The sequence below is a fragment of the Alosa pseudoharengus genome, unplaced genomic scaffold (assembly GCF_046254945.1).
Source record: "Alosa pseudoharengus isolate Yale_2024_CS ecotype anadromous, Long Island Sound unplaced genomic scaffold, YU_APseudo_1.1 YU_APseudo_1.1_scf_10, whole genome shotgun sequence".
Taxonomy (NCBI): Eukaryota; Metazoa; Chordata; class Actinopteri; order Clupeiformes; family Clupeidae; genus Alosa; species Alosa pseudoharengus.
In genome coordinates, this window is record NW_027468565.1 from 10,411,893 (window position 1) to 10,478,303 (window position 66,411).

General features: G+C 41.0%; 3 protein-coding genes across 5 annotated transcripts; 2 read left to right on the forward strand and 1 right to left on the reverse strand.

The window, feature by feature from the left end:
- Positions 1-433: 433 nt before the first annotated feature.
- On the forward strand, positions 434-9,548 carry LOC143100229 (RNA-binding protein 28-like). The gene is made up of 7 exons (XM_076263210.1): positions 434-799; positions 7,079-7,197; positions 7,314-7,389; positions 7,583-7,675; positions 7,824-7,892; positions 8,012-8,144; positions 9,084-9,548. The coding sequence occupies exons 1-7, from the start codon at positions 679-681 to the stop codon at positions 9,091-9,093; spliced, it is 621 nt and encodes a 206-aa protein (XP_076119325.1). The 5' UTR covers positions 434-678; the 3' UTR covers positions 9,094-9,548.
- Positions 9,549-12,648: 3,100 nt separating this feature from the next.
- Positions 12,649-32,949, forward strand: rbm28 (RNA binding motif protein 28). 3 transcript variants are annotated; one of them, XM_076263192.1, is made up of 20 exons: positions 12,666-12,693; positions 12,951-13,099; positions 13,675-13,821; positions 15,345-15,463; positions 15,579-15,654; positions 15,857-15,949; positions 16,098-16,166; positions 16,305-16,443; positions 17,270-17,499; positions 17,630-17,705; positions 17,818-17,927; positions 18,714-18,787; positions 19,223-19,358; positions 19,601-19,665; positions 19,997-20,155; positions 20,335-20,484; positions 24,555-24,629; positions 30,778-31,145; positions 32,339-32,456; positions 32,638-32,949. In XM_076263192.1, exons 2-20 carry the CDS (start codon positions 12,979-12,981, stop codon positions 32,776-32,778), a joined length of 2,466 nt encoding a protein of 821 aa, XP_076119307.1. In that variant the 5' UTR covers positions 12,666-12,693; positions 12,951-12,978; the 3' UTR covers positions 32,779-32,949. The 3 variants fall into 3 exon arrangements, with proteins under 3 accessions (XP_076119300.1, XP_076119315.1, XP_076119307.1); XM_076263185.1 differs by having other exon boundaries at positions 12,649-13,099; XM_076263200.1 differs by having other exon boundaries at positions 12,649-13,099; positions 30,781-31,145.
- Positions 32,950-37,308: 4,359 nt separating this feature from the next.
- On the reverse strand, positions 37,309-38,902 carry lepa (leptin a). The gene is made up of 2 exons (XM_076300108.1): positions 38,652-38,902; positions 37,309-38,193 (listed from the first exon to the last, which is right to left on the reverse strand). The coding sequence occupies exons 1-2, from the start codon at positions 38,787-38,789 to the stop codon at positions 37,837-37,839; spliced, it is 495 nt and encodes a 164-aa protein (XP_076156223.1). The 5' UTR covers positions 38,790-38,902; the 3' UTR covers positions 37,309-37,836.
- Between the last annotated feature and the right edge of the window lie 27,509 nt (positions 38,903-66,411).

Sequence of the window (66,411 nt, forward strand, 5' to 3'; positions counted from 1 at the left end):
TGGTGTCCAGACCAAGAGGAGACAGTGTAACATGTATTGCTTGTTTCCCCTAGGTACCAGAGTCACAGGGAGCAGTGGAAAGATCAATTACAAAGAGCTGGATGCTCAGGCTTTAATCTAGCTGCAGTTCTGGAGTGAGGCCAGCGGAACTGTTCAGGTTCCTCAAGAGTGCAGGTCTATATGCAAGAATATGAATATCTCTTTCGATTATTATTTCCTTTTTTATTTTATTCTTATTTTCTTTGTGTGGGTGTATGTATGTGTATGTGTGTGTGTATATATATATATGTTTTTTTTCTCTTTTCTCGTTTTATTTATTGTTGCTGAGACGCCATAACCTGCATTGGCAATATGTTGTAGGTGGCGGTATGCGCCTGTAGGTGTAACCCGCCATTAACCCGAAAGAAGAAGAAGAAGAAGAAGAAAAACTTCCTGTTTTCTGTAAGCATGGCCGCCCCGTGTCTGTGAAACGTGCAAGTAGTACAGTTACGTTGTACATAACATGTTTTAAATATTCCGAACGACATGTAGCCTATATTATATTTTAGCCTCTACCTATAATTGCTGAGCTGCTTAACGTTACTGCTTTCAAATCGTAGTTTTTCAAAATCGTGTGTCTATCAAGAAAGCTTTGTTATTTTTGTCACAGGCGCACGCCTGTAGAACATTTTGTCCAACATGTCATCCAGCCAGACGTTATCTGTACAGAATCTGCCTGCCACTGCCTCCAACGACCGATTGGAAGAGATATTCTCCGAGATTGGACACATGAAACATTGTGTTGTAGTTAATGACAAAGGTGAGTGATAAGTTAACCTCATATCATTTTCTTTGAGCCCGGCCACCACTTTCAGTGCATCTTAACGTTACCATTTGCTAGATTGCTAGTTTCCATTTCCGCGGCTAACTAAATCTAAAGCTGGTGATACATGTGGTAACTTTGTGAGCAATGATGCTGGCCAATAATGTAGGCTACCTCATTATTGTGGTTCTGGCATGTTCCATTGATATTGGGCAACAATTCCTTTTCTGGATGATGACACTAAGCAATTTGAGCAGTGTTGCTGGCAATTGTTCCAGAGTATTGTTATTCTTGCACATTCTCATTGATATTGGCCAATATATTTTCCGGAGACCTTACCGTAATCATTGGGCAAATGTTTATGATCCAGTTACAGGGAACTAAATGTCTGGTTGCCCTGCATCATTGCTCAAAACGTTGTCCCATAGATAATCACTGTCACTTCCTCTAGTTGTTACCATCTGGATTGATACTCAATTTACTGCAAACTTTCACAAATATGGTGAAGAGAACCAAAAACAAAATTGCCAGGAGATTTCAAGCTCCTGTGGCCCCCTCCTGACAGGGAGGTCAGAGGTGTATATAGAAGTGTGACCCAACATGGCCTGATTCCTATGGTAGGGGGCTACTAAAAAATTTGGTAGCCGCTCATCTAAAATCTTCAGTGGTGTCTCTGTACCCATCCATACATCTCGTACCTGCATGTCAGGCTATCATAGTTGGTTCCACATTACCACCAGGGGCCTCATTTATAAACATTGCATACGCACAAAAGAAGATATCTGGGATAATAGCTCCAGCCTACCATAGATCATTGAATCTGATTAGACCATTAGCTTCTCGCCTGCTAGCATCACATTTAAAAGTGACTAAGATTTCCGGTAATTTTCCTATTTTAAACTTGTCTCCTCTCAAGTTAGAAACTAAGATCAACGGAAAATGAAATGTGGCAATTTTCTAGACTGATTTAACATGGAACTGTACTCTCATTCCAGCACATCAGCACAATGGGAGTATTGTTCCATGTCAAATCAGCCTAGAAAATCGCTACGTTTCATTTTCCGTTGATCTTATTACACTTTCTAACTTGAGAGGAGACCAGTTTTAATTAGGAAAATTATTAGGGAAATCTTCACTTTTAAACGTGATGCTTACGGGGCAGCCGTGGCCTACTGGTTAGCACGTCGGACCTGTAACCGGAGGGTTGCCGGTTCGAACCCCAGTAGGCACGGCCTCACTGCTCCCCGAGCGCCGCTGTTGATGCAGGTAGCTCACTGCGCCGGGATTAGTGTGTGCTTCACCTCACTGTGTTGTTACGGCCGGCTCGAGACCATAACATAAAAGAGGAAGGCGGACAAGATGGTTTGGTCAACCAAAATATATTTATTTAAAAGCAATCATTAAATATTAAATTATTGCAGTTCACTAGATGTCTAGGGGAGAATTACAATATATGTAAGTGCGTGGGTGTAATGCAAGCGTCAGTATGGTATTGCAAAAGAGGAGTGAAAGATAAAGAAAGAGATAAGTGTGTAGGAAAGAAATCTATCAATGTGTCTTCAAATTAGAAATGTGCCTAACCCAGAAGTGACCCAGCAAGAGAGAGAGACAGAGAGAGAGAAACAACCCTGTATATAGCCCAACCCATTAACCCAGGTGTATACCATTAACCAATTAGTGGAAGCAAGGACACCACTATCAGTGCATTGGCTATGCCAAGCCTGAAGAGGGCACAGGGGGTCGTAACACCTCCCTCCCTAAAGAAGTTTTCCTCAAGGAAATCTTCAAAACAAATTCAAAGACCTCCTGTGGTCCTAACGATATCCACAACTACCTCCATATCCTGGGCCCTAGGACAGTAGAGAGCAGAATGGACAAGAGAAAACACAGAGGCTATGCATAATAAAATTAATTAAATCCACGAACAGACAAAAACACCATCCCACATGATAAACTAATCAGTGTCAAAATAAGGCCTATTTTCCCACGCAAAATGACCCTGGAGTAGTTTTTGGAAACAATGGGGAGTGCCAAGACTCTCCTTTGAAACCCAAATAGGTTTGCCACAGAACCAGACTACCACAGTGATGACCACCAGTAAAGGACACAGAGCAACACCTAATTTGCCCCACTGTGTTGGGATCCTCCACAGAACACAAGCACCAAACGGGTGGCGCCAACCCGAGCTCAGTACTATGCACTGTGAAGACAGAAACAAATGTCATTAACAAAAACAATAACAGCAATAATGACAATAAGAGTAAATATGCTGGTAGGCCGCCCTCAGTCTCAGCTGAGGCACTACCCTCAATTTCCACAAGAGGCTCCACCACAGATGCCTCACTCTCCGCATCAGAACAGTTACCAGCTACCTCAATGGTGTGAACAGGCAGATTTTTCACCTGACCAACAGGTGAACCTAACAAGTCACCCTTATTCGTACACTCAGACTTAGGAGAATTATTAGCCAGTTGTCCAAAACCTAAATCTGGGAGCTGCTTTACTATGGTGCAAACTGGCACTTCAATGCAGTCTCTACACAAATGTCTCACCTCAGACACGGGCACACCTACAGGTGACGACACCACACACATTTCCCCACAAACTTTACCTCCCGCCAGATCGTTCCCAAGAATAAATGACACTCCCGGTACTGGAAGGGAAGGCCGCACGCCCACTACAACCTTACCAGTGACCGTGTGAGAGGCCAAGTGAATCTGGTGGAGGGGCACAGGAACAGACACGGCCTCAAAACCTCGAACCCAAACATTCTTGCCCGTCGCAGTCTGGTCCGACAGAGGAAGCACGCCATCCAGCAGAAAAGACTGGGTAGCCCCTGTATCTCTGAGAATGCGAATGGCAACACTATGATTTTGACCAGGCAAGGAAACTTCTCCCTCTGTGATAAAAGGAGCATAACCAGTGGGATGGCCATACAGGGTAGCATGGGCTTGCCTTGAAACAGTTGCTATCAAACCCACTGATTTAGCCTCTTCCTTTTTCTTAAGAGCACGACATTCAGAAATGTTATGGCCGAGCTTTCTGCAATAAAAGCATGTGATCTCCTGCTTAGTAGTTAGGGCACGGCTAGGGCTACCTGGGGGAGAGGACTGTGTGGAACCGGAATCCCTATTCCTCCGTCTACCCTGGTCGCTCCTGTCATAACTGTTACCCCATCTACAGTCAACAGATTTGTGGGTGAGCACATACTCGTCAGCCAAAACTGCTGCTGCGTCCAACGTACGGACTTTACGCTCATGTAAATAAGTGGCTACCTTCTCAGGAAGGCAATTCCTAAGCTCCTCAACAAGAACCAGCTGTTTGAGATCCTCCATGGACTCAACTCTCTCAGAGCCACACCAGCGCTCAAATGCCCGCTCCTTCTCTCTGGCAAACTCGATGTAGGTCTCCTGATCTGATTTCTGATGGTTCCTAAACCGTTAGCGATATGCCTCAGGAACTAATGAGTAAGCATGCAAGATAGTGGTCTTTACTAAGTCATATTGACCGCTTTGCTCCAAACTAAGGGCAGAAAATACATCTTGAGCTCTACCAGTCAGAACACACTGAAGCAATATGGGCCAAACCTCTACAGGCCACTTCAATGTGGTAGCTACCCTCTCAAAATGTGAGAAATATTTCTCGACATCCTTCTCTATGAAAGGTGGAACTAAACGGATGTTACGAGTGACATCAAACAAAGGCGCTACAGGGGCCAATGGATTGGCTGGGTCAACTGGAGGTAATGTACGGGAAGGAGAGACTGGTCCTTTGGCACCAAATTCCAGCTCAAGTTTCTTCAGAGCAAATTCATGCTGGCGCACCTGCTCACGTTCTTCTTGTTCCATTCTCTTTAACTCTATTTCATACTCAAGCCTGCGAAGCGCAATGTCTCTCTCTATCTCCTTCTCCTGAAGTAATCTTACCTCACGGTCAGTCTTCAGTTTTTCTAAATCAGACTGGTCCTGCAATACCACTGTACTCCTTGTTGCATTGTCACTACCCGCTGCAGATGGTACTAATGAAACAGGTTGGCTAGGATGATCAGTTTGTGCAATAAACACACCTTTATTAACCAGCTGATTTTTAATGGCTAGAAACAATGTTTCTTTTACCTTTTTCTCTTGAGATGTTATAATAAACTCATAGTGCTCAGCAAGTTGCCACAACTGGTCTTTAGTAAAACCTGCAAGCAATTCCTCTGAGGGATCAGCTATGAATTCTTCGAGAAATGAAGCCATAACCTCACTGATCAAGCCTGCCACCTAGATAAAGGAGAATTTAAACCAGTACAAACAGTAAAACACAGGCAAAATCTCACTGTGCAGACAACGCAGAATAGCCAAAGAGAAGTTAATGCTACCAAGCTGTGATTTAAAACAAGGGGGTCACAATAAACAATGGCACAATTAACAATGGCACAATTAAGATTCTCTACACACATAAAACATGCACCAACACAACAGCAACAGCTAGAGAGGTTACTGCAAGCAGAACACTAATAGCATAAGAACCAAGGCTCTCAATTCTCTACACAGCATAAACAAAATGCTATTTAATGGTTGCTTAATTGGCAAGTAATTCCCACTAACTGTGCTACCACTCTGGGCCGAGTTAACGTTACTTTTAACACGCACCACAATAATAACGCATACTGCACATTTTCAAAATAATTGTATGCTCAAACAAGTAACACAAGTAACTCAAACAAAAGATCAAGCGTTCGCGCACACACAAGACACTGAGCACTAGCGTTACACGCAAAGTCAGTTATAGAGTTGTCTCCAATATCGTAGATGTAATTAGATTAACAAACAATGAACGCTTTCACACAAACTGCAACACTGACGCAACATTCACTTACCCAACTTCATACGCACTGCATAATGTACTCCACATAAATCCAGGTGAAACTAGCCAGCCAGTCGCTGCTATTTCGCTGCATCCGATATTTAAACAGAGCTCCGGTCCTAATTATGCCCACACCAAACAACTAACTCACCTGGCTAGTCTTCGAGGGCCTGCTGGCCTCGGGGCGACTGGATAACGCATGAACTCGTCACAGTATGGTGAAATAACTGCGCGAAGCGTGCCCCCGACAGGAATGTGTGACTCCCGACCAGGATTACCCCTCTATACGAAAATAAACTTAAAACAGGATAGCAAAAAAATAAACAGTACTCCGATGGAAAGGCTGCAAGCAACCTAGCTGGAGCACTCTTACTAGCCGGAGTCTGCTAATAGGCTAATTGAATCAATCAAGAGCTTCTCACCTGGATTTTTGCGAGTTATCAAAAATAATCCAAATTTTACAACTTGTTTGTTGTTCCGGACGAGAACCCCCAATTTATGTTACGGCCGGCTCGAGACCATAACATAAAAGAGGAAGGCGGACAAGATGGTTTGGTCAACCAAAATATATTTATTTAAAAGCAATCATTAAATATTAAATTATTGCAGTTCACTAGATGTCTAGGGGAGAATTACAATATATGTAAGTGTGTGGGTGTAATGCAAGCGTCAGTATGGTATTGCAAAAGAGGAGTGAAAGATAAAGAAAGAGATAAGAAGTGTGTAGGAAAGAAATCTATCAATGTGTCTTCAAATTAGAAATGTGCCTAACCCAGAAGTGACCCAGCAAGAGAGAGAGACAGAGAGAGAGAAACAACCCTGTATATAGCCCAACCCATTAACCCAGGTGTATACCATTAACCAATTAGTGGAAGCAAGGACACCACTATCAGTGCATTGGCTATGCCAAGCCTGAAGAGGGCACAGGGGGTCGTAACAGTGTGTACACTGTGTGCTGTGTGTGTTTCACTAATTCACGGATTGGGATAAATGCAGAGACCAAATTTCCCTCACGGGATCAAAAGAGTATATATACTTCTATATTTACATATGCTAGCAGGTGAGATGTCAATGAATTAAATGATCCAGCTAGGCTGGAGCTAAAAGTGGTATTGCCAGACTCGGAGAATGGCTAGATGAACTGGAGAAAGGTAAAAATCAATTGTTTAACTCAAGGGGAGGTGGAAAATGAGTGCAATTCCTCAAATGGTGGACAAAGAGACACCACTGTCTAGTAAAAAGCATTCAGTGCCATCATTTTGACTAAAGCCATAAGTAAAGGTGAAATCTTCCTAAATCTTGACCACTTGTCTTTTAGCACTGAAAAGGGGGTGTCTAAATATACTGTACCTGGCTGAAAACCATGTGGTAATGGAAAAAATGAGTTTCCTGTAAATGCCAATCTGTATTGCATATCTCTTGCAGCTTTAAAAGTAGTGCCAGTCCCCAAGAAGACAACTAAAGGTGATCAAGCTAAAAGTGAACAAGCTTTCAAAAAGAACAAGAAGAAGGCTAGACTTATTATCAGAAATCTCAGTTTCAAGGTAAGTTGTCATGAATTGATATCTGGGATAATGGAAGTCTAATATATTGGGCCTGTTTTAATCTCTGTCAGGATTTCACTGCATAGCATCAAACCCTCTTGTTTTTTCTCCCGTAGTGTTCTGAAGATGATCTGAAGCAGGTTTTTGCAAAGTATGGAACAGTTCTGGAAGCCAGCATCCCTCTTAAACCAAGTAGGAACAGTAGTTATGTATTCTGCAGGCACCCTTGCTTAATGAGATTTACTTAAAATCAATAGATCACATAACCAGATATGCCCTTCAGAAATAAGTTTGTATTGTATTCATGCAATTAACAGTCTGTACTCTGTACTTGCACTTGTGTGTAACGATGTCCTGATTCAGTGTCCTCTGTTGTGTTTTGTAGATGGGAAGATGCGTGGGTTTGCCTTCGTCCAGTTCAAGAACATGGTGGAGGCCAGCAAGGCTCTGAGTGGCACTAACCTGAAGGAGATCAAAGGTGCTTAGTTGACCACTATAGTGCACCATCACACCTGACATGGTTATAAGAATTTGAATAAATGTGCATAACTTGAATACTGGTTCGGGCACCCATCTTACCACCTACATCACCCAGATGTGTTCATTTGGTTTCTCTTGTTCCACAGGGAGGCAAGTGGTTGTTGACTGGGCCATTGCCAAAGACAAGTTTGTTGGGAAACTGCCTAAATCTGCAGGTAGCATTTTTTTCTCAATATGAACAGAAATTAGAATGTACCTCTGTTGTAACTGATTTAAGTATTTGTGCACCAAGAAGGTATGTCACGTCACATATTTTTATTATTTGAACAAAAAGAAGTAAAAGCAGAGACCACAAAACCTGAGGAAGGAAAATCTGCTGTTGCTGAGGAAGGTGATGATGATGAAGGGAACAGTGATGTGGATTCTGAAGAGGAAGATGACGAGCCGAATAAAAAAGTCACGCAAAGGTAAGGCTCTGGGGAGTCTTTTGACCTGTCCATCACTGCTTTTTTGGTTAGGCCATATTTCACTGGTTGTTTCAATGAAGGCATGTTTTTACATCTCGGCATGGGGGCAAATAAAGTATAAGGGACTTTTTAGGGCTGTTGAAAACCTTCACGACTAATCCCATGGAGGAGCGGAGATGAAAGCCACCACATGGCAAATCCATGGTTTTGTTTCTTAGCCAAAGATGGTTTGCTTGAGCTTGTCCTCTTTGAGGCAAACAAATAAAGTTTGACAGTTTCGTAATGCCATCATTAAATGTAACAATAGTTTTCATCATCTAAGGAAAGGGGGGTTTCTGGCCTGTATTCTTTATTGCCTTCTATTATACATATTAATCTTTCAAATCAGATTATGATTAAAGGAACCATATGTAAGATTGTGGCCAAAACTGGTACTGCAATCACTTTCAAATTACTTTAGAGCAGTGTATCTCCTCCCCCTCCCTCCTGATTCGAGGTTGCCAACCCAGATGCCGAAACACTACTGACTTTGTGATTAGTAGATAGGTAGAGGGTGGCGCATCAGGCCAAAACACAACATGACATGACAAAACACAACATCAACATCAGTTGAGGGCTGCAACTTCAGTTTTTAAATGACAATATCCTGGCCAGACTACGTTTGTCAGTGATATAGGTATTTGAAATGAACATGATTTCTTAATGTCTAGTGACATATCAGGGCCATTTTATGATTAATTGAAATACATTTCTTACATACGGTTCCTTTAAGAGTAATATTTGTGAAGTTCTGCACAAGCTAACCATGCTCACTCTGTCGCAGAAGTATTTTAAGCTCACATAGGCATGCAGTCATGATGGTTTACATTGAATTTTGAATGCACCCTCGCTGAGTAGGTATCCTTTCCACTCTTGAAACTAATATCATGTTCTTCTTAGGTGCAATTAGGAAATGATCGCCTACTGGCAAGAGCAGGGGCGTCACGGTGGAGAAGCGGAGGTGGAAGGAGTCCATCCACGCAGCGCACCTGCGCACCCATCCGCAGGAGTACCTCTCCATCCTGGACAGCTTCCTGCAGAGCCTCAACATGGTGCCACTCAAGGCAAAAATGTGAGGCAAACCTGCCAAGAGAGAGAGAGAGAGAGACAGAGAGAGAATAAAGAATAGCTCACTGTCCCATAAACACATCACCTGTGACCTTCAAAGGAATGTTTGGAGTCAAAGGAGTGTTTACCAATGGTAATGTTTACCATTTAGGATTTTTTTTTTTTTTACAGGAACTTGATTTGTACAGCACATCACATACTGTATGGGTCATTCCGTGTCATATCAGATAAGGTTGTTGCTGCTGTCTTGGATTTTGTTCAAACCTTGTCTGTATTATAAATGGGTACCAAAACCAATGTTTCTGTTGAAATCCTATGTCTTCATATTATTTCCATCCCTTGAATTTACTTCAGTTTTACAACCTGAAAAATACATTATCTGGGAAGCAATGTTTAGGAATTAATATAATGAAAAGTATTATTCATAGTTCATTGTAGAGTGGAAGACAAACATGTTTTCAGTCTGTATGACTGAACCGTTACAAGTCTGTGGTTTGCTCATTGATTTTCTACAAGGCCCTAGATTTGGAAAAAAAGGAAAAAGAGAGACATTAAGGGTTCTTTTGTATGCATTGGGTGTCAATCATTATTTTTTCTTTACATACAAGATTTTATTAAGGTTGTGTCAATATTTTACCTTCCCACTTATAATGGGCTTGACGATTTTAAGGATTAATTTAACAAGAGAAGGTTAAGTTTCGAGGTGGAAGTGGAACATTATACAACTTGTATAATGTATACATTTATTCCACACAGACTGATATTTCAAGTGTTTATTTTGATTTTTATGATTATAACTGACAACTAATGAAAGCCTACTGAATTTGGGGTTATCTCAGAAAATTAGAATATTGTTAAAAGGTTCAATATTGAAGACACCAGGTGCCACACTCTAATCAGCTAATTAACTCAGAACAGCTGCAACGGCCTTTAAATTGTCTCAGTCTGGTTCTGTAGGCTACACAATAATGGGGAAGACTGCTGACTTGACAGTTGTCCAAAAGGTGACCATTGACACCTTGCACAAGGAGGGCAAGACACAAAAGGTCATTGTTAAAGAGGCTGGCTGTTCACCGAGCTCTGTGTCCAAGCACATTAATAGAGAGGCGAAGGGAAGGAAAAGATGTGGTAGAAAAAAGTGTACAAGCAATAGGGATAACCGCACCCTGGAGAGGATTGTGAAACAACCCCCATTAAAAAATGTGGGGGAGATTCACAGAGTGGACTGCAGCTGGAGTCAGTACTTCAAGAACCACCACGCACAGACGTATAAGACATGGGTTTCAGCTGTCACATTCCTTGTGTCAAGCCACTCTTGAACAAGAGACCGCGTCAGAAGCATCTCGCCTGGGCTAAAGATAAAAAGGACTAGACTGCTCCAAAGTTGTGTTCTCTGATGAAAGTAAATTTTGCATTTACTTTGAAAATCAAGGTCCCAGAGTCTGGAGGAAGAGGGGAGAGGCATAGAATCCATGTTGCTTGAAGTCCAGTGTAAAGTTTCCACGGTCCGTGACTGTTTGGGGTGCCATGTCATCTGCTGGTGTTGGTCCACTGTGTTTTCTAAGATTCAAGGTCAGCGCAGCCGTCTACCAGGAAGTTTTAAGGAGCTTGCACACTGCTCTAACAAACGGCAACAAACACAACAGTTGGGTTAGTGTGGGCCGGCGGGTCTTTGTTGGATGGAGACACCACAGTGTGGACTGGCAGTTGGTTTTATGAACATTCTAAATACTATTTCCAACAGCCGCCAACTTTAGAATGTTGGAGTTTGTTGGAGCAGTGTGCAAGCTCTTTTAAGAGCACTTCATGCTTCCTGCTGCTGACCAACTGGAGATGCAGATTTCATTTTCCAACAGGACTTGGCACCTGCACACAGTGCCAAAGCTATCAGTACCTGGTTTAAGGACCATGGTATCCCTGTTCTTAATTGGCCAGCACTCTCCTGACCTTAACTCTATAGAAAATCTATGGGGTATTGTGAAGAGGAAGATGTAATGGGCTAGACCTAACAATGCAGAAGAGCTGAAGGCCACTATCAGAGCAACGTTGCTGCAGTAATTCAGGCAGAAGGAGCCCCAACTAAGTAGGCTACTGAGTGCTGTAGCCTACATGCTCATACTTTTCATGTTCATACTGTAGCGTTTCACCAAGAGCCAGAGTTTCATGAACTGGTTTATTGTACAAAGCACACAATGCAGCATGTAACACACAGCGGCCCGTGTCAGGCCCAGAACTTAGAGGCAGAACTTTCTCGAACCGTAGCCTATATTCCTCGGGGGGTCCCGCCCCCCTCTCGCCAGGCTGCCAACCATGAGCGTGCCCGGGGTTACGCATAGCACGGTCGCTACAATACTTTTCAGTTGGCCAACATTTCTAAAAATCCTTTTTTTGTAGACTATTGGTCTTTAGTATTCAAATTTTCTGAGATACTGAATTTGGGATTTTCATTAGTTGTCAGTTATAATCATCAAAATGAAAAGAAATAAACATTTGAAATATATCAGTCTGTTTGTAATGAATGAATATAATACGTTTCACTTTTTGAATAGAATTACTGATAAAAAAAAAATCAGCAGCGTTCCATGCACTACCCTGGGGGACAAAAAATGGGCAAAGATTCATTGTAGGCTAACTTGTTCTCTCCCTGACGGGTATGGGGTATGACCAGAGAGGGTTGTAGCGGAGTAATCAAGGATCTTTGGTATGACTATTGACTGGGTCGAAGGCTTTCTGCAGGTTTAATAATACTACAGCACATGTTCTCATCATCAAAATTCCTAAAACCAGACTGTAGTCTGTTTAAATAATTTATAGGCTGTCACTATGTATTTGTCATGTAGTTACCTGGATCGGACTTGCTGCCCTTTTTGGGCGTTATTTTGCCCTGCTTTAATTCCTTGGGTAAGCCAATTTTACCTTGCAGGGAGAGGTTGGTTGATCATGTGGGTTATGCATGGAGCTAGACGTCCTTGAGGAATTTGGCAAGGCCGTAGGCTTTGTTATGTCAAGTTCATTTACTGTAGTATTTGGAAAACTCCCCACATTCTCCAGTCCTGTCAAGTTTGCTAGTGCTTGCAATTAAGATTTAAAAAAAAAAAATGCCTTTAGCAAAATCCGTTCCCTTCTAGACCTGCTTCCTTTAGCCTACTTACCCACTGCAACCCAGTCTTTATATTCATTTTTTTCCTCTGTGTAGTTGTTAGAAATTTGATTTATCTCTGTGTCAGGTTTCATTCAGTATCATTCCGATCCAGTTAGATATATTAAAACGAGCTATATTACGCACACTCTTGAGTTCTTTCAACTAGAGTGTTAACTCCACTTCAGTAGGGGGCAATGCTGCTTAGTAACCTATTTGTTAGATCGTAGAAGAAATTAAGGAAAACTTCCGGTTTTCTGTAAGCATGGCCGCCCCGTGTCTGTGAAACGTGCAAGTAGTACAGTTACGTTATACATAACATGTTTTAAATGTTCCGAACGACATGTAGCCTATATTATATTTTAGCTTCTACCTATAATTGCTGAGCTGCTTACGTTTAGGAAACACAGACCTAGACTTGCGCATCGCTATTTAGCTACCATTTTGAGTAGCTGGCTAGCCAACTATTTAGCTCGTTTGCCACTGAAGGCAAATCTTGAAAACGTAGTTTTTTAAAATCGTGTGTCTCTCAAGAAAGTATTGTTATTTTTTTGTCACAGGCGCACGCCTGTAGAACATTTATCCAACATGTCATCCAGCCAGACGTTATTTGTACAGAATCTGCCTGCCACTGCCTCCAACGACCGATTGGAAGAGATATTCTCCGAGATCGGACCCGTGAAACATTGTTTTGTAGTTAATGACAAAGGTGAGTGATAACCCAGTTAACCTCACAATATCATTTTCTTTGGCCCCACCACGTTCAGTGCATCTTACCAATTGCTAGATTGCTAGTTTCCATTACCGCTGAACTAAATCTAAAGCTGATGATACATGTGGTAACTTTGTGAGCAATGATGCTGGCCAATCATGTAGGCTACCTCATTATTGTGGTTCTGCTATGTTCCATTGGTATTGGGCAACAATTCCTTTTCTGGATGATGACAAGAAGCAATTTGAGCAGTGTTGCTGCCAATTGTTCCTGAGTATTGTTATTCTTGCACATTCTCATTGATATTGGCCAATATATTTTCCGGAGACCTTACCGTAAGTCATCATTGGGCAAATGTTCATGATCCAGTTACAGGGAACTAAATGTCTGGTTGCCCTGCATTATTGCTCAAAAAGTTGTCCCATGGATAATCAACTATCAGTTGTTGAAAAACTAGAAATTAGTTGTCATGTTATTTTTGAAAAGTTATGAACCTAAGAAAACCTCAAATTCATGAAGACATACTGTTTCCTGCAACATATGACAAGTTGATGTATTCTGTCCTTTTATAGCATCTGGCAAATGCCGAGGTATTGGCTATGTCACCTTCCCTATGGCAGAGGATGCCCAGCAGGCACTGAGCCAAATTCGAGATTATGATGGACAGAAGATTCGTGTGTCAATCGCAAAGAAAAAGATCATTGTCAAGAAGAAAGGAGGTGAGCAGAAGTCCTTATGATACATATGCGCTCTTAACTACCCTGACATAAAATTGGGATACTGAAAAAAAAAAAAAACTTATACTACATTGGAGTTATTATTTCATGGTTTTTGTATCAAAATTCACTTCCTCTAGTTGTTACCATCTGGATTGATACTCAATTTACTGCAAACTTTCACAAATATGGTGAAGAGAACCAAAAACAAAATTGCCAGGAGATTTCAAGCTCCTGTGGCCCCCTCCTGACAGGGAGGTCAGAGGTGTATATAGAAGTGTGACCCAACATGGCCTGATTCCTATTGTAGGGGGCTACTAAAAAATGTGGTAGCCGCTCATCTAAAATCTTCAGTGGTGTCTCTGTACCCATCCATACATCTCGTACCTGCATGTCAGGTTATCATAGTTGGTTCCACATTACCACCAGGGGCCTCATTTTTAAACATTGCATACGCACAAAAGAAGGCGTACGCTGCTATCTACGCAAACCTTGGGATTTCTGACAAACGAAAAAGTTGCCTCCGTGTGCTCTCTATCAATAAATTCTAATTAAGCGTGTTTCTCTGACTATTTATAGGCAAGTGTGGGTGTGGCATGATGCCCGCACAGGTATCGCCACATTTCGAGGGTTGTGATTTATAAAGGGAAATTGGCGTAGGACGTGGGTGCGCACTGCGTTATAAATCAGAATATTTTTGTGCACTCACTATTTTTGTTTCCTACATAATGTAGCGACCGTGCTATGCGTAACCCCGGGCACGCTCATGGTTGGCAGCCTGGCGAGAGGGGGGTGGGAACCCCCGAGGAATATAGGCTACGGTTCGAGGAAGTTCTGCCTTTTTGCGTTCTGGGCCTGACACGGGCCGCTGTGTGTTACATGCTGCATTGTGTGCTTTGTTCAATAAACCAGTTCATGAAACTCTGGCTCTTGGTAAAACGCTACAATACTGTATGCCACCTTTTCACATGAATCCTGTGCACAGTTTTATAAAATGAGGCCATGGGGAGAGGCTGTGGGGAGTGAGGGGCTGCGATCGCACACTCCAGACTGCTGAAGGGTATGGCAAATAACTTATACAAACGTCTGTGACATCATGATCTATAGCCCACATGATGGCTAATGGGGAAATCTCTCGATTCTGCCGATTACCACTCCACTACTGGCACTATGCAGTAGGTTGATATAACCTTCAAGTCTGAGTTGAGATTTTCACATTGATCAAACGGTTGATCAAACTACAGTACTGGGAGGTTTTTTTTTTAGTGTGAGTTGCATTGAAGAATACCTCCACACTAGCAAAAAGTTAAGACAAAGAGACACCACTGTCTAGTAAAAAAAACATTCAGAGCCATCATTTTGACTAAAGCCATAGGTAAAGGTGAAATCTTCCTAAATCTTGACCACTTGTCTCTTAGGACTGAAAAAGGGGTGTCTAAATATACTCTACCTGGCTGAAAACCATGTGGCTAATGGAAAAAATGAGTTTCCTGTAAATGCAGATCTGTATTGCATATCTCTTGCAGCTTCAAAAGAAGTGCCAGTCCCCAAGAAGACAACTAAAGGTGACCAAGCTAAAGGTGAACAAGCTTTCAGAAAGAACAAGAAGAAGGCTAGACTTATTATCAGAAATCTCAGTTTCAAGGTAAGTTGTCACGAATTGATACCTGGGATAATGGAATTCTAATATATTGGGCCTGTTTTAATCTCTGTCAGGATTTCACTGCATAGCATAACATCCTCTGATTTTTCTCCCGTAGTGTTCTGAAGATGATCTGAAGCAGGTTTTTGCAAAGTATGGAACAGTTCTGGAAGCCAGCATCCCTCTTAAATCAGGTAGGAACAGTAGTTATGTATTCTGCTGGAACCCTTGCTTAATGACATTTACTTGAATTCGCCTAAATCAATAGATCACATGACCAGATATGCCTTTCAGAAATAAGTTTGTATTGTATTCATGCAATTAACAGTCTGTACTCTGTACTTGCACTTGTGTGTAACGATGTCCTGATTCAGTGTCCTCTGTTGTGTTTTGTAGATGGGAAGATGCGTGGGTTTGCCTTCGTCCAGTTCAAGAACATGGTGGAGGCCAGCAAGGCTCTGAGTGGCACTAACCTGAAGGAGATCAAAGGTGCTTAGTTGACCACTATAGTGCACCATCACACCTGACCTGGTTATAAGAATTTGAATAAATGTGCATAACTTGAATACTGGTTCGGGCACCCATCTTACCACCTACATCACCCAGATGTGTTCATTTGGTTTCTCTTGTTTCACAGGGAGGCAAGTGGCTGTTGACTGGGCCATTGCCAAAGACAAGTTTGTTGGGAAACTGCCTAAATCTGCAGGTAGCATTTTTTTTTCAATATGAACAGAAATTAGAATGCATCTCTATGTGTTGTAATTGATTTGAAGTGTGAAAGATGAAGTGTATTTGCACCAAGAAGGTATGTCACGTCACATATTTTTATTATTTGAACAAAAAGAAGTAAAAGCAGAGACCACAAAACCTGAGGAAGGGAAATCTGCTGTTGCTGAGGAAGGTGATGATGGTGAAGGGAACAGTGATGACCATTCTGGATCTGAAGAGGAAGATGACGAGCCCACTAAAAAAGTCACACACAAGTAAGGCTCTGGGGAGTCTTTTGACCTGTTCATCACTGGTTTTTGGGTTATGTCATATTTCATTGTTTGTGTCAATGAAGGCATGTTTTTACATCTCGGCATGGGGGCACATAAAGTATAAGCGACTAAAAAGTCCCTTAAGGGCTGTTGAAAACATTCATGACTAACCCCATGGAGGAGTGGAGATGAAAGCCACCACGTCTGGCATATCCATGGTTTTGTTTCTTATCCAAAGATGGCCTGCTTGAGCTTGTACTCTTTGAGGCAAACCAATAAAGTTTGATTTGTTGTGTAATGCCAATCTTTAAATGTAACAATAGTTTTCATCATCTAAGGAAAGAGGGGTTTCTGGCCTGCATTCTTTATTGCCTTCTATTATACATATTAATCGTTAAAATCAGATTATGATTAAGAGTAATATTTGTGAAGTTCTGCACAAGCTAACCATGCTCACTCTGTCGCAGTAGTATTTTAAGCTCACATAGGCATGCAGTCATGATGGGTTACATTGGATTTTGATTGCACCCTCGCTGAGTAGGCATCTGTTAAAAGATTTTACTTTGTATCCTTTCCACTCTTGAAGCTGATATTCTTCTTAGGTGTAATTAGGTAATTAAACAGATAGGTCACAGTCACCTTGGTTTATGTGGTCAGTAAGGTGGGAATTGCTAGCATTGTGGTTTAGAATCAGTTGGTGTTCCTGGGCTTCCCAGCTTCGTAGCAGCAGAGTAGATGTCAGTGTTTTGTGTGTGAGTGCTGTTTCAGCCAGTAGCCTGAGCCCAAGCACTGGACATGCGTTCAACTTCATGATACGCATTGTTTCTAGGTCAACAGCTGTGCCAAAGAAAGCCCAAAAACACCAGTCTGATGATGATGATGATGACGACGACGATGAGGATGATGATGGCGACGGTGATGATGACGAAGATGATGACGATAGGGAGGAGGAAGAACAGGATGACTCTGAATCTCAAGGCTCGGAGAGTGATGACAATAGTGGCCATCTATCAGAAGATGATGACAGCTATGATGATGATGATGATGATGACGAAGATGGTAAAAATGACTCCATTGACTTTTCTATGCATGTTTCCTTTGTTGGCAGCTTCTCACCAAGCTTCTGTGAAATATTTATTATTATCTAGTCTCCTAATTCCTTAACTAAAAGGATTTCCTGTCTGTACAGGTTTGTCGAAGAAGAAGAAGAAGAAGAAGGCAGACTTGCCATCTGATGTGAACGAGGGGAAAACAGTCTTCATCAGGTGAGGGACATTAACGTCCACCCACTCCTCTCCAAACATTTTCATTTTCTCAGGTATGAGACCAAAGAAGACTGTGTAACTTATCACCCAACCTCACCCCCAATCTTCCCAGGAATCTGTCCTTTGATACGGAGGAAGACGGCCTGGAGGAAGCGCTCTTAAAGTTTGGAGAGCTGAATTACATCCGTGTTGTTATCCATCCCGACACAGAAACCTCTAAAGGTGAGTGGTCAGACCATACTGTTTCACCTAAGAGATGTCTATGAATTTACTACTCTATGTTAAGATTAAGAATTATATCATGGAATTATATGCCTTTATAGAGAGCCGAAGTCACGCCCTTCTACTTCCGGTCCATGGGACCTATCTTTCGAAAAAATATGAACGGGAGTCAATGGAGATATAATTATATTTCCTGTTCGAATTGTGCCATGAATTTTACATATGATGTGTGTAAATTTAAAAGATAATTCTTGCTGCCACCTATGTCACTTAACAGTAGTTTATGTGCAGTCTATGGACAAATACAAGTTACCTGATGTGTTTAATCCTCTGACTCATGGTATCATCTGCAAGGGAAGCTCAAGTAAGACTTGTTGCTGGTATTGTACAATCCGGTGTGGCTGTGTGAATGGGCTAACGTCACTAGCGCGACTGATAGGTTTGTAGTCGTTTGAATTACGATCTTTCACAATGGTGTAATTCAATAGTTACAAAACAAACTGCAAATGTCTTTACATGAAAAATGGTCTTTAAAATTGACAGATATCATATGGGTAATTCAAGGCACAAATCGATCGGGGCCAGAAAATGATTTCTCTTTCGCCATTGACTGCCATTCATAATTTTTTGAAAGATAGGTCCCATGATGGCTAACGGAAGGGGCGTGACTTCGGCTCTCTATATACGTGCTGACATATATCCCACCTAACCCCCCCTCCCCCCCTCCCTCCCTCTCTCTCTCTCTCTCTCTCTCTCTGTCTGTCTGCCTTCCTTTCCTTTATCCAGGTTGTGCTTTTGCTCAGTTCAAAAGCAAGGAGGCAGCAGACAAGTGCATTGAAGCTTCTGAGGAAGCCACTGCGGTGGGTGGAACAGTTAGCCCACAAAGCTTGTCAGCTTACTGGATATTCAGTGTTTACACTATGGTTGCCCTAGTATTAGTCTAGTGGCTAGTGACAACATATGACACTCAAATTTAGATTCCTTGTAGAATTAATTGTATTGCTTTTTATTATTGTGTGTTACGCCTGTTTCACTATTGTACTTGCCACCTTTTTGTCAGTCCTTGTGTATTGACTTTTGCAAATATATACAAGTCTAGCAGCACTATGAAAGGCACTACATACATGCAAGATTATTGTGATTTAAGTCCCACAATTTAGCCCACAGCATTTAGTCATTGTAAAAAAGACTAAATTGGAGCTGTCTTTTTTTTTCCTGGGTCTCATGTTCAAGGTGTATTTTGTTGCTTCTTGCTCAGTCTGCGTGACCATCCTTTGTGTCCTGTGTTGTGGCAGAGTGGGGGAATCCGTGTGGACGGCAGGCGGTTGAACATAGTGGCAGCGGTGAGCCGAGAGGACGCTGTCAAACTGAAGGACAAGAAAGTGAAGGTTCAGACAGGCGTCAGAAACCTTTACCTGGCCAGAGAAGGCTGTGAGTTCCACCTGAAAGTTTTGTACTCTAGGTTGCACTTTTCCACTTCCACCACTAGAGGGGGCAAAACTGGCTCATCTGGGCTTACTGGGAGCCTATTCCCATATCTACCTTCAGCATGATTCTTTTTGAGATGTCAGGGCATTAAAGGAGGTGTCCTCATAACGCTTTGATCGCACAGAGTTATGAATTCCATTTCCTTGACGGTTTCTTCTCCCCCTTGTCTATGTGTCTTGTTGTAGTGATTCGTGCTGGAACAAAAGCAGCTGAGGGTGTGCCTGAAACAGACATGGTCAAAAGGGCCAGAGTAAGCACTTCATGTTTGCATTTATGTGACACAGACTCATCATGTAGAGGTGAAATGCCTTGAGCCATCCCCTGCTCCATTATTCTTTTGGCTGTTCACTTCTACACACCACACTTATAAGCAACATCCTGTTGATAGTGGCATGGCTGGATCATTCTGATCCAATTCAGTACTCACTCTAATAAACTGCTTGCTTTAATATGCTTCTTTGATTGCAACCATTGCTATTATATGCATAGTATAAGTGTTTGAAATGATGGATTGATTCAGCTAGGATAGGAGCGCACTCTCTGAGATCTAACTGCAATGGCTGCCTGTCTCGGTCTGTTAGTTTGAGGACCTGAAGCGAGCAAAGCTGCGGGACCTCAACATATTTGTGTCCAAGACGCGGCTTTGTGTCCACAACCTGCCCAAGTCTGTGGACCAGAAGCGGCTGCGAGGTCTCTGCATCCAGGCGGCCGGAGGCGGCAAAGCAGTCTGGATCACTGAGGTGTGACACAAATACACACTAACAAAAACTATAGACCTTGACATGCAAACAAAACCTATGGAAATGTACACACTGTATACACAAACAAAACATTAGAATCTCACACACTTTACACATTTTTACTTATTTGTCCTCTGGGTGGCAGCACTGTGTCCGTGTGCTTTGTCGTCCCTGTCTAGTGTCGCGTGATGTACGACAGGAAACCAGAGAGAGGTCAGGTGATGGGGCAGTCACTGGGCTACGGCTTTGTGGAGTTTCGGGAGCACGAGCACGCCCTCAAAGCCCTGCGGCACCTCAACAACAACCCCGACATCTTCGGCCCCAACAAGGTACAGCTGAAGTGGCAGTGGTCTTTTCACCACAAATTCATATCTAGAAACATCTACCTACTTTTAATGTGTTGTCAGCGGGTGCGTTTCTCTGTCCTTCACATGACTATGTATCATCTGACATCTCCATTTGTTTTTGATCACCTCTGAGAACTCAGGACAACCCATGTTTACATGCTCCCTTACACAACATTTCCATCTATTAAGTTTCCATCTATTAAGTTAAGTTACTTGAATTTCCCCTTGGGGATCAATAAAGTATCTATCTATCTATCTATCTATCTATCTATCTATTACAATGTCAGGAATATTTAGCAAGCAAATATTAGGTACTTTGTGTCCACCCAAATCAACTACTTTTCTGATGATTAGTTAGTAATATGATAAAAAGCAGTTGAAGTGCTTTCATCATAGTATTGGAGAATGCAATTGAAAAACCGTCTCCTTAATTCCAAATGGAGACACCGAGTTGATCGAGTTGATCCAATGTAGTTATGAGCAGGTAACACTTTAGGCTGCCTTGCGAAAGAATAGTTCTTTATTCTGGATGTTACAGCAGATCTCTAAGCACAGCACAGTGTTGCAAAGTGAAGCCAACATCTAGAACCCTCATGGCTAGATAATATAGTGACAGAATATACATTCCTGTCTGGGGTCAGATTGGAGGGGGGCAGGTGGGCAGGTAGGGATGTAACCTTCCTGGGTAGTTTTAATTAAGATGGCACTTATGGGGCATGAAGGTTAGGTACACCATTTGGCGTTCTGTCTGCTTAAAAAAACATTCTGTTGAGACAAAAAGACAGTAACAATAAAACCACCAATATTTAACAGTATGTAGTCACAAGAATTTGGTTTAGGGTACAGAAATTCCATTGAACATAGTGGCAGCGGTGAGCCGAGAGGACGCTGTCAAACTGAAGGACAAGAAAGTGAAGGTTCAGACAGGCGTCAGAAACCTTTACCTGGCCAGAGAAGGCTGTGAGTTCCACCTGAAAGTTTTGTAGCCTAGAAATCTAGACGCACCCTAGCGGCAGCAAATTACATTTGCTGCCAGGACTAGTCTAGCAACTCTCCGTTGGCTTGTGAGCTTGAAAAATTAAACTTCTATCAGGCCAATCAAATCGTGTATAGAGCCGTTAGGCGGGCTTAAAATAATGATTGATTGCAGAGTTACAACGGTTTGGCTTGAATTCCCTGCTACTTGAAAGATGGATGTTGCTGTTGGCGAACAGTCTGACACGAGTTAAGCTTTTTTTTAGTTGGCAAAAGTTTGAACTAGCCAACTAGCTCCGATGATGGGAAAACGCATGGGACTCATAGCGCTGTCCTATTGCGTGCAGAGGAAATTTGAAAGACAACCGATTATCCCGCCCCTCGGACTGAGCACTGCGAACGGTGAGGACCCAGACCCTACATTTTAATGTGGGTCTGGCTCGTCAGGCTAAGAGTTTTGTACTCTATGTTGCACTTTTCCACTTCCACCATTTGCCGTTCTGTCTGCTTAGAAAAAACATTCTGTTCTCAGTAGTGTTGTCACGATACCAAAATTATGATTTCGATACGATACCTGCCATAAATATCACGATGCTCAATACTGAAACGATACTACAGCGAAATCCTAAGATATCTGGAAAAGAAAGGACTCATACCTCCTCCAAGTGTATTGAGTCATTTGTGTTGAATTCTGTGCACTTTTGTAGTGTGCAGGTCAATTCTGTGTTCTAAACTTCTAAAATTCCTACATAATTATTATTTTTTATAGTCAGTAAAATAGTAGGCCTACTTTGTGTGATTAAGTCCTTTATTGTTTGTTATAGTTCATTTACATTGTGTTGTGTTGTGTTTTAGCAATAAACTAGCTTTAAATAGCCAAACTAGGCTAGATCAAGGTCAGTGTTGAAATTACTGCATGCAAATCACTAAATGCTATGCAGAGGGTAGGCCATCTGATGTACAGTATTGATGGGTTTCATCAGGTCCCTTTCCACAGGTGTATTAATCAAGCACCATGCAGTCTGCATTGATAATCAAGGTGCTTGATTTTATACACCTGTGGAAAGGGACCTGATGAAACCCATGAATAGGCTACCCTAGGCCTTCCCGTGTTCATGGGATTTCTTTGACAGTTGCAAAGGGAAAAATGTGAGGATAGTGTACAAGTACGACGTTCAGTGTACAAGTACGACGTTCCAACCACTCAGGTCTTCGTCAGATAGGCCTACACCATTACCTGTTGCAATATATCTGTGTGCATTCCTACATTACGTCTATTTCTTTGATAACATGATTTGCTACCACGTAACAATAAGCCGCTATTATTATTAGGACTCAACACGCGGTGTAATATATGCTGTGGGCTTTAATTACTGCATTTCGGGTAGCCTATCCTACATCTGGGCAATAATTATTGAACAAATTGTAGTTTACATGCCATGCCTAATATTACCAGTAGTACTGACCGAACATGAAATAGATTGTTTGGTAGTGTTGTTAATGTTATTCTGGCGTGAACATTGCGCTTTCATCACGTTAGCACCCTATGATTACAGCTCGTTATGTCTCGTCAAATTTCATTGATGAAGGAAGGTTCGCTTTATCCCAGAGAACCATACTCGTTTCACTTAGGCTAGACTAAAACAGAATAGAAGAGAAGAACTTGGCACTAACCATGTAGTTGTGTTTTCTATAGCATATTTAACCTGTCGTTCTTTGAACTCTTTAAAAATTTTGGGATATGTCTGCGAGGTGTTTAGCCAAGTTCCATGCGTAGCCTACTGCTTTTAAATTACTTTCAAACATATTTTACAAACGGGCCTCTGTGTACCTGATGGCTTGCCTTCACTATTCGCGTTGTATCCGAAATAGTTCCAGATTTCACATCACCTTTTGTTTTATGCACCAGGCCGAGGACTGTCGGCAAAGAACTATGTTTACGTTGCTGCGCACGCACTCACTCAGAGCTGCCTGCTTGACACGCCCACTTGCCTAGATGCGTGCAAGGAGCAGTGAGAGCAGCAGTTCACACAGTTATTATTTTAATAAAGTATCGATTCTAAAAACGTCGGAAATCGTATCGTTTTTTGCGTGAAGGCATCGTGATACCTTTTTAGTATCGATACACCGTGCAACACTAGTTCTCAGCCATTTCTGTGTTTACCAGTAAAGTCTGTACTGCTGCTACGCTGGAACTGCCTGTATGCTGGAAGTTGGGGTAGAGATATCATCACTCACGCTAAATCACTTTGGAAAAATAAATTAGGCTGTCTGTAATGCAAACTATCTGATCTGTTACTGGTAGTCCTGCTCTCAATGTTCATTCCCCCCTGCTCCTATTATAACAAAATTTCCTATTTAGACAATGCCATGTTGTGAGTTGATGTTACAACACTGGAAATAAGCACTATGTAGTACTGCAGAATTGTGCTGCTCATATTCCATGGAATAGTTCTGCTAAAACAGTATTGCAACATTTTGTCTGAATAGCGTGTGAGTGTCTGTGTGAGTGCAAGTGGCTTTGAGGTGGTCAACACCAGAAGTTTGTGAAACTCCAACATTCACATAGTACTAGTCACAAAGGATGGATATCACAGATTGTGTCTGAAACGTTGACAAATCAGAATTCTTCACTAGACGTTCCTCGACTCATGTTAATGAGTAAATTTGGTTTTGTCACACTATTCCAGCCAAGGTATCTACCAAACATGAATCATCAAAGCCTGTTCACTGATGAGACATGCGAGGAAGTTGTTGTGTTATGGCTTGAAGCTGTTGTTGAGTAGACTGGACCTTTGCAGTGAATATCAGTATTTCTCGCTATCTTAGAGTGACCTACAGGTGTTTGCTATTGAGGGCAACTTCTTGACATTTTTTTGTGGTGCACCAAGATTGGCGACATGTCTCAATAACTGAAATCAATACTTCAAAATATTAGTTTTGTCCGAGTGATCACAGCAGGAGGAAGTTATTTGTGTGTGTGTGTGTGTGGTTAACAGTGAAGTCTATGCCGGTGTTTACACTTTCACTTTGTTTTTTAACCTGTTATAACCCTGGATGTCATGCCTCCTTTTCAGAGGCCCATTGTGGAGTTCTCTTTGGAGGATCAGCGGAAACTAAAGATAAAGGAGATGCGTAAACAGCAGAACAAGGTAAGACCTGAGATCTCAGGAAGAATTTCTGTAACCATAATACTGTACATTAAGCATAGGACATTCTCAGTGTCTGTGGGCCAGCTCTTCTCATCTTCTGCTTTTGTCTTTCATGGGAGTCCCTCAGGGGACCATTCTGGGACCAGTCTTCTTCTGTCTGTATATAGTTATGTATCTATAAAGTTGGCTAATATTTAGCAGATGTTTTATCCAAAGCAACATGAACTCGCAACAGTGGGTATTGAACCCGAGTTGACCAATGTTCAGTCAAGGACGCTGGTCAGATGTAACATCTCCTTCCACTTCTATGTAATAGCTCACAGCTGTGCCTCAAGGGTATTAAAGGCCGGATGACGAATAATTTCCTCCAACTCAACAATGACAAAACCAGGGTTTATTGTCTTTGGTCTCTCAAAATCCAGAAAATCACTCGCTGGCAATTCCGGGCAACTCCGATCACCTCTCCCACACGTGAATCGCACACAAAAAACCTGGGTGTTGTTATCCTTGATTCTGAGCTTTACCTTGATAAACACATTTCTTCTATTGTCATAAACAACTTCTGCCAGTTAAGAAGTATTTCTAAACTCAAATGCTTTCGGTCATATCGTGATCTTGGAAAAAGTAATTCACGCCTTAATAACATCACGTTGGTGTAGGGGTGTAATGATAGACCAAACCCACGGTTCAGTTCACACCTTGATATTCCCCCTACTATTGTGATTTACATGTGTTATAATGTGAATAGTGAAATATAAAAAAGAGTTTTGTTGCATTGAGAGCTCAAGGGGCTGGATCTGTAAGGATAACAGTTGCTGGGGTTAGAGATGGGGATGTATTGTGGTTCTCTCTTCTTGAATTGCGATATTTGATCGCGGATGGAATGGATGTTTGTACTATCACGGTTTCGGTTCGCATATTATTACAGCCCTAGTTGGACTATTGTCATTCCCAAGGCCTAGGCCTCTCCAAGTCTCTACAAGCATACCCGGAATGTAGCAAGAATGCTGCAGTTTAAAATCCTGCTGGTGTTTTTTTTTTAAGTCTATTACTCTGTGCTTGTCCTTACTGGTTTTTAGTCGTTGCTGTGGGTTTGTGCGGTTTCGATGGTAAAAAAGACAAAAAATTACTGTTGGCGAATTTATAAAGTAGCATATTTGGGTCACCAGGGGCCTATTGCACAAAAGCAGAATTAAGACATCTGGGATAAGTTACTGAGCTGCACTCAATGAATCCAAAACAAGAGCATACAGGCTTAATTGGTTGCACAACGACCTAGGGCTGGGCGATATATCGGTATTACGACTACGACCGATATATTTTTGAAAACGATATGTAGTTGAGACAATATCGTAATACCGGTATTATGTCAAATAATGGGCCATTTTATCAAAGCCACTTGTAGTCCAGGCAAAATAACCCATTTTGGAGCCAAAAATAGAACTAATTGTAAAATAATTTTTTTCAGCATAGATCATTTCTATTAGGTGTCCAGAACAACATACTAAAAGTCCTAAGAAATCCTAGTTGAGGAAATATGTTTAATTCTCATCAATCCAAGATGTGTGCCAGTATAAGGCCAGACAACAATACACCCCTATGGGACTATGGGACTATTTTCTCCCTTTACGTCTATCAAAAAAAAAACTTTACACAATGAAAGTATCCATGAAAAGTAAATTTTTTTGTATTACAAGTTTCTTTGAAAATGAATTTGAATATGCAAATGAGCTGTACACTAATCAAATATAGGCCCCCATAGGCTTATTTTTTTCCTTTACTCCTACCACAATAAAACTTTACACAATGAAAGTCTACATGAAAAGTAAAACATTTTGTATTAAAAGTTTGTTTGAAAATTAATTTGAATATGCAAATGAGCAACATACTAATCGCATATGCCCAAAATACACCATAATGGGCTTATTTTTTCCTTTACTCCTATCACAATCAATCATCGCAGTGAAAATATACATGGAAGGTAACATTTTTTTTTTACAATGGGTACAATGAGACATGCCCCACCCTCCTCATTAGTATGCTGTCCATGCATAATACATTGGGTATTGGTAAATCGTGTATATGGCTAATACCTTTTTGGGCTGTCGTGTCATGAGGAGGGTGACAAATGTCAAAATCCATGTTAGTTCACATCTTGAGGGTATATGCTTTCAGACAATATATGGTTTAGGTGGTTTAATTAGTTTTCTCTTCATGGTACAGCCCAAAATGTATCAGAACACACTTAATTTACCAATACCCCATGTGTTATGCATGGGCAGCATACTAATGAGGAGGATGGGACATGTTTCATGTCATGTTAGATCACATCCTGAGGGTATAAGCTTTCAGAAAATATATGGTTTATATGGTTGAAACAGTTTTTCCTAAATGGCACAGACCCAAAGGTATGAGCCATATACCCAATTTATTCATATCCTATGTATTATGAATGGGCAGCAAAGTAAAGGGGAGGGTGAGAAAGGTCAAAACCTATGTTAGATCACATCCTGAGGGTCTAACCTTCCAGAAAATATATGGTTTATATAGTTAAATCAGTTTTTGTGGTAAGAGTAAAGGAAAAATTAAGCCTATTTGGGTGTATTTTGGGCATATTTGATTAGTGTATAGCTCATTTGCATATTCAAATTCATTTTCAAAAAAACTTGTAATACAAAAAAAAATACTTTTCATGGGTACTTTCATTGTGTAAAGTTTAATTTTGATAGGAGTAAAGGAAAAAAATAGCCCCATTGATGGTGTAGGCCTATTGTTGCCTGGTCTAATTGGCACACATCTTGGATTGATGAGAATTTAACATATTTCCTCAACTAGGATTTCTTAGGACTTTTAGTATGTTGTTCTGAACACCTCATAGAAATGATCTAAGCTGCAAAAAATTATTTTACAATTAGTCTGTCGTAAAACGCTACTTTGCCTGGACTATTGCTCTTCTGTGTTCAGACCATTCAGATAGCCGCAGCTCTGCTCAACTGCGCCCCTTGCGTGTGCACGTTCTCCCTCGCAGCACTACAAACTTTCAAACATGACGGACACTGAGTCAGATTTTGTTTACCTTGATCAGAGGTTGGTGCTGATGCCTATTCCGTCGGCACATCAACGGTTAGACCGAGAATTCTCGTTGTGAAATCAAAATTCCATTGGAGCTCCAAGCGGTTTTGTACGCAGATTTAAGTTACAACACTGTTTAGCAGCTACAGCTCTTCGACTCAAGGTAAAATGTCATTTTTGGTACATAGCCTAGTTAATTTAAATACACTGATGAATGCTTGCGTTTAGCGACAGTAGCAGATCTAAAGTCCTCAGGGATTTTATTAAGAGGATATGCACGCGACTCGCGAGCATTTAGGGCATCATTTTTTATGATTCCTGAAACCCCATTCAATCGTGCATAGGGATTTTTTTTACGAACCGGAACATGCAAAAATGAACGCATACAAAACGACGGTAGCGTCTATCACAGTCTTGATGAGTGAGTTACGTTGTTTAAGTAGCCTAATTTTTTAAAACTTTTTTTGTTGTTGATAACATGTCTAGGCCATCATAGTCTACATTTGCTTGTCATCTAGGCCCTATCAAACCCTTACAGGTAAAAAAACTGCATTGTGTGACAAAACTGCAGGTTTTTTCAATATTGTTGTGCCCAAAATAGCCTATTGCATTGTGCAGTACAATGTAGGCCTGTGTTGTCAGTCAGGGTCAACTTTTGGTCTTTTGTTATTTGCACAGCTTTATCAGAGCAACTGTAGCCAATGCCTATTGTAGGCCTATGTTATTGTTTACACTTTTTTGCACAGCTCTGTTAGAGCAGTCTGAAATTAATATAATTAAAACTGGCTGTGTTGTCATAATTGTTGTGTTGAGTGAATATATGAAGCACTTTGCTCTTTCTGTTTGAAATATCAATATCGTATATCGCCAATCAGCCCCAAAATATCGGGATATCAGTTTTGGTCCATATCGCCCAGCCCTACAACGACCAAGCCAGGATGAGCAGACACAGATTCATCAAGCCAGGTGAAACCTATCCTGGATAAGTCCGCGCTCACGGCTCCCTCAAATAGACCCCGCCACCGATCACAGATTCACTGATTCACCATGGCAACTAGAGCGGCTTCATTGCTTCTTCTATGGTGTGAAGTAGGTAGCGATAGCCTTTTCACAACAGCAACAAACAAGAATATTGCAACTAGTGCCGCGACCACCATGTGCAAAATGCTTAGGCACTCCCGTGACGTCACATTGTTGCATGACAGGTCGGGAATGGCGAGTACGTAAAAGTTAATTAATGATCACAAACGTTTAAATAATGACAGTGGGTCTAGGTATATGTGATAACAATGTGTAGTGGGCAGTGGAATAACTATTGGTTTCCGTTTGTGGTGACTGCTGACTGAGATAAGGGATGAGATTAAATAGATCCTGGAACTTAACCTGGTCTGGAGCAGGCTAGCTCCACAGAATAAATCGCCATGGTAACTTATACCATAACATATCCTGCTACCCCCTATCCCGCTTTTGTGCAACTGGATCACGGATTAATTGAGCCAGGATAACCAAGGTATCCCGGCTTAATCCCTTATCCTAGTTTTGTGCAATAGGCCCCAAGTCTCCAAAAAAAAAAAACATTGGACATAAACTTTGTTAATAGATATTTTAAAAGGAATAGCAGGATAAAGCTTTTCCTGAATGCTAAATGCTACTGGGACCTTTTCTGTAAATGTATTCTATGGTCAGATGAGAACATTATTGAGCCTTTGGCAACAGAAACTGCACATAGCTGGAACAGCGGTACATACTGAAAAGAACCTCATGCCTATTGCTTGAAATACCTGTACATTTGAAATAGAAAATTGGCTGCCTCCTCCAAGACACTAAAAGTGGGTCTTGATTGGATAATACAGCAACACAATAATCCAAAACATGTTCATATCAAAAAAGAAAATGGTTTACTGAACACAAAACTACTGGACACTTGATATGTTTGGATTTTTATATATGTGTGGATTACCTAAATTAATACTAATGTCCGGTGAAAATTTCATGCGAATAGCCTCACTGGAAGTATACTTACTGCAAAAAATGTTGACCTGTTCAATACTTATTTTCCCCGCTGTATATTCAAAAAAGTCTATATGCATGCTTTAGGATGGCGCCAACCTGCCTGAATTCAACCTGTTTAGCAACTGAATGTTCCTTGGCACAAAAGATGTAATAGTTCTGTTTGTTTTGCATATGGCATTCTATAACGGAGTATAACTCCTACCAAGTTTTGTTTTGTTTTGTTTTGAACAGACAGACCCCCCCCCCCCCCCAACACTGAATTGCAAAGGTCACAACACTCTGTATAAAAGTTAAATAAAACAATCTCAAAATCACCCATCAGTTCCACCATACAATACACACAACGCCACCTCCCTTTGCTCCCCATCTTTAAACTGGCACCCAGATTCACTGTTTTAATTACCACAGTTTTCTCATCATAACATGTGATATTAGGTTATGCAAAAATAGAAATATAATTTGACTTTGGGATTTTGTAGAGCAATTTAAATAATGTAATTAATAATTTATTACAATATGTCATTGCTAACATAAGCCACCGGCAGATAATCTACAAAGTCATGAGCGACTCACAAAATCATGGCTACTTTTTTCTTTCATCACAGCATGGTCAGTCATGCTCATCTTCTGAATAAGGAGCTGCGGGCATAGCATCGTACTGCTGCAACAAGTGCAAATGACCAACAAAACAGCAAAAACTAGGATGATAGGCTTGATCTTACCTTTATAAGTCCACATTACTTCAGTTATAAAAAAGTAACGTTAATCCATGGCAGGGCTAACACGATTACCCTGCTGCCACACCAAATCATAGACTCCTCTTGGGAATTCCATCAAGAACGGGATATCTGTAGTGTATACTGTAACATGCGTACAATTGGGACTCAACCTCTGTATATCCTACCCTTCCTGCAACCACTACTGTCACCAAATCTTTATCCAAAATGTTTATTGGTTTGCCTACTTCAATAGGTAATAGCCAGAGTTGGTGATGGTTGTGATTGCGGTAAGAGTACTCTGTATGTTGGTGGTGGTGTTGATGGTTACATCTGTTACATTACAGCAGCAATTCAGGAAGACTACAGAAAACCAAGACACAGCAGCTAAAGGACCATGGAAGCAACAGCAGAAACACAAACAATCCCAGCAGCAGCAGCAGAGCTCCAAACAACCCCAACAGCAGCAGAACCCCAAACAGAATCAGCAGCAGCAGCAGAACCCCAAACAGAATCAGCAGCAGCAGAACCCCAAACAACCCCAGCAGCAGCAGAGGAGCCCACAGAAGAGGAAAGGCCAGGGGCAGGAGGAGGCCAGCGGAAGCCGCTTCTCGGGCTTCAGGACCACACCCGAGGTGGAGCATGTGGAGCTGGCTGATGGCAAGAAGCGCCGCAAGGTTCTCCCTCTGCCCTCCAAACGAGGCCCCAAGATCAGGTATCAGCTAACATGATTTCACACAGGGTAAAGAAGACGGACAGTTGTTTTAGGCTATGTCTACACTACAGTGTATTCATTTTGAATACGGATTTTAGGAACAAATCCATTCCGCGTCCACAAAGACTTGTCCACATTATTACAATTAATACGCAAATCTCTCTTTGTCAAGTCCTGCATTCCTATGTTACTGCATTAAAAATTGCAAGCGTACAGTCAATAAGAGAAGAAATAACCATCAGATAAAATCTGAAAACTGGAGAAAATGGGCAATGTCTGCCAAGTTACTGCCTGGGTGCACTAGACAGCTTTTAGGTTAGCTTACATGCTACTTTCCTATAAGAATACCCATTAGCAAGCTAGCTAGCTGTGTCTGCTTAGCTAAACTAGCAAACAAACAAAATACTTCCTGTGGTGGACATTTGCATACACAGTTACAGTATATACGGTAACACTTTACTTGACAGTATCGACATAAGAGTGACATGACACTGTCATGAACACATGACACTGTCATGACACATGAACTCTAACTCTAACCTTAAACCTAAACCTAACCCTAACTTGTTATGACAAAAACCGAATGTCACTTCATAACAGAAGCGTTATGTCATAAACATTTATGACTTGTTTATGGCACGTTCATGACACTCTTATGTCAATACTGTCAAGTAAGGTTTAACCGTATATACTAACAATATACAGCATATCCATTGCCATTCGTCGTGGAGAGGATGTTCTGATGTTTACTTCCGGAAAAGGAGCACATGACCATTGTCATATGATACGAGCACAACGAATCGTGGCAGGGAACATGGACTTCGTTATCTGTTTCAGATGGTTCAGTGATTCAGTCGTCCACACTCGGACACAACGGCTCCGGCATAAAACAAATACAGGGTCGCTAGCGGATCCAAATCGTTCCGTTTTGGGAGCTCAGATACAAAGGGATAATGAGGTCCAAACGTGAAAGTCTTTTGGATTAGAACAAATACTCTGTAGTGTAGATGTAGCCTTAGTGTAGCTGTAGATACCAGGTGAAGCTGGTGATGGTGTTTCCTCATCAGGCTAAGGGTTAGACATCGGTAGTTACAAAGTAATGTTAAGTGTTACTGTCCACTTCATGTTGAAAAGGTTGATGATGAAATTTAGAAAAAGCAAACTAAAGATGTTCTTGTTTGTGTTCTCGAAAGGCAACGAGACAAGGGGAAACGGCCGCCAGTCCAGCCGAAGACTGTGAAGAAGGGCCCAACCAGGAAAGAGCAGCTGGCTGTGCGCTCTCTACAGAAAGTCAGCCAGCCTAACAAACAGGTGCGGGTTTTTTTTTCTCTGGCATTTCAAAAACCAAGATGTTTATCTCAACCGGTAATGTATGTGTGATGTTCAAAACATCTTTTATGTGGGTTATAGAGACTTTGAGTCACATTAACTAATGTGTTTTGTCTCCATGTTTAATGAGTGATATGTTGTTTTTGCCCCCCCCCCCCCTTAGAGTGCCAAGTCAGGCAAAAAGAGGTTCAGGAATAAGGAGGATGACCGATTCGATAGCTTGGTGGAACAGTACAAGAGGAAATTAATGGGCAGCAGCACCAAAACCCAAGTCACTAAGAAAAACAAGTGGTTCAGCAGCTGAGTATGTGTGTGTGTGTGTGTGTGTGTGTGAGAGAGAGAGAGAGAGAGAGAGCAGGCTTTGAGAGGCCTGTGTGTCATGTTCATATGCCAAGTTGTTTTTGATGATTATCAGACTGTCATCTTCGTGTAAATTGGAATAATTTGCAGGAAAAAAATAAAAAACGTTTTTGTATTAGTCATTGAGATTCTTATTATGGGGATAATTTAAGTGTTAATTGGCAATGCCAATGTCATTTTTTTTCTTTATTGCGTGACTGTGACTAAAATGTATAATACATGTAAATTAGGTCTGGTATTTATGATATCTGCATGTAGGTATTTTACAAAGTACAAAAATTGTAAAGTAATTTCTTACATACCAAGTTTTGTAATAGATCAGGCAGCATTCCTTACATGTTCTGTTGAATTCCTATTGCGGGACTGAACTTTTAAACCAGTCAGCCTGGCAGGTTGCCAGTCAGGTGTTCATACAAATGAAACTGAGATAGCACAGAGAGAGACTGGGGGAAGGGTCAGTAAGCCTTGTTGTCAAATCTGTGGCAAGAACCGGCTCTATTTAGCAATCTGTCGGAACATAAAGTTACGGCAAAGATGCGTGAATATAATGCCCTGCAGAGGACAACACAGTGGCTGTCATTATCAGTGCCTAATGCCAGTGGTTTTTCGATGGCCATTTATTCATCTCCCACTTCTAAAAAAAAATAAAATAAAAAAAGTCAAAGATTCTAGAATGCTACGCGCCTGCTCTTTTATTGTACCATTATTTTATTGTTCAATATGTCTGCGGTCATAAAGGGATTGTCAAAGCCCCCTGACATCCTCTGGAGGTACAGTATGCCAAGTCATAAGAAATGAATTTATTTAGTGACTGTACACCCATCGGCCTGTAGATGGTGGTGTTGAGCGAAGGGTGGGTAATAGAGTTAATGTTGAAATAAACACACACATTCATACCCCCCCACCCCACCCGCCCCGCACACACACACACAAATTCACAAGTGTGATTTATTTTTGCAGAGAGAATGCGAGATTGAAAAATTGAAAACTGCAGATTTCACTGAATAACTAGATATTGCACCTAAACTAGAGATTACACCCAAGATTTGCACACAAGATTTTTGTGGTTTGTTGATCTCAAGGAGCCGCATCAACCTAGTCCATAACCTCTCATTTGATGTTGCACCCCCAAAACAATGTAAATGCAAAAACATGCTGCTTTGATCCCCACTTTGGAGGAGATCTGAACTGCACCATGTGCAGTGCATGTGCCAAGTTTCATGAATATTTATATATATATATATTTGCCTTTTCACTCACTGGCCACGTTGCAACATTGAGCCACTCACTCACACACTTATAAACTGAGACACATTCTCACATAACCTGGAACATACACATGTAGGCACACACACATTCACACAGTTATAACCTGGAACATACACATGCTCACAATTCTTCCTGGTCCTGTTGAAGTTGTTCTTTAGCACAGTGATTCTCAAAGACTTTTTGTTTGCACCCACCCACATTGACTTGTAATATAAATCAATGTGAACCCTTTCGTTGGTTCAACCATTACAGATGTAATATATCTTTTGCCACTACTTTTTTTAGTACTTTGATAGTTTGAATGTTTTCCTTAAATCTATTGACCCAAATAGTTGCTGGACTGGTAAGAAAAGCATATTATGTGTTTGAATTTCCCCTTTAAGGCACACTTCGAAACATTATAAACAATTATTAGCATTCACATGAATTGTGTGCATCAATTTGTTTTCACTGCTGCAGGTACCTAATTAAGTAATGCTGTGCTATTTTAGTAGTTATTGCTGTTCTACTTTATTTTCATTGTTTATTTTCATTAGGCTATTGATTGATTTGGCATTATCGTTTATTATTGCTATTCTCCGTAGTCTTACCAACAATTTGAATTGTTCACTGTTACATTTAACTATTGTTTTTATTTGTATGTCGCTTTGGCCAAAAATTCCATAACCATAAGACATAAACACACGCACGCATGTACACACACACACATAAAACACACACACATGCAGGCAAGCAGACACACACACACACTCACAAGCAAACAAACACACACACACAATACACACACTCATTTACATACACAAAAGTACAATGGAGTAGGAGATGGAGACAAATTGACAAGCGTGATTTATTTTTGCGGAGAGAATGTGCAGGGCTGGGCGGCGGTCATATTTTGTACCGCTCTGCGGTACATCTATTTATATAGTAGGTTATGGAAATTCAGGTTTTTTGTCTGGAAAATTCATGGAATTTTACATTTGATTTCGAGTGGAAACCCTGGCAAAATGGGCAGGATGTTGTTGAACCTTGAGGGAAATTATTTTGGTCAGTTGACAAGTTTTATTAGTCTTTCTTGCTCATTTACAAGAATATTGTCAGCACTTCCTGAGACCTTTTAGCCAATACACACCATTACAATTGAGAGCAGCTGACTACTACCATCTGTACGAAATGTCTCATCTTACCAGCACGTTGAGCAATGCTACTGTAGAGACTTTTTTTTTTTTTTGGGGGGGGGGGGGGGGGGATTCAATATCTGCTCAGAAAATCAATTTACAGTGCAGTGCTGTAAGTATCTTTGGATGAACCTCAATCAGATCTCAAACTTATTTGTCAAACTTATGTTGAAACAACTTCTTGAAAACAGGGTGACCTCATCTTTTGTGAATGCATTCCCCTTTCACTGCAGTTTTGCAGATGTGTTTTTGCCAATATGACCCAACAAATTGCATAGTCACTTTGCACTCATGGACCCATCACCAGGTTCTGACGAAATACGCAAGGGAAGAAATGTGCTTTTCATTAGGCTCTCACTTGTATGGGCTTCTACACTGGCTACTGTACAGCGAGCATGGTTGCAGTGATGCATGTTTTCGCTGTAAGTGGAACAGGTGGTGGTGGTCTAGTGTTCGGGATCTTGCCTAAAGTATCAGTTCATAGTAAGTGGCTTTGGATAAGAACTAACCTACTAGGTCACTTAAAGTCGCTCTGGGAAACGTACCATTCGGGTCCAAGTGCCCACGGAGACCGGGGTTCGAGTCTGACCTGGGTCATTTCCCCATCTCTTTTTCCCACTTGCTTCTGTCAGTCTCTTTAAAACCCCCCCCCCCCCCCCCAAAAAAAAAATAAAATAAAAAATAAAATAAAGAAATACCAAAACTCACTCTGGATAAGAGCATCAGCTAAATGACATACAGTACTGTCATGAAATTGAATGGAGTGGAAACCCCATTTATTTATTGACCCAATACACAGAGACCTTGAGATTGGGCCACGGTTCCCACCCCCCTTCGCACTGTGCCCTAAAAGGCTTTGTGCATTTTACCGGAAAGGGTGCCACCATGTATCGTTTGGCAAGAGTTTGTTTTATTTTCAACTTGGGCTCAGTAACCTAGGTTGGTTTTCACTAGTATTGACTTAAGATAATGTTGCATTATTGTAGTGTTCACATGCAAATACACTGACTGTCCATAACCTTCATGTTTAGAATCTGGTTTACTGTTCATGACCAGCCTAGTGATATTTAACACACCATTTAGTGCTTGTAATAACTGATAGACAGCAGGTTTCGAAGGAAATTAGATATTGTTATGCTTCCAAAACAATATATGTGCTTCCCAGAATAAGGTATAACATGCAGTCAGACTAGAATCAAGGTGTCCTCTGATTGATCTGAATTCATACATGAATCCCATTTTAGGTAGAAATTGAACAGTTTGTCATGTGGTAGTAAGCACAAAGCAAATAAGAAAAAACATTCTTCAGTTTTTCGGTCCAAACATATGGAGTAGTCTATAGGTATATACATTATAGAATCAGTTTTACTTGCAACCACAGACATATATACACACATGCTAGTGATTTGTTTTCATAAAACATTTTGTCACAGGGGAAATTCTGATGAAGTTCAATCAGGTCAGCCTGGCTGTGAAGAAATCAATGGCTTGAGAATTCCTGGCAGGGGGCTGTGACCGATTTCTGGAAAGACTGACATCACCGCACAGACTCAGTGAAAGCTGAAGTCAGTCAGTACAGCAGCATGTAAGACTGAGAGAGACTGCATATGGATATGTGTGTTAGTGTGTGTGTATGTGTTTATCTCCGCCACTAGATGTGTGTAGTTTAATTTGAATGTAGTAAATAACCTGGTAAATTGCCTGTGGTATTCTAATGAAGTGTGGAGTGTGTGCATGTGGATCTTTGTGGTCGAGAAGTATACTGTAAATAGTGAGTGGATGGATGGGTCAAGGAGAAACTGCAGGGGTGGATGGACAAACATTTATCTACCGGTATGTAGATGTGACTGTTTGTGTACAGGATGTTTTGTGTGTAATCTTAAATTGTGTAATTCCAACAAAGTCATGAACACACCAAATTACTTACAAAACAGCTTTATTTTGTACCCTGTACAATACTGTTTATAAATACATAATATATGGAAAATACATACAAAATATATATTTATTTGTATGAAAAAAGGCAACCATGTGCTATAAAAGGTGTGGAACAAAACAAATTGTATAAAGTCTTATCAGAAATATCAGAAATATACAAAATGTCCTGAAACGTTTTAGGACTACAAAAAATAGTAATACTGATGATGAATTTGACAACATTGTGTGGTGTGTGTCTTCTGAACTTAGGAAGGCATTCATAAATAGAGTACATTCATATGCTGGCCAATACCTTTGCACGCCCCTGGAATTTGAGCTTGCCTTTCACATAGTGCCAGCACAATGTGCAAAAGAGCATAACAAGATTGTGACAGTCTACGATGATAACTTAATGATGTGTATTGGTCCATCCTTATTACCATGAAAAGGGAGTGAGGTCTAACAGTTAGCTCCCTTCCCCCTGTACTGACCTGTAAGATCTGAACTGAACTCCTAGACAACAGTCTGTTACAATACGTTTGTAAAACATTTAAAAAATAAAACACAAAATAAATAATTTAAATATCATAATATCATAATATTATTAAAATAAAAATGCATTTGTCACATGCCAGCTGTGTTTAACATGTCTTAACTGTATCCAGACTCAGCAGGAGATTGTTCATGTAGTTCTTAAGCCTTTGCAGAACTGCCGGACACAAAGTGAGGCTGTAGGTTCGGTTGTCCTTCAGGAAGAGGTCCAAGTCCTGGAATGAGCTTGGCGTCCTGGCAGGGCACTGCAGGGATGCCATCTCCCTCTCCAGGTGGCCACGGAGTGTGCTGAGGTCCACGGATAGCTGCGATTTGGGACCCCACAGGCTGTCCACAATCCTCCGAAAGGCCATCAGGGAATCGATAGCTGACCCCAGGCCCTGGATGGGCTTGGTACCCGGGACCACGTCTGAGAGCTCGAAACTGAGTCTTTGGGATATGGGGTACTGTGGGATAAGATATGAAAGGTCAGTGTCCTGAGGCAAATACATATAATGGTCTGGAAAAGTCAGCATTTTAATTAAAAAATGCATATAATTGTGGACAATGCACAGCACGATGGAAAATATGTATTAACAGGAGATACAAAACAATTTGCATATGCATGAAAAAGAGTAAAAAATGCTAGCATTTCTTGCTGAATTTTAGAAGACTGTGTGAGACCCAGCGACTGTGGTGCTAAGCAAAACAATCTGTCTCTTTTACCGTTGCATTCTATGTGCTTCTACCTGACAACTTCAGTTGTCTACTCTTACAGCTTTGCAAGCTCAGGTATTTCCTTCAAGAAATACACATCTACCTCATGCTACAATTTTGCCATTGTCAATCCACCCAAAGCACATCAAAGAATATGCTAATTATGAGCTATTAAAAGTATGGGATGTCTTTTAGATCATGGTCTTACCTCTTCGATAAGAGATTTAATTATTTTGCTGGTTTGACGTATTTGATATTTCATATTTTCTACTGGCAAAGGCTTTCCATGGCATGTTAGCAGCACCGCCAGCAGAGAGGGCAAGAGCAGGGTGAAAGAACTAAGCATTGTTCCTTGGCTTGTAGGTGTCTGTGACTACAGCAATATAATACCTGAGAAGAGAGAAAAACATTCATGTTATACTTTCCTCTGCTGGATACACACTGTTCATGAAAACACAACCTGACCTGACAGACATTTTCACTTTAAAGTAACTTGTAACAATACTATTGATGGTAATTGTGATACCATAGATTTAATTGAGACCCAGTCAGACCAATAGTATGAAAAATCAGGAACAGAGTTTATTTACAATGATGCGCATCAAGGGAGAGACAGCATGACTTCACCTAAAGATCCATCAGCTGCTCTAATTAGACAAGGAAATAGTTAGAGTTTAAGTATCCTTCCAGGCTGACGGGAGATGGCGTTGGTCATCCCATCTCACGTGGACTACACTGAATCAGACTGTGATTAGTGGCAACCTGGCAATCCGGAGCAGATAGCTACTGACGCAGCCATGCAGAACAGTGAAACACTGCAAAGTCATAATATTCCTGCTTATCTCTAAATACAGTCACACACTGATATACACAGGGACACTACAGATATCATACAGTTATTACATAGAATCATACTTTTAGTATCAAAGTGACCCACTAATGAGAAATGTAGAACATTAAACCACATATTGGAATATTGGACATAATGCAGAACATTGAACCACATATTGGAATATTGGACATAATGTTCTATTCCACTTTCTCTCACTATTAGCACAATGTAATGTCATCTTATTTGTAAACACTCTCATTTCTAAATCATTGGATTATAATGGGACATATAATGAATGTTGACATTTTGAATTAAGTGAATTATTCATCTTCTTCTTCTACCATTACTATGTGATCCTGAGGCAATACTTATTTTCTTTGCTGACATCATTCTCAGTAGTCTTCTCATTTCAGCCTCATCACAGTCTCTAGCATTAGGTTGCAAAGGATACTGGAGATACTGGACAACTGATATTTTATATCTGATTTATCGCACTAGATTATATAAAGAAAAGGAATCCGCTTTCTCAACTGCCTACATTTTAAAATACCTTCCAAAAAACAAAGGAAAAAACAACAACAGCTTCCATGGCATAATCATAGGCAGGAACAACAACAATAACACATATAAATCATTTCAACTGTACTTCAACCTAATATTGCGATGGTCAGTTCAAGTATTATCTCAAAAGCACTGTCTTCAATGAACAGTGAACTACCAATAGCCTCATGTCAAATCCTCCTGACTCATCTTGGCACCTGAACTCCCTGATATAGTAACCATGGCACCTTAGACGAGCATCTGAGCTGAGTTGTAAAGTAGAGTAGAGTGAAGTGGGGTGGAGAGGAGAGGAGAGGAGAGGAGAGAGTGAGTGGGACTTACCTCAGAGGTGGAGGGCTTGTGTCAACCTTATAGGCTCCATCAGTAGGGCTCTCTCTTATATAGCTGATAGCTGTTGACTCATCAGTGAATCATCTAAAGCTCAGCTCCCCATGTTGCCCCATGGCGCTGAAGCGATGTCAACAAAACACACCTCCCTGACACACACACACACACACACACACACACACACACATGCTTTCTGTGCTAGAACATGCGGCTTGCTTGTGTATCCCTTCAGTAATACAGTGCATACGGAAAGTTTTCACAGCTCTTCACTTTTTCCAAATTTTGTCATGTTTCAGACTCATCTTAGATTATTTATTTTTTCCTCATCAATCTACACATAATACTCCAACACCCCACAAAAAAGCTAGTGTTTGGAGTGTTTTGTAAATGTATAAAAGACTGAAATATTCCATTTATAAGACTTATACTTAGTATTCACACCTTTAGTTATGACACTTGCCATTGAGCTCTGGTGCATCCTACTTCTATCAATGGTCCTTGAGATGCTTCTACAACTTGATTAGAGTCTACCTGTGCCTAAATTAATTCAATGGACATTATTAGGCACACATCTCTTTCACAGTTGATGGTGTATGTCAGAGTGAAAACCAAGACACAAGGTCGACAGAGTTGTCCGTAGACCTGCGAGACTGGTTGTGTGAAGACACAGATCTGGGGAAGGGTACAAGAACATTTCTGCAGCATTGGAAGTGCCCAAGAGCACGGTAGCCTCCATCATTCTAAAATGGAAAAAGTTTGGAACAACCAACAGTCTTCCTAGATTCGGTACGAAGGGCCTTGGTCAGACAGGTAACCAAGGACCCAATGGTCACTATGAATGAGATCTAGAATTCCTTTGAGAAGATGAGAGAAGTGTAAAGAAGAACAAACATCAGTGCAGCTCAGTGCCTGGTTTCTGCCCATGCAAGTATAAAAAACCAATAGCTGATAAAGGAGAAAAAGCCTGGACGTCCACAGACTTTACACTACGCCTATGCTCCTGTCTTTGATTCTGTAGCAGAATAGAATATTTCCCCTCGATTAGTAGGCTTACCCACACTAATTACTTCCCATGTGGCTCTTGTACATAAGCTTGGTGACCGCCCTTCTGACTTGGTTCCTGCTCACCTGATTTCCGCCACTCGCATAGCCTGCCTGTGGATTCTGATTCTCCCCTTTTCGTCCAACCCTTGTTGGCGGCAGTTGCTGCTATGTAGGCTGTCTTGCGTAGCCTAATTGTCTGGATAGCAGAGGCAAATTCTACCCACTGAGACTGGAGTTGGGGTTTTGTAGCCTAAAGCTGGACAGGGAACTACTAGTTCTCTTACTTAACCACTACTGCTTTGCCTACAAGAAATGTGCCTGCATTGAGACCACACAGATTCCTGCAGCATTGCGTCACCTGCACTGCTTATTTGTTTATACATGGCTATACAATGTGATTGTAGCTTGCACCTTGCTGGTTAGCGTCTTGTTGCTTGTTGTTTGCTGTTATCTGTTTCTTTAGGGTGTGTGTGTGTGTGTGTGTGTGTGTGTGTCTGTGTGTGTGTGTCCGTGACCGTTACGTGTTGGATGAATGAGTTATTTCAATTAGTAACTGTATTTCTGTTAAGGTGTTGAACCAGCTCACCTTCTCAATGTTCTGTATTATTGTGCTGTGTCCTGTTTATTTCTTTCTAATTGATTTGTCACTGGCATGCCCTTCTCAAGGCTGCGGATAACCAGTGCCCTATTTGTTACTTTATTAACTATTTTGTATGGAGCCCCTAAGGGGACATGAGCAAAATATAATCTAAAGTTTAGTTTCATGTGCTCACGTGAAACTTTCATGTGCTCACATGAAACACGTGCTGTGTCTTAACCATTGTGTGTGTGTGTGTGTGTGTGTGTGTGTGTGTGTGTGTGTGTGTGTGTGTGTGTGTGTGTGTGTGTGTGTGTGTGTGTGTGTGTGTGTGTGTGTGTGTGTGTGTGTGTGTGTGTGTGTTCCACAGGTAGGCCTCAGCTCCAGTCATCCCTGTCGTCCTCCCTCCCTTATTGTATGTCTGGTGTGAATGAGAATTGTGTCGATTGTTTGTGTTTTAATACATTTGTTAATAAATTAATTTTGTTTGGATGAAACCACGTCTCATGCTCTCTCTCAGTTAACGAACCTGAGTGCCTTTTTGACTGTAATAAGTTCAAACATTTCCCTGGGTGAGATTCCCAGGGTGGCGTAGTTGCATTGTTACCACCCTATTTACCTCAGCTTGCCACAAATCATTTAACAACTGAAACCTTTGCATCCACATCATACAAAAATATAAAAAACACATAAACAACATATCCTTTTAGAGCTTTTATAAATGTTTTGGATGTTTCTGTGCAGAAAAAGTGTGGATTCTGTGTGGTGAGTATAAATGTGAATGTGCATATATGGTCATGTGAATTCATAATTAAATGAGGAGTCTCTTTAAACGGGTATTCCCGGATCTGTGACTCACCGGTCACCTTGCAGATGCTCTGTGATTATTGAAGTTTCCCATTGCCCCTCTCCCTCCCATTGCCCCTCTCCCTCCCATTGCCCCTCTCCCTCCCATTGCCCCTTTCCCTCCCTGCCCCTTTCCTTCACACATTATGTTGTCACGTCAAACTGGGAGAACTGATCCGCATCTTTAATGCATGTGCCGTCTTGCCCTTCTGGTTCTCGTTGCCATGGTTACAACATGACCTCTGACCTTCTCGCTCCATGACCACTTTAACAGGACTGCTGGGAAGAGAACCAGTGAGCTCTCCAGTAATCTTGGAGGGGAGTGATTTTGCATGTACCCTCGTCCAAATTATTTCAAACAGGTTTGCAGCCATCTGAGAACGGTTAAAAAAACTGCTCTCCTGTTTCTTCTTCCCCGGAGAAGAAACACGTCGTCACCTTCTGAAAATAATAGCATAAGTCTTTTTTTTTCCAGATTTTTCAGAAAACACAAAAATGTTAACCAACAATTTAATCATGACAATTTTTTCAAAAAAACAAACAAAACAAAAAAAAAATATATATATATACAGACCCCCCCCCCCCACACACACACAAACACACACTCTCAGGGGATGAGTGGCAGTTGTACTTTCCAAATAGTTGCCCCTATCAGATTAGATCATCTACAGAGAACCCTTCAGTGCAGGCCCAGTTCCACCAGAAGATCATGCCATCAAACTAATGGACTAGATGGGAATTTTCAATGTCACTAACTTCTATCTCTGCCATACACTCAGCCATACTTGTACACACTGAAAGACATACACTTCCCCAAATGCGCACAAACACAGGCAAACTCATATGTACACATGCACATCATAAACACAGGCCTACACGAACAAAAACACTCAAATTTGTGTATGTGGGTAACTGGAAATGTTTTTGTGTGTGCAAGTATGTGCATGTGCTTGCAGAAAAGTCTACCCTTGTGTGCATGTGTTTGCAGAAAAGTCTATGAGCCAGTAAATGGTCAACAAGTTACTCCCTATAATCTTTCCAGCTCATACCTGCTTGGTCAGTTATGGTAAATGTGAAGCTTACTGGAACCCAACTTTGAAAATGGGAGAAATATGCAGTTATGTGATCGTGTTACTATTTTGGGAGCAGGTTCTTGTATTGTCTCAGAGGTACATGCAGAGTCAGGCTGCACATGCAATTGTGTGTGTGTGTGTGTGTGTGTGTGTTTCCTGCCTTTCCTAACAGCGAAGTTTTCTTTAGCTCCCCTGGGATTGTGTGAGTGCGTAAGAGCAAGGACTGGACGACGCACTCAGCCTAGGATTCAGGGAGGCCATCAATTATTTTTTGTCACGCAGTTAGGAGACGATATCCACTGATTTCCCAAAACTTACAGTGATCCATACCAACTCTCTTATCTCTGACGTCTGTCTTTCACCATCATAGATGAACAGGGAAATATAAACCCTAATATGGAGTTGCAGAACTTAAGATGAACACATCAACCCAGTGAGTAATAATTTTATCACGACTTTGGCAAATTGGCAGAAGCTTTCAGCCTAACTGATTTACTGTAAGTGTGAATAAATTAATTTCTTATTGTATATATATGCTCCCAAAGGAGCCTTTGGTCTTACCGGAGATCTGATTTACAATCAGTTTGAGGTGACAAGCTTGGTTTGTATCGGAACTCTCTGCAGTATTTGTTTTTATGAGTGTTTCCCTTCCTCTTGAGATGTTGGTGGGTCGGGATCGAATGGCTTTTTACAGTGGTGTGAAGCTCAGGCATTTAGTGCCTGATGGAGAGTGTTGGCTCAGAAAGTCTGTGTCTTTTGGCAATAGATGATGAAGGGAGAGAGTGAGAGAGAGAGAGAGAGGGGGGGGGGAATGAAACAATGTGTTGGGAAATCTAGCCTCTAAGAGGCCAGGAATGTTGAATTCCCATTTAAAATCGACTGAGTTAAAAATAAATAAATAAATACATGCTAAAGAGAAAAAGATATGAAGCAGATGTGCAAACCAAACATCCATTTCTATTTTTGTTAGTCACTCTTACCTAGTGGGTGTTGCCCACTTGGGCAATATGAGTATTTTTAGAAACCTTGTTTTTATTAGACGTAAGCATAGACTGTGGTATGTCAAGAATTTTAGAGATGTCCAATTGCTCCCCCCAATTGCTCAAGCTTCACTTCACTTATAGCACACAATATGTGTTTATGTTTGTAGTTCTTAGCAGATGCCATAGACCAGAGTGAGGGAATTTAATTTAATTTAATTGTGGCTGCTATGAGCTAATGAAGAGTAACTTGCAGAGGAGTTAATAAGTGTATCTTCTTTGGCTGATTTAAGACCAGACATGTCGCTGTTTGAATAATCTGTAACGGTCTCACTACACAAGCAGGTAGGCCAGCTAACAATGAATTGTAATAGTCCAGTTTGGAAGAAACCATGACATGCACAAGAAGTGTGGCAAATTGTGTTTTATATAAGGTCTGATCTTACAAATATTGTATAGGATAAACTGACTTGTTATTGTGAGTGAGGCTATAAGCTCAGAGAAATGTATTTGGCTATCAATTGTGATACTTAGACAAATTAAGTATTGTTCTAGCTGGGGTCAATCAAGCTGGATCTGTTGGGGAATAGCTGTTTTAGGTAGGAATACCAGAAGCCTAGTTTTGGAGACACTGAGTTGTTGCGGCATGCAGAAATTTGAGTTATCAGGAGGGACAGAAAAGTAAAGTTGAGTATCATCTAAGTATAGTTGCCAACACAACCTAAGTATATGAGAAGAATAAGTCCATGTCCTTAGCTTTTGTGTTCGCCTGTGGACAATCTCCACATACATTCCGCAGGTCTAATCCCACTCTGCTACCAGTCTCCATGATGGGGTCAATGTGGAGGTGGTAAGCACCTACAAGTATCTGGGTCTCCACCTGGACAATAAACTGGACTGGTCAGCCAACACTGACACACTCTACAAGAAAGGGCAGAGCAGGCTGTACTTCCTGAGGAGGCTGCACTCCTTCAATGTGTGCAGCAAGCTCCTCAGGATGTTCTACCAGTCTGTTGTTGCCAGCGTCCTCTTCTATGCAGTGGTATGCTGGGGAGGAAGCACAAAGAAGAAGGATGCGGGGTGACTTGACAGGCAGGTAAGGAAAGCTGGCTCTGTAGTGGGAGCTGAACTGGAGTGCATCACTTCAATATCTGACAAAAGGACATTGACCAAACTAATCAACATCTTGGACAATGAGTGTCATCCACTCCACAGCACTATTGGAAAGCAGAAGAGCCTGATCAGCTGGAGACTTCGCTCACTGCCTTGCACAACAGACAGACTGAGGAAGTAATTTGTCCCCAGGGCCATTGAACTGTTCAATGCTTCACTTAAGGGAAGAGAAGAGATAGACTTCTCCGCATAGTCTGTCTGCCTCTTCACCCCCTCCATGTTTGGATACTGTCTGTCCACTAGCCACTTTTAACCACTGTCTTTCTGCCTCACTGTTTGCGTGCTATATTAGCACATATGCATAACCCCTCCCTCCATGCCACAGCCGAACTGTGGCCACACTTATACCTTTCTTAATATAGTATATATTAATATTATCTTAATATATATATATATATAGACTTTATTCTTGCACTGTTACACTTACTCATTTGCACCATCACCATGACACTCACTCACACAGAGCACCTTACCTTACCTTACTACGCACAGAGAATCACAGGCTCAGTCCCTGCCTCAGTCATTGCAAGTGCCTCTTGATTGATTAATCACCCACTATGTGGATACTGTTTTTAGAATTGATTTAGATTAAGTGTTATTTAGTAGTTTGTATTTTAGTATATTTAGTATATTCTTTATCTTCTACTGTCCTTATTGCTTAGTTGTGTTTTTTATATTATATACTTTTAATTACTTTTTTCTGCTGTTAGTGAATGTGTGTTGTCTGTATGCTACTGAGACCTTGAATTTCCCCTGGGGATCAATAAAGTATCTATCTATCTATCTATCTATCTATCTATCTATCTATCTATCTATCTACATTTGATTTGGTCTAACATGCACAAATATGCCAAATGTTTAATAAAGTATGATTGTGTTTATGAACCCATCTTACTTAGTGTGTGTGTGTGTGTGTGCGTGCGCATGTCCGTGTGTGTGTGTGTGTGTGTGTGTGTGTGTGTGTGTGTGTGTGTGTGTGTGTGTGTGTGTGTGTGTGTGTGTGTGTGTGTGTGTGTGTGTGTGTGTGTGTGTGTGTGTGTGTATCTATGAGGGGGAATGTTAATATCTATGTGTTTGTATAATATGTGTAAGTAATATATACTGTATCAGTCAGTGGTAAAAGGCCTGTGTTCCAGCTAGAATACCATTCAGAATATTCATGTTATGTGTTTTGAATATATTCAACAACTTCATTATACGCACTACAGCTTTTTTCTCCTAACAGCCTTCTAACTGCCATTAGAAGTTTATTATGGTGTTTTTTTTTTTATTTGCTTGGTCTTTATTTCTCAAGAGGTTCACATACTATATTATGATAAACATTAATAAGGAAAAACAGTGAACAAAAATAGCAGACAGAAAAGAGAATGACAGACAAAAGAATCAGACAGACAGACATACACACAGACTGAATTCCCTGTAAATAGAGGTTACTAATCATGAAAATGTGAGTGCAGGAAAGTGACTGGGTGTGTGAGTAGGCTACAGGAAAGTGAAAAGCTCATGAATTAAAGATGCCATTCGTGTGGTGTGCCGTATGACTTATGGGTTGCGATGAGTCAGACATCTTAAATGGAGGCTTCGTCCCAAGTATTCTAGGACTCCACCGCACGCAAACAAACACTTACGCACACACACACACACACACACACACACACATGCATGCACACACACATAGAGGCGTACAAGCTTGGCTCTCATGTTTCTACTGCATGCATATTTGATGAAGCCAGGTGAGAGTGAGGAATGTCTGGATCAGTTTCCCAAATGGGCTTTCACTCACTAATTAAAAACATCTTAGAATTCCTCAAGATACTCTTGTATGCACATTACTCTTGTATGCACATTAATTTCGATTGCCACCACACACACTAAATACTCTCACAATCACATACGTCAGCTCACTGAAGCATTGGGGGATACGGCTATTAGCTAAAACATTAACTTCATTAATTTAATGGTTAAATCTGAATTATTCCCATTATGTAATGGGATTATTTTGTATGATTAAATGGCTGATAAAATGTATTGTACTGTCGCATGTTCTGATAGTGCTTGGAGTTTTACTGGATGTTGTTAACTGTGTCTTCATTGCAGCTCTGCTGACTCTCTGTGAGAGAGACTCTTAGAGGTCAACAACTGAGGCAGTGGGCTTCTTGGAAATTTAGTTCATGGAGCAGTTTGGCCACCCACCTTTGTCCACTTCAGCGTCCTCCACAGTCTCCCTCTCCTGTTTATGTAACGCCTTAACAGTGTCGTGATTGACAGGTAGGATATTACACTGATTGGTTTGGTGCCCTCTTTTTCTGATTTGTTGGGTATTACAAGGTCCATTCCCCATATACAGAGTGCAAGAAGTTCACACACCACTTTTTCACAAAGCTAGATTGATAGGTTTAGAAATCTGAGGCATGCACCAACTATTTAGTGTTTTCAAACACTTTCAACAACCTTGTAATAGAAGACTCCTATTTGTTTTGCAGGGAGAACAAAAAGATGTTAGACTAGCAGCTTCCAACCAGGCAGTACAAGGGGGCATGTAATGAGAAGGCCTTGTTTGTGAATGATTTTCCCCAATCAAGGCAATGCACACGCGGGTCATGTGTTAGGGTAAAGAGGACTGAACATTTACAACCAGACTATTACACATGGCTATTGAACTTCTATCAAAACCAAACAATGTTCATTACTGCTAATTATGTTATATATTATATTTGCACAACCATACCAAACAAATGGTCTTATTAACATCACCACACAGGGTTCACATACATGCCCAACCCACCCAGCTGCTGATACAGACCATGGTTATCTCACACCTTGACCACAGCAACGCCCTAATCCTACCCTGGCTATCACGGTGAAACCGCTACAGATGGTCCAGAATGCTGCAGCCCATCTGGTCTTCAATCAACCGAAAAAATGCACACGTTACCCCACTGGTTATTGAGCTCCACTGGTCGCCTGTAGCAAATTCAAGTCACTCATGCTTGCATACAAAGTGATTGCTTGGTCTGCACCCAAAGTGCTCTGATAAAGGCTTCTGTCATCCCTCAGCTGCTGCGCTCCTTCAAGGACCGTCATCTGGCATTGCCGCCTCTACACGCACGACAATCCAGACTATTTTCATTTGTGGTCCCCGATGGTGGAACAAACTACCAAGTGCCACCAGAGCAGGAGTCCCTCTTTCTTCAAAAAGCTCTTGAAGACCCAACTCTTCCAAGGATACTTCCTCTCCTAACACTTCCAACAACCTAACACACCTACCATGCACTTCCCTTCCTTTCCTCTTCTACCTCCTACTTCTACCACTTTCTCTCCTACCACACTTTGACTAGCACTGTACTTACAGGTGCTGGTCATATAATTAGAATATCATGAAAAAGTTGATTTATTTCAGTAATTCCATTCAAAAAGTGAAACTTGTTTAATGTGTACATTGATTCCACACACTGACTGATATATTTCAAGTGTTTATTTCTTTTAATTTTGATGATTATAACTGACCACTAATGAAAAGCCCAAATTCAGTATCTCAAAAAAATTGAATATTGTGAAAAGGTTCAATATTGAAGACACCTGGTGCCACACTCAAAACACTTAAAAACACATTTAAATGGTCTCTCAGTCTAGTTCTGTAGGCTACACAATCATGGGGAAGACTGCTGACTGGACAGTTGTCCAAAAGACGACCATTGACACCTTGTACAAGGAGGGCAAGACACAAAGGTCATTGCTAAAGAGGCTGGCTGTTCACAGAGCTCCAAGCACATTAATAGAGAGGCGAAGGGAAGGAAAAGATGTGGTAGAAAAAAGTGTACAAGCAATAGGGATAACCGCACCCTGGAGAGGATTGTGAAACAAAACCCATTCAAAAATGTGGGGGAGATTCACAAAGAGTTGACTGCATCTGGAGTCAGTACTTCAAGAACCACCACGCACAGACGTATGCAAGACATGGGTTTCAGCTCTCACATTCCTTGTGTCAAGCCTCTTAAACAAGAGACAGCGTCAGAAGCATCTCGCCTGAGCTAAAGACAAAAAGAACTGGACTGCTGCTGCAGACCCAGCAATGCAGAAGAGCTGAAAGCCACTATCAGAGCAACCTGGGCTCTCATAGCACCTGAGCAATGCAATGCCACAGACTGATCGACTCCATGCCACACCGCATTGCTGTAATTCAGGCAAAAGAATCCCCAACTAAGTATTGCATGCTGTACATGCTCATACTTTTCATGTTCATACTATTCAGTGGGCCAACATTTCTAAAAAAAACTTTTTTTGTATTGGTCTTAAGTAATATAAAGAGATACTGAATTTGGGATTTTAATTAGTTATAATCATCAAAATGAAAAGAAATAAACATTTGAAATATATCACAGTCTGTGTGTAATGAATGAATATATTATAAGTTTCCCTTTTGAATGGAATTACTGACATAAATCAACTTTTTCATGATATTCTAATTATATGACCAGCACCTATATAATGTCAGCACTCGTATCCTCTACTAATAGTGTTGGCAGATGCAGTAGTTATTCAAGGTCTCCCCTGCACTGTAGCTTGAATGTTATTCTCTGAAGTCGCTTTGGATTAAAGGATCTGCTACATGAATAAATGTAAATGTAAATGTACATGCACACACACACAGTGTGTGAGAGAGAGAGAGAGAGAAAGAAAGAGAGTTCTGCAAAACGTTATGTATTATTAGTGTAACTGTGCTGCCACCCTCTGGTTGCATGTAGCACACATCATCTATCAGCTGACTAATGTTCTGTCCTGGTATTTAGAAGTTTGAAAAGTGAAACAAATCTTATACAAAGCCACTAATAGCAATATCTCACAGAAGGCACTCCAAATCCCACTCATAACAAAACTCAATGCATCCTTAATTTTTTTTTACGGCAGCAAGTCGCCATCTAGTGGTGTATTTTTGTAGTTGGTGCTCATGCAGCGAAGCAGCGCACGGTGGGTGGGTGGGGGGCGGAGAGAAGAGCCAAAGAGCAGACTGATTTTCAGAATATATTTAATACATGTTCATGAAATATACAATAAAAATGTAACATGCAATGACATGTTCATCATGCAATTTCAATGTGTGCAAAATGCATAAATGTTTTAATGGGAAATCCGTCTTGTGATATCTAAATGCAGATAAAAGGCTTGCCATTGATTTATCTTTTCCACAACTCCACACTTGGAAAATAATGTGTATCATAACAGAACCAGTTAATAAAATAAAGTCATCATGATTTATAAATGTGAATCTATCGGATAGATGCATTTGAAATGTGTCACTGCGTGGATAAGGATGATCATTTCTTCACTGTTTGACAAAAATAGGAATATCTCAACGGCACCCAAATGGAAACATCACAACAATGAAATTTTTCATCAATACACACCTGTATTTCCTTTGAATTGTTTTCCATTTAAGGTAGCATGACAATATAAAGCACACACATACATAGTGTACACATACATTTTAGACAATGCAGCCTAAGTGACGAGTTCACTATCAATTGCATTAAGAGTAATTAAGATGAGACAGATAACACAATATGATTAAGATTAAAAAAAGGAAAGTCTACATCAGCAGTGCACAGGCATAAACGGAGACGGAGTCTGGACGTCCAGACATAGAGATGTAGATATGAGAGGCCCACCCAGCCACGATGCCTGTGAGTGGAAAACCCTGATTAGGAGTGGTCAATTAGATTTCAGGACCTCCTCCCCTCTCAGGTGGTCATCCTCTCCCCCTGCCTCTTAGAGTCAGCTCTGCATTCACCGGCCTGGTCCCCCCTGTGCCAGGTCAAACAGGCCTTGTTGGTTTTAGTAGGGGGGAAATGTTTTAGAGGACAGACTGTAATAAGAATGATTTTGTTAAAATGTATAAGCTAGGACCACTTTAGACCAATTAAGTCTTAAACATGTGAAAATGTATACAATGACTGTCACAGTATCTGGACAAAGAAATATCACCCGCACAACTAAGATCTCACATGTGCAGATTTTTTTTTTCTGAGTGTAAATCCTTGCTTAAAACCATTTAAGCATTTTGATACCCATCCACCATGATTTGACTTGAGTGGTTTGAGGAGGGAGTGACCGAGACACCGGTTTGGGTGTGTTTTTACATATCTGTGCTTAGGCTCGTAAGCATGCAAGCATGTGTGAACCTCTCCTGGCATGGGTCCCAAGGAGTGTGTGTGTGTGTGTGTGTGTGTGTGTGTGTGTGTGTGTGTGTGTGTGTGTGTGTGTGTGTGTGTGTGTGTGTGTGTGTGTGTGTGTGTGTGTGTGTGTGTGTGTGTGTGTGTGTGTGTGTGTGTGTGTGTGTGTGCGCGTGTGTGTGTATGTGTGCGTGCATGTGTGCGCGCATGTGTGCGCGTGAGAGGCACAGTATGCACGGGTGTTTGCCATGTAAATCACACCACTGCTGGGTTTCAGCTCCACCCGTGATGTGAGCCCAGCTGACAGCCCACGGACTTTCTGATGGAAGGGTCCCCAGCAGATACTTTTTGGGGTAAGGGCTTCCTGGCTATTTGGTTAAGGAACAGCAAGCCCAGACCGCAAAAAGATCCGACAGGGACAAATAAACAAGGCTGTGGGAGACACAATGACGGGGATACAGCAGCCAGCCATCTGAAACCACATAAACACATGCGCACTGTGAAGACAACACAAAAAAAGACAAAAAAACAGTTGGCTCATTTCACACATTCCACATTTTACTGCACACACTTTTCTGCAGCAGAAATGGAAGAGAACGATAGCAACAAACATGAAGCAAAAACAATAAAGGGCCAATAAAGTGTAAAGGCAAATGGACTGGCTTTATCCAATGTCACCTGTTGTTGTGTGTATATTTATGTTGAAGTGATCATATTCATACTAATTAGATATGTTTGATTAATGCTGTGTATTTTTCCCTAGGATGATCTACTTTATGACTAAAACCCAGAAAGGGCTGACTTATTCACCAAACCTATAGCCTGAAATCTATGATTGAATGATATGTGTGTAGCATTAACCACTAATATTGAAATATTCAGCTCAATGTGATAAACAGCCTGAGACAGACAAATTCTGGTATACACTGTGTATTGAAAAAAAGGTTGCAACAGAAATACACATTAGCCTACGGTATTTATGGAGAAATCGCTGTTGTGACACAAATACAAGCAAGATAGCATTTTAACTGCTCCCAAAATAAATTAAAGATATGTAGATGTTTAAGAAATGTATAATGGTGTGAAACCAAAATGCATAGAATTAAAAAAAGTAAAAGTGGAAAGATTTTGTTAATGTGGCCTATATATATTAAGGCATCAGCTAACTTGTCTGACGTCAGGTGATTTTTACTGCAAAAAAATCCAGAACAAGGATATATACAGATCAAAAGGAAGAAAACTTAGAAGGCCTATGTCATAAATAGTCCTTACACAAAATTCATCATGATCATTTGTATATCAACTGGATTCGTAGAAGCCTAAATCTGATTTTTTAACTGAACAGACTACAGCAATACATGATGACAGGTCTTTCTTTGATGTTAAGATAAGTAATCTAGTTAAAAAAGAAGTATAAACAGTATTTAAGTACATTTGCACATTAAAGGTTTCAAGCAAGAAAACTACACTATTATGTATAGTGCCATATTTTGCACTGATGTGACATAATTACTAATATACTGTAATATGTACTAATGCAAATAAAAAATACATAAAACATGTAGGTAGGTCACCAAGTATGTAATATGTGTTTTTATGAAAAGAAGGGAATAAACTAAACAAATAAGAAATGCAACAGACTCTGACCTGCTACCTTAACTTTAGGTGTAACTATATTAGACCTGAAAAAAGGCCTGATGCTAAAGTCTTATCAACTGTGCTAACCTGTGTGTGTGAGTGTGTGTGAGCGCGCGCGCCCACGCGCACGCGCGCTTTAATGGCCTTGTTTGTAGACTGACAATGTCCTCAAAACAACAATTTAACGTCATCAACCATAATTTTGTGTTTGCAGTCCGCACGTAAATGATGACGGCTTTCACCCAATGGATGCAAAAAGCAGCTACAAAAGCGGTTCCATATTGCATCATGTTGCAACAGAGCGGGTCATCTTTCAACAGCCGCCCGTTTTACTTACATCACCACATGCGTCACAAGACCATATCTGACATAGTAAATCATCGTTTTGCTGTGTTCAAAACTACATGCATCGTCCCTCTTATTAAGAGGATTACGCGGGACAAAAGTAATGATTACTTCGTCTGATGCCAGACTTCAAATGAAAAGCTGAACCTTTCGTTGCATTCAGTCCTTTACCTGCGAGACCAAAACAATACATTTTCCAAGAAGATGAAATGCACTGTCCACAAAGTGGTCAAAAATAATGGTAATCCCCATATAGGTTCAACGAAATGACACACAGCTTGAACATTTATGTGTGGGGCTGAACAAGGGACTGAGCGAGAGGAGAAGAGCGAAAGGGCGCGTTGGAGAGCTGTCCGTGGTTCTGAAGCCCAACTCCCGCCCGCAGTGTGGGGAACGCCCTACATTTCAAACTACGGCCAAAGAAAAAAAAAACATGACCATGTGGATAGTACGGTTGGGACACTGAAATTGACGCCATTACAGTATCACCTGTAGATGAGATATTTCATTCACTCACTCTCCGTTTTGTCTTTTCAACTACTTGTACTTAAACATTTAAAACAATTGCCGTAACGATGTGGCATGCCACCATAGCATTACACGCACAGCTGCAAAAATGATCTGTTCAAAAACAGACGTGCCTATCTGTTTGTCTGCTTTATTGCAGACATCAGTCAAGTAGGAGGCTCAGGGAATCTCTCTCTCTCTCTCTCTCTCTCTCTCTTGCTCTCTCTCCCTCTCTCTATATATATCTATATATATACATAAAGGCAAACAGACACACACACACACACACACACACACACAAAACAACAAAAAACTGGAAGCTGAACAACAGAGGCAACAAATGCCGTCGTAAAGACTTTTCAGTGGATAGGAAAGCATTTGGATGGAATGGTTATCAGGTGTACAATGAGGTCCGCAAATGCGTGAACACAATAATCCCCCTTTCAAGCACATGCAGTAATGGATAAAACTTCAACAAAAGAAATCAATATTTCATCTTCAGCTGAGACGGTGATTGCTCCTGGGCTTCGTGTACATGGCGCCGAGCTTTGGACTGCTTTATTCACCTGCAGCCACAATCTAAACAACACAACTTCTATTCCGCTGCAAATGCCATTTCATTTACACTAAACACAATTAGTCTAACATCGGCAAATACGTGAGCGTTCCTACTAAGCTTGATGCGAAGACGTGACACGTGCAATCACACATTTATTCTCCACTCGTGATCAATTCATTAGCATTTCCATCAAGTAAAAAGTAAAAGGGATCTTATTTTCGAATGCAATGTCTTGACATTACCTTTTCCTTGTGATAGCGGGTTCGTCTCTGGCTTTACAGGTTTCCTATGTGAAAAAGCCAACGTTCTTCAGTCGGAACCCACTGACGTTCAGACAGAAAAACCATGGGAGAATTCTCAATGGTTCTGCCACATCACGCATCTCGCGAAAAAAAAAATTCTCTAGAGAGATTTCAGCAGGTAGCCTACCTAAACCAGCGGAACGTTTCTCTTGCTTTCATCCAGACACCATTAGCCTACTCCAGATGATAGTTCGTGAAAGGTGTTTCACAAAATCTTGTTCAATTCGAGAAACGCGATCTGAAGATATTGACGTTTTTTTAGATGCAATGACAGGATGGTTCATGCAGATCTACTGCTAAACCAGCACACTGCAGATTTTTTTAAAAAAATACATCCATTTTAGGCTTCTTTCTCCGTGTATGAAAATACTGCAAAATCTAATGGAAGCGCTCCATTCCTCCAGTCAGCTATTGACCTGCATTGACGTCATTGCGTCATTAGGTTTCCCCTGGAAACACGCGCAAGCTAAAAATAGCCACACATTAATTCAAACTCGAGCGACGGATGGCGCGAGGGACTATTTGTATCAATCCATAACCCCTCATCTGATTTTGTTTCTCTTTTCCTTTTCTACCTCTCAATGCATGATATTCAAGGGCGAGTTGATCACGACTCAGTTGGTTATTTTAAGAGCATCTCTCTCTCTCTCTCTCTCACTCTCTCTCACACACACACACACACATACACATACACATACACACACATACCGCTGCAGAAAGTGAAGTGAGCCTTGTGTGTAGGCTACTAGCATAGCATGTTGCTGTCAGAAATGGTGGTGGGGGCGAAAGAGCGCCACAGGGATAAAAATAGCCAAGACCCGGTAACATCGACAGTTCGCAGGGTTGAGGAGACCCTGGAGCGGCGAGGCCGGGGTGGGATTCCGGTCGATCGACCAAATCGTGTTACAGGAAACACCACACAATCAAGTTACGCTGAAATGTATTTTATTTTATGAAAATCTCAGTGTGATTTGAGCAATTGGGCCCAGACGCGTAGCCATTCACATTTTCCTTCGTATGCATTTAGTAATTCATGTTAATTAATTCATGTTTCTGCATATATGGGCAATAGCCCATTAACTCAGTCATTCAGTCAGTCACCCTCCATCCTAGTGGAGATGCGCCATTGACGGAAAAGCACATTGCATCTAACATGGAGACCCAATTGGTTACTGATGTGGGTTTTCGGTTCCTTTTGAACCTCTGTTAAAGCTACCCAATAGCATAGCTCACTGCTCTCCTGCATGTGTTTTACGCACGGACTGACTGTGACGAGTAGTATGCTACGGCCTTGAGTCTGTGGGAGCAAACAAAAAAAGAGGGATATCATTTTTGGAAGACCCAAAAGGATGGCTTAGCCGTTGTCATACGGATTTTTTAAATTTAATTAGTCTCCCAGTTCCCATCTGAGCACGTAGCACATTGCCATATTGCTCTTTTACTTAGATGACATGACATCATTATAACAAAAAATAATTCACATTAATTTATGCGTTTTGCAAGTAACTTTTCTAAGTTCATAAGTTCATCCAGTCAGATGTCCTTTCACTCTGAAGCACACCAAAACGTTCACGAGACCGTCAGATGATTGAAAGATACATTAATTCTGTTACTAAAAGGGTATTAACATGCTGAGCATAGGCTACTGTAACTCGCTCTCTCTCTCTTTGGAACACACACACACACACACACACAAACCCACACAGACACATCTGTAACCAGATGGCCATGCATAGGCCTACATGATAGGTGTCTACAGATAAAGCAACATCCTTTGGAGGAAAACAGCTGTAAGACTTTTTACATTCTGCTTCCATCTACTGGTGGTTTACAGGTATTACATTCACACTTTTTGTAATTTTGTCAATTAATACTACCACTTAGAAGTTTTGAATTACTCACAATTCTCTGGGTTCACATACATGAAATCACACTGTTTCTATTCAAATAACTTGAAATGTATAAGTATATAGTTAAGATATTATTAATGTATGCTGCTAATGACTATAAATGGTTGATTTTAAATTGAAGGTCTAAACAAGCGTAAAGTGATCTCTTCATTTTAGGACTGCTGCAGTACAACTAGACATCTTTGGTCTACTTGAGTATCTGGAGCATCAGCACTTGGTCTGAAATGGTCAAAATGAAAGGTCTTTCTTCAGACTCCTAGCAGAGCATCAGTTCAGAAACAAAGTCAGTTCCATGCAAGATATTGACAAGAAGATCAAGATACAGTATCTTGCAAAGGAGTGTACCATATCCTTCACAGAACAGTGCAAACTGGCTTTATCCAAGGTACAAAGTAAAAGTGGACAAGATCCTCAGAATGCACAACTGGTAGATTTATTGATTTTGACTTTATCAGAAAATACCAGTTTTATCAGCAGAGGTGAAAAGGTTTTGTAATGATGGCCATCTACAGTAGGCTGAGTTTAAAAGAAAAAGATGTTTACCAGCCACTGGCCTTTAAACAGAAAAGACTAGCATGTGCAAAAAGAAGCAGATACTGGTTAGAAGGTGAGTGAAAATGTGTTATAGACAGAAAGGTCTAAGTTGAAGTTTTTGGATCACAGAGACAAATCTTTGTGAGGCACTGAAGAAATGATCAGAGGAGTGCTGACACCCTTTTCTCAAGCACAACAGAGAGATCGTCTGGGAGTTTTTTTGGTGTTGGTAGAGTATGTTATTCATATAGGGCAGGGATGGGCAAACTACGGCCCGCGGGCCGGATCCGGCCCGCCAAGCACTTTCATCCGGCCCGCCGAGCATTTCATTTAGGCTAGTTATCAGGCTGCTCGCTATTTTTTTCCTGCGATAGACGTTGGTTAGCTTCACTGCAAACTGCTTTTCACTCTCCTTAGATAACGTTTACAATGTCAATGTCAAAACATCATGTTAAATAGAGATAACATCATGTTAAACTAATTTAACTCTTAGTTATCTCCTTTGCAGCAGATCTAACGTGAACATATGCAATCCATTTAATTGGGAACGCGACTGCGCTCACGAGAGGGAGAGAGAGCCGCAGGTTCCAGCTGGCTTGTGATTGTTGATAATTGATATCTCCTCCTTATAAGAAAGTTTTAAAAGGAAATCATGAAGGCAACAGTAGTTCCCACTACTGACCATTTAAAAACTGTGAGAGGGCCCAGCCGTAGGTACAGCACTAGCAATAGTGGAGCAGGCAGAAGATCATTGAGAAATAAACGTGAATTAAAGCGACTGTCTTAAAGCGATAGTGTACAATTTATACATTTGTTTAACAGCATAAAATTAGCAGTATTTTTAAAACAAATTAGCAGTATTTTAAAACAAATACTTTTCATACTAAATTATAGGCTATAAAAAATGTATTTTTTTAGGCGTGTGTCGTGGGGGGGGGGGGGGTTGTGTGGCCCGCCGGCCAATTTTCAAAACCCAATGTGGCCCTTGAGCCAAAAAGTTTGCCCACCCCTGATATAGGGCCTTTCTGCCTTTATGTGGATATGACAGTGAAGACTGACAGACAACGAGAGAGAGAGAGAGAGAGAGGGAGAGAGAGAGAGAGATAGAAGTTGTGGGATAAGGGAATGACAGTGGGTTCTGAATCAAACCCGGGTACCTGAGTAAAACAAAATCTTTAACATGAAAGGCTATAACTACATTTAACTGATTTAACTTTAACGCCATTGCCATACCATTCCATGTGCGCGACAGTTTGAGCCAATTTTATTCTTCAAGAAGCATGTAAGTGAAGAACCAGTCAAAAATTTGTATTTGCTGCACATGGAGGATTCTTTGATTAAAGCAAACTTTCCAGCTCAAAATTGTTATTTCAAGCAGAGCTCATTATTTTTTATTTTGATATTGGCTTGACAATATTTTTGATTTTGTGGTTTACTGGAAAATTTGTAATTATCCGGGAAATTTTTTTCTATTAGCATTTGATATCCCTTGGAATTATTCTGTGATTCAGGATATGTGAATATGGACATAAACTAGTATGGTATTAGAAAGGAAAAGGCCAAATAAGCCGCTCACTTCACCGGTAAGTTGAATGTGGTTGAAGGTTTCATTTGAACAATATTCCTGTGAACAATTCCTGTAAAGCACTTCATGACCCTGGTTAGAGACCTTTCCAAACACGCCTTTTCTTGAATCTCTTTTAGCTAATCTGGAATGTGAAATGGGATGGAGCAGATTACACCAGCTAGCCTATAGGTCCCCTTCAGATATAGGCTAGCAGTAGGCTAACTGGTGTAACCCACTTCATGTGAATGATGCTTTGATTGGCTAACAGTGTCAGCCTGGGTGAAAAGAAGGGTGTGTATCCTCTTATCTATCTCTGGGGTAGATGTCAAATACGCTAATTTCCCAAAAAGTTGGTGTGTTCCTTTTCAAACACATGCGGCAGGTGAAGGTGCTGTGGCAGGCTGGCACATAGAAATTGCTCATCACCATAGATGTTCCTCTTAATGACAAGGCATGATATCAGTCTAGCACAGTCTGGAATATCTGCACAGTGTCTGGTATATCTGCACAGTGTCTGTCAGTTCTGCAATTGGAAAGTGTGATGTGTGTCTTGCGAAGAGAGAGGGTTCTCACAAATTCAGTTGTTTGACAGCATGCAATTCAGTTGCTTCTGGGGGAGATTGTGCTGTCAGGAAATATGTTTTGAGCAATTCTTGGAAAAGTTTCAGCACAACAGTAATTCCCCTGAGATTGTTAAAATAAGCACAACTGACGGACTGCTCAACAAGTAAAAGAAAATGTTTCTATTTTGACATTATTGTTCTAGATTGATGTGACTTTGCTAGATGGTTGCTGAATCACCGAGAGCAAGCCTAAGGTGATATCAGCAAGGGGCATCTATCCCCTTAAGTAAGTAATCTGATGGAGGGTTTACAGGGAAAGCCTATGTGCCTTCGGCTGCCTGAGAGAAACTTAGTATAGTTTAGTGTAGAGGAATGACACACAGGGAGAGCAAGAGGGAGACTGAAAGAGAGAGAGAGAGAGAGAGAGAGAGAGAGAGGATTTTACAACCAGAGCAAATATTTGTTTGAGTAGAAGCCCACCCTATGTGATGCACTCAGCAGAGTTGAAAACCTTGGCTCTCAACCACCGACAGACCATATCCAATTTTAGCTGGATAGTGCACTGGAATTCATGCTAAGTTATACTTTGACTTTAGGATATACTTTAAAGCCATTTAAGTACTCTCAAGAGTGCTTTAACTTCAGAGCATAAGCAAAATTCGTCATCCACCCTGTTTCGCCTATGTAACATTACATACAGTATTTATACTTAAACAGCATATAATATAAGTTATACCGTTTTATGCATTCAGATACCGACATACGAAGGTATTACACATGTATTACAAATACATCTTCCTTTTGCACATAGTATACTATCTATGTTTGTCTTATATTTTTTGTTCAGAGGATTATGCAATATCAGATACAATACAACACTATAACCGATAACCTTTCTATTGAGGACAAGCTCTTATCTGAGAGAGATGCAGAGGATGTGCTACAGAATTAAAGAACACCTGGGATAAGTCAGGGCGAGCTGTTTTGCATGGACAGTGGAGGTGTAGATGATTAAGAGAACTCCATATAGAATGTGACAAGGACTTGGCATAAATATTCTGTACGCAAACACTCTCTCTGCATGTGAATAACCCACTGCATCCAGGAGTATTTATCGCTGCAGTTCCTTGGCCTGTTATAAGTGTTGGCATCACATGAGGCCAGTGAAGATGAATTTCATTTGCTCTGACATGACACTTTTCTCTGGTTCTCAGTCAAACAATCAGAACTTGCCTTTTAGAATAATTCATAGACATCAGTAAAAAGGCTGAAAGGGTGTGGTTGCGGTTTCTCAACCCTACCCGTAATTCACCTAACAAAATGCTCTCAAGGTGAAAAGTGTTGTCCATAGCAACAACAACACTGATCACTAGGAGATATTTGGACAATATTCTCTGAGAAAGTATCCTGAGCTTTTTTATTTACTTTTTTGTATGCGGGGTGCATGATAAACTAGTGTAGGAAAAGACTCACAAAACAGTTCTATTCCTTTAACATTATAACCATGAAAGAAAACCCAGAGAAGTTGAAAACACACCTGACTCAATTCTGCTGCTTTTTAAAACTGCGTGGTTTCGGGCGGCCAGATGGTGCATCTATAACACTAAGACAAAGTCTGGGGACTCATTTAGGAAATCATTCTGAAGGCAAAAACACCCGCCCCCCATTCTGAGTGGAATCAGGGATCTGGCAGGCATCAGCACCATTGTAGTGAAGTACTCTCTTCTCACCAGCACTAAATCATGCCCGGGTTGTGATGTCTTTATGCACAGTTTTATAGATACATCTTTTTGATTTATGGCTCCATTCTCAGTGGGGGAAGAAAAACAACAACACACACTCCAAGAACCACCACAGCTACAACCGAAGTCTTATCTTGTTCGCAACATGACAGAGCTGTTTTTCAAAAATAACCACCTAAAGTATTAATTCATTGAGTTTCCCATGTTTACGTGATAGACAAAAATAACTTGTCCTATCTTTGTTTCCAGAGTGTTGTGTCAAATGGGCATTTTGTCAGTCATTCATCATCATCAGGATTTAGCGTGCTGGGCTATCATCGAAGGGGAACATACACTTGTGAGAAGCCTAGCCATCAAAAGATGGTTTATTTTGGCCAGTGTCTTCTACAGACAGTGATCTGGCAGTCTAAGAGTTGTTGAGATACATAAACACATTTTGTGCAGTGTGCATACGGCGTCCATCTGTCCGACAAAGCTAGTGTGTATTTACTTAACAACAGATGGTTACACTGCAGCGCAGCCTGTGTGGGGTGGCCAAATGATGTGGAGATCAGATCATCGGTGCTGCGGTTTCCTTAGCCTTCCGGTGATCGTAGCACGTAGGCGGTGGAGTGGAGGCCTCACTGAGCCACCGCCGTGAGCACCCACACAGTGATAATGCGGCGAGATGGGAATAAATCCAGCGCCTAACCAGCCAAAGAGACCTGAAGAGCCCTTCTGCACCCCAGCCTAATCACCACAGATCATCCCCCTGGCTCTACAGAAATACGGCCATCATAGTGCTGCATTAAAGAACTATGTCCGAGCCAAGCGGTTAAGGCCAATACCCCCCCCCCCACACACACACACACACACCCCACTGGCACAAGGGCCAGGGCTGACACAGTTACTCTTCAAGAGCTGCTTATTTCTTAGCAAATGTTTCCAACGCGGACAGGCCTTTGCCTTGCCTTTTGCTGCAGCCTTATTGCTAAGTGTTTAAGAAGCAGGTTCGATGTTTAACCAGGGCTATAACCAGTGTTGGGAGTAATGCATTAAAAAAGTAATGTAATTTCAGTAATGCATTGCTTTTTGCTGTAATGCAGTAATGTAAGGCATTACCAATACAATTTCAGTAATATTTTACTCGGTACAATTCTCTAGTAACTGAAGTTACTTTGCTTTTTAATCCAAAATTGAGAAATGCTCAATTGGCACCAGAGAAGATCATCCAAGAATTAAAAAAAGTAATCTATGCTGGTCCTGGAATTTGATTGCCTAGTTTAGATGAGGGAATTTGAGGGAAAGGGAATTTGAGTTATCTCTGCCATTCATGCAACAGATCTAACATGGTTAGGCTATACTTCTCATTTCAAGCAGTGAGAATAACTAAAATGTTGCTTTTACAGACAAAGATCGTAGCCATTATTCTCAAACTATTTGCATTTAGTCTACACCACTGTAAGTGGAATGATAGGCAACCAGCAATGATGAGAACCATTTAAAGTCAACATACAATTTCACTATGGCTATATTTTACTACGTATATTAAGTTGTGAGTGACCTTTGGCCTTTGGGGCCTACATTGTCCCATGAGCCATAACTGCAACCATTATATTGTTCTTTTGTTAGCCTTAAGCCTAGCTCAGTCATTATGTCATACCACATCACCTTCTGCCGTGTAATGAGCTGCATTGAACACATGAAGATCTATTGAGAACACCAAATCCATATTTCCTGTTATTTTGGTGAAAGTAATGTAAACATAGTGTAATGCCTTACAATCCAAAGACAGTAATATTGTAATGTAACAAATTACTTTGAGATGACAGTAACAAGTAATAAACTAGATGTACCGCAGAGCGGTACAAAATATGACCGCCGCCAAGTCCAGCACATTTTTTCCACAAAAAGAAATCACGCTGAAAGGCCTATATGATTCTAACTGTCTCACTAAATTGCATTATCCACACTCAATTCTTGGTATCTGCTAGACAACAAGTACCAAAACATGATTAGTTCATAGATTTCACATGTAAAATTAATTTTATACAACCCCACCTCCATCTTGCCTGTTCATAATTCTGAGAAATTCACACAAATCACACAAATCTTGATTATTTGTGTTATGTTTATGTTATGTGTGTGGGTGTGTGTGTGTGTGAGTGTGTGTGTGTGTGTGGGTGTGTGTGTGTGTGTGTGTGCGTGCTTGTGTGTGTGCCTGCGTATGTGCCTGTGCATGCAAGCGTACATATGTCTACTGTGTGAGTATGTGTCATACGTATGATTACTGTGAATGTATGTGTGTGTGTGTGTGTATCTGTTTGTGCACATGTGTGCACATGAAATGGGTTAACATGACCCCTGGAGGCAAACATACGGAAAAAAATGGTCATCCTAGGCCCTACAGTTCTCAAGATATTCACAGAGAACTGTGTCTGCCCTACCCTCCTTTCGGGGGGTCCAGTCCAGCGGGGGGGCTACAGATCAAACCACCTACAGGCCAGTTGGTGTATAGTAACATAAATTAATTTATTGTGTGGCCCCCAATGAACGGAATTCCACAAAATTTGGCGTGCATACAGAGGGTGTCATAATGATCCTACACTTCCAATTTCGTGCAGTTTTGACTATGTTAGGTCACAGATACCTCATTTTTACTTTTTTGTATTTAACTAGGTGGCGCTATACATGAAATGAGTGGTTATGGAATGGGTTGACATGGCCCCTTGAGATCAACATACGAACAACGAAAAACGATGGTTCCATGCTATCCATGTGGGGTTACATACCCACCAAGTTTCGTGTTCCCTGGTCTTTCAGTGTCCCGGGACTCATTGACGGAAATTTGGGCATGCGAAAAAAAAAAAAAAAAAAAAAAAAAAATCTGACTAAACCTATATGACCGCCGCTTCGCTGCGCGACGGTCATTATAATGCATTACGCTTTTGAAGTAACTTGCCCAACACTGGCTATAACGGGGCTCCCATCTTTGGAGGATGCCTTTGGAAATCCCAGCTGGCTCCTGTGTTGCTGACGCCTCATGGAGGAGGAGTGCGTCCCAGTTTCACTGAGCTAATATGCTGGACTGCTCATCAGCCCATCCCGCATGCCAGCATAATTGCACTTTGGGGGATGGAGAGGTGGTGGTGCTGGGTTGCTTCCTAGTAGGGGAGATAGGATGGTGTGTGTGTGTGTGTGTGTGTGTGTGTGTGTGTGTGTGTGTGCATGTGTGTGTGTGTGTGTGTGGGGGGGGGGGGGGAGGTTGGCTGGTGGTGGGGTGCTTCATTTTCAATTAGCCAATCGCCTTGTTTTAAATGAAGGAATTAAAAGAGTGGGTAATACCATTGCGGTGGCTAACGGCCTGTGACAAGGAAAGAGCTGAATCAGGATAAATCAACAGAAGCTGACCCGAGGAAACCGACTCCCAGATGAGCAATTGGGCAAAGTTTGTGTGGAGAGATGAGAGGAGGGAAGAAATGAGCAAAAGTTGGGTAATTATGAGCGTTGGGAGTTTTGCTGTTGGTCAGCAATAAAGCTGTTGGTTCTTCACACGCTGGATGGCAGAGGGCTCATTTGAACAAAACATAGAGCAAGGTTATCTGAGATGAATTATTTTCTATGATGCATTCCTATTAGCTGTAAGGCATGCAGTGATGTGCTCGTCATGCATTTCAGAGAGTGGAATAATGTTAGAAGGCCTCGTGATCTATACTCATTAAAACAAGATTGACATTGGCGACAAGATGCTCAGCATGTGGTATAACAAAACGACCGATTGAGATTGAGATCCACATTCAACTGTGATTGGAAATATGTGGTATGTCTGGGTTGTGAGTGCTGCACTTAGGCCTGCTGATACTGATACTGAAATTTAAGGACAGTAATGTCATGTTAATGTAATGTCTGATTGCATCAAGTTAGAGGTAATGCTCTCACATTCATTTAAGGGAATCTGGAACACAAAGCTGCTAATGAGAGTATTATAATGCTGTCATCTCCACATCCACTGAGGGAAATTAAGGAATGTTCAGACACACGCTATTAGTATTTGCATGTTGATGGAAATGTACTGGCTTCAACCAAGAACGTGTTAATTTACATTACATTCACGTTCAACACCTTAAACAAATATAATGTACAAGTGCATGCATGAATTCATACAATAAATTCAAGATGGCTAAAGAATTGGAATTAACATCTGTCCAAAGGGAAAAACAAATTAATTGTTCACACATAGCTCAGGGTGTTACTGTAATAGATTGAAATCATGCTCTACCAGTGGAGTGGACGTAGGATATCAGTGACTTGAAGGATTAGGGAGTTTAGTTTGTCAGCACTCTCGAACAGTATGCCGTAATATCCACTGGCATGAATGGGTGTGGGGTAACTATTAAACTGATACATGTTTTTTGTTACAGTAATAGGGCCATTTTATGTCCTACTCACTCCATACTAATTAGTCTTTTGTGAGGGAATGGCCTAAACCACTATGTTTTCATTTTTATACAGAGGTTAAGGAAACCCATATGATAAGATATTACATGCTGGAAATATCTTGTCAGTAAAACCATAAAAAATACTTTTTTATGGATCCAGTGTAATTTATTGCAAGAGCAATTTTACGGGCCCTGACATGAATGAGTACATGTGTGTTTTTTTATATGAACATACATGTTGATTGCACTTCCATACGTATAGTTAATGCATTCCCATCTCAGAATCAGCACTGTTATAAA

Bases quoted from the DNA above. Each gene is read 5' to 3' on its own strand.
- LOC143100229 (XM_076263210.1), top strand. From the start codon at position 679: ATGTCATCCAGCCAGACGTTATCTGTACAGAATCTGCCTGCCACTGCC. The intron at 800-7,078 runs GTGAGTGATAAG...TATCTCTTGCAG, and splicing joins TGTTGTAGTTAATGACAAAG to CTTTAAAAGTAGTGCCAGTC. The intron at 7,198-7,313 runs GTAAGTTGTCAT...TTTCTCCCGTAG, and splicing joins TCAGAAATCTCAGTTTCAAG to TGTTCTGAAGATGATCTGAA.
- rbm28 (XM_076263185.1), top strand. From the start codon at position 12,979: ATGTCATCCAGCCAGACGTTATTTGTACAGAATCTGCCTGCCACTGCC. The intron at 18,788-19,222 runs GTGGGTGGAACA...GTGTTGTGGCAG, and splicing joins CTTCTGAGGAAGCCACTGCG to AGTGGGGGAATCCGTGTGGA. The intron at 31,146-32,338 runs GTATCAGCTAAC...TGTTCTCGAAAG, and splicing joins AAACGAGGCCCCAAGATCAG to GCAACGAGACAAGGGGAAAC.
- lepa (XM_076300108.1), bottom strand. From the start codon at position 38,789: ATGCTTAGTTCTTTCACCCTGCTCTTGCCCTCTCTGCTGGCGGTGCTG. The intron at 38,194-38,651 runs GTAAGACCATGA...CTTATCCCACAG, and splicing joins TTAAATCTCTTATCGAAGAG to TACCCCATATCCCAAAGACT.